Genomic DNA, 72,089 nt, shown 5'->3' with positions numbered 1-72,089 from the left:
TATGAGCTTGGTGATATTGATGCTGAGATCTTTGGTAGAATTTCATCTGTGTGGCCTAATTGGATATGCTTAAATTGGGTATGTTTCCTCCAGAGATTAGTGGATTTTGCCGGTATTAGAAAGTCTAGGCCGAACTGCAGTCTCAGCTCATCGTCAGAGTTCCAGCTTCAACTTTCTGCCCTCTGTTACCACAAAAGGGGTCCCAATTAAGACCCCTAAAGAGGGTTCTTGGATTACATGCAAGAAATCATTCAAGGCCAGTCCATAGAGCAAAGTGAAAGCAAGTTCATTAAGAAAGTAAAGGAATAAAGAGAATGAATGGTCCATAGACAGAGCCGCCCCGAGGGGTACTGGTTGCCCATTTTTATGGTTATTTCTTGATCATATGCTAAACAAGGGGTGGAATATTTATACCTCTCCTGTTTAGACGATATAGGGTAACTTCCTGATGTTGCCTTGGCATTTGTAAACTGTCATGGTGCTGGTAGGAGTGTAGCAGTGAGGATGACCAGAGGTCACTCTCGTGGTTATCTTAGTTTTGGTGGGTTTTGGCTAGCTTCTTTACTGGAACCTGTTTTATCAGCAGGGTCTTTATGACCTGTATCTTATGCTGACTTCCAGTTGTTTCTTGTGACTTAGAATATGCCTTAACTTACTGGGAATGCAGCCCAGCAGGCTTAGCCTCATTTCACCCAGCACCTATTCAAGATGGAGTCGCTCTGATTCAAATGCCTCCAAAAACTCTGTAACTGGTTCAAGCTCAGTGTTCTAATGGCAGTATGAAGCTTGACTTTTGCCTCCAGGGTTACTCCTCTCACCTTCTGTTCTAGATCTAGTCTACACTTTTTATGAAACTATCAATGTCTCCAAAAGTGAGTCTTATCTAGAGTTTAGGTGTTCTGCAGTGAAAAGATCTACAGAGAACTTCAATTAGCATAACTTCAAAAGGAGTACATTTAAATTTCTAGAGGATAGCCTGGCATGGTGGCTCACGCCTGTAATCCCAGCACTTTGGGAAGCCAAGGCAAGCAGATCACCTGAGGTCGGGAGTTCGAGATCAGCCTGACCAACATGGAGACGCCCTGTCTCTACTGAAAACACAAAATTAGCCAGGCATAGTGGCACATGCCTGTAATCCCAGCTACTCAGGAGGCTGAGGCAGGAGAAATGCTTGAACTTGGAAGGCGGAGGTTGCAGTGAGCCAAGATCACACCATTGCCCCCCAGCCTGGGCAACAAGAGTGAAACTCCGTCTCAAAATAAAAAAAAATTCTAGAGGATAATTTTGATCGTCACTGAAATAAGGTCTATTTCTAAAAGAACAGCCATCACTAGAGATTTAAGACTGAAAGAAGTCACTGTTTTCTCTGCCATAGTGTAACGGTAGTTCATTTTGTATGCTTTGCATACATTTTCTCATTTAGTCCTCACAAGACTCTTATAAGAGAGGACTTGTGCAGTCTTGTGCAGTCTTCTTATAAGAAGCTGCATTGCTATTTTTGTTAGTAGAGACGGGGTTTCACCATGTTGGACAGGCTGGTCTTGAACTTCTGACCTCAGGTGATCCACCTGCCTCGGCCTCCCAAAGTTCTGAGATTATAGGCATGAGCCACTGTGCCTGGCCATTTCAGGCCCCTTTAAAATTCATACAAAGTGAATGACCAAGTGCCCCAGTCAAAACTCTGTCCATTACAAGGGCTTTCGCTTCACCACAGTCCTTTAGGGCAACCTCTAAGTGAGGTTATAGCCCATTTTTTACTGGACTTTTGTTGAACTGCTGATTCTAGATGAGGAACTGGAAACACAAAGAAATCATGTAGTTGGTCAAATGCCACATGACTAACAAATGGTGGACCTGGGCTTTAAACTTAGGTATCCTGACTTCAGAGTTCAGGCCATCCCTCTCTTCCTCCAACCCATACACATGCCGGCTTTCACAGTACTTGGATATGAAGAAAAATGGCATTGGAAAAGACAAGGCCAGAGTTGTCTTAACTGAAGGTGGTATTATTTTATACCATGCATTTAGAACAACTAAATATTTGAACTGCTATAAAAGTTCACTCTGACCATTGATTCATCCATTGCTCCTAGCAATTCCCCAGACCCTCCATTTTAGTATTTCAATTCTTAGGTAAATTTAAACTACATTGAGTGTTAGTTAAGTTACTAAAATGTACTAAAATCCTAAATGCACTAAATGTGTCCAGTTTCTATCTCCTCTTGTATTCTTACTGCAACGTTTTTAAAAAACAGCCCTAACTTACCTTTTAATCTGCATTTTAAAATTTAAAAACAGCTGCAAAGAAAAGAAATAAGAAAAAGCATGAGGTGAGAAGAACAATTAATTTAACAAAAAAAAAAATGTTTTGGATATGAATACTGCAATACCCAGGATAATGATCATGGTAGAATACTATATCCAAAGGAATAATTTTGGATAGCATCCACTCCAAAGAAATAGCACATACAGCTTTGTTGCCTTGCTCTGAAATAATCAGGAAAGCAGTGCTGGGGAATATTCTATTTTCTCTTTACTATGTTGGTATATCATCAGTTTTGTACCCTGTGCCAAAAAATGTTTTTGGCATTGTTTCACCCTTAATCTATGCCAAAAAAATCACTGCTGGTGGATAATAATGAAAGAAGGTAGTTGACAGTATAAAGCTCAATATGAAAGAAAAGTTAGGCTGGGTGTGGTGGCTCATGCCTGTAAGCCTAACACTTTGGTAGGCCAACGCAGGCAGATCACTTGAGGCCAGGGGTTTGAGACCATCCTGGCCAACATGATGTGAACCACTCCCACAACACCGCCCCACACTGTCTTTACTGAAAATACAAAAATTAGCCAGGTGTGTTGACGTGCACCTGTTATTTCATCTACTCAGTAGGTTGAGGCACGAGAATTGCTTGAACCTGGGAGGCAGAGATTGCAGTGAGCTGAAACTGTGCCACCGTACTCCAGCCTGGGTGACAGTGAGACTTTGTCGAAACGAAAGAAAGAGAGAAAGAGAGAAAGGAGAGAAAGAAGGTAGGGGGAAGAAAGAGAAAGAAAGAGAGAGAGAGAGAAAGAAAGGAAAGAAAAGAAAGAAAGAAAGAAAAAGAGAAAAGAAGGAAGGAAGGAAGCTAGGAAGGTAGGAAGGAAGGAAAGAAAGGAAAAGCAAAGAGAAAAGAAAAGAGAAAAGGAAAGAAAGAAAAGAGAGAGAAGTTAATAAGAAGCAAAATATATTTTGTATACTTGGCTAAAAGAGCAGAATGTCAGGCCACCGGAAATCTGTAGTGATTTTGTAATGTCTGTGGTCTGAAGTAAAATTGTTCATGAAGTTTCTACTAAAGGCACAGCTTTCCACCTTCAGCCACAAGAGGATCTGTGCATTGTTTGTGTCTCTTCTGTGGGACACTTTTCCTGACACTTTCGATTCCTCGACTGGAATTTGTATTCTACACTGTAAGCTTTCAACATGGTTTTATAGAACCACTGGACAGCTGGGGGCCAGGTGGGTGGAACAACTCAGACAATTGTTAAACCACCATGACTTAACAGCAAAAGAAAGCAAAATATCTACAAAAGTAACCAGACCTAGACACATGGTAAATACTTTCCAGCAATATGTTAAAAAAAAAAAGAAAAAGAAAAAAGAAAAGAAAAAGAAAAAAAGAAAGGAAGAAAAAAAATGAAAGAAAAACTTTTCCAGAAATCAATATTTAAAGTGACACTACTGCCTTCATTAAGCTTAACTGAGATTTGAGTTGGAAAGCTGTTGCAATGCACAAAATGATGGAAAAATAAATATGTTTGAAAATCTCAGCAAGAGTAATTTTAAGCCTTCTCTTGAAATTGTGTGAACTTGGAAGAACACAGAAATACATAGATCTAGAAAATGAAATGAAAGCAGTTATAGAACTGTGCCCTAATTGTCCATGCTGAATAGCACTTATGCGCATACACACACACACACACACACACACACACACACACACACGCACGCACATCACTCAGTCACATAAAATGGAATAAACTAAGTATATACAGTGGGGGAAATATATGAACTACTTAACTATGTTTTAGCAATTAAAGGTGTAATACAAAAAACCTTCACGGGGAATTTGATATTTGACTTGTGGTCCTTTAAGCAAAAGTATTTTTAATTTTCTTTCCATTTTCTTTTTTTTCTTTTCTTCTTCTTTTTTTTTTTTTTTTTAATGTACAGAGAACTGGCTATAAAGGTAGTAGGGTTTTTTGGTCATTGTCTTCTTAAAGAAACCATAACGAGCATGACTGAACAAAGAATAAACTTCAAAGTCTTGCTGTTTGGTAGGAAGTGCTTTGGAACAAAAATTATAAACTTTTGTCAATGAAACCTTTGTGAGAAATGATAAGTGCCTTTCTCCCACCTTTTGTCAACGTCATTAAAACTAAAGGAACTTTCTCTACCATACAAAATAATACCTGCAGTCAGAAGAGTCTTGTCCTAACAAACCTTCCCTTTGCCCCAAGCATTGTCCTGGCACCGAGTTGGGAAGTGATTTTGTAATATATCACAACTAAAGAAACATAGCCATTTACTCCCCCTACCCCGTCTTTCCTTTTCTTTCTTTTATTTATTTATTTATTTTTTAAAATCTGTACAGTCCTGTCCTTTAACAGATCTCCAGGAAATTTCTAAAGCAAGGTATTGTAGTAAATTCATGACAGTTGGAAAATAAAAATAAGTTTACATAAGACAATTACATTTCTCCAGGGCAGTTCACTGTTTTTTCAGCTGTTTTTCACAGGAGCAGAAAAGGAATCTATCTTCTGGAATTAGGGGGAAAAAGCATCTGCCACCCCTTTCTCCACCTTTTAGATGCCAGTTGGAATACCCACTGAACAAATCAGGTTGGTCAGAAAAAGACCAGACTGGTAGCAGAAACATTCTATTTTGTGGTAGACTGTAGTGCTATTTACGTTGCCTCCAAAGTCAGCCTCTCTAGGGCTATATTTGAGGGCTTGAAGAAATAGTTCAGACCAGAGAGGTTTGGCATTAGTCGCCTCATGAAAATATAGAAGGATAAGTGTAAGAAAGTTTGGTTAGGTAGCTCTCCACTTCAACTAAAATCTTAACTTCATAAATATCTGTAATGAGGGCAAATCATTAATTTGAACTTGAAGCCTGCATAATTGTCATTTCTGCTTCATTTCCCCTTATGATAGTTCACCCCTGAACTATGATTCCTGCAATTACAGGTTGTTTTTGACTCCACTGATGGAAACGAGGTTCTACATTTCACCCTTGACTTGTCAAAACAAAGTCGATGGTATTTTGCAATTATCAGTAATTTTTTACCTAGGTTTTTAGCCATATATTAGGCAAAGAGTGGCCACAGAACACAAGTCCTATTTTTTGTGCCTTGGTATAAAGGCAGTTTTTAATGCAGGAAATGGGAAGGAGGGCTACTTAGGCCGAAGTGGGCACAGTGACTTATGTTTGGAGTAACTGAAAAACGAGAAGGTAACTTACAAGGTGCAATTTGACAATTGACCACCCTAGTGGGGTGAGTTCTTGTACATATGGGACCATCCCCTTTCCCCTCACACCTACTCAGTTTTAGATAGGCACGAGACACCTATAGCAAAGAAGACCACAGTGAACTCTTTACGGAAGAATTAGTCCCAGCCCAGATCATTTCGTCTGCTTAAGTTAGAGCTACACGGTTTTAATCTTCTGAATGGTGATGACGTTGCCACGAAAGGAGACTTTTAAAAAAACCATAATTGCTTTGTTTTTCATTGTTTTTCATCATACTTGCTGCTTTCAAGTTTTATTGAGGGCATTTCACCAAATAAGAACAAAAAGAAGTTGTGGAAATTAATATATTAACCAATAGCATCTTAATGAATTAGTGTAGCACTGAGTAAGAAATAACTCCAGCTTTGTACACAACAAAATCCAACACTTGTTTACCATGCTAGCTTTGAAAGAATACCAACGATAAGAGAACACTTGGCAAAAATAAGCTTTCCCCCTCTATCTTATAGATATTTATTCCAGGAAAAAGTTCTTGGTGGGGTGTGTGTGTGTGTCTGTGTGTGTGTGTTTTGAAACAGGCTCTTGCTTTGTCACCCAGGATGGAGTGCAGTAGTACAATCACTGCTCACTGCAGCCCCGACCTACTGGGCTCGAGCAATCCTCCTGCCTCACCCTCTTGAGTAGCTGGGGCTACAGGTAGGCACCACCATGGCTGGCTAATTTATGAATATTTTTTAGAGATGGGAGTCTCTCTATGTTGCCCAGGCTGGTGTTGAACCCCTGAGCTCAAGCAATCCTCCCGCCTTGGTCTCCCAAAGTGCTGGGATTACAGGAACAAGTCACCACACCCAGCCCAGGAGAAAGTTTTAACTTGCAAAATACCTAGGTCTACTTAGAGCAGCCTTAAACTACTTTATTTCAGTAAGTAAAAGTGTCTGAAGAAAGATGTAACCTGGTAACATGAGTTCATCTTCCTCCAGTTGAAAGAATTAAGATGTTCCAAATTCTTAATTCTGTTATTAGACTATATGTAGTCCAGGGAGGAGATTTATGGTGCCTGATTTTCTTAATCTCCCATGTTTAGTGAAATACTTAAAAACGCCAAGGCATTTAATCATCGTATATTGACTTAAGCCTCAGAGTGTTCTTCGAAGAGGGTTTTAGTTCAAAAAGTCTACCTTAAGCACAGGTCTAGACTGAGTAACATGTTTGGCTGAGAGAATCAAGTTCATGAGTGTCACTCCCTAACTCTGACATTCAAAAGCTTACTTCCTCTCTCCACCCAAAACTTTTCCAAACTGCACTTAGCAAGCCATAGGTACCGGCAAGAAGCATGTTTTCACCTATCAGGATTTTCGAAATTTAATTTAATTTGACCCGACCAAAATCTTTTAATCTAATACTTTATTATTAGATGGCTTTTAATAATGAAATATAAATACTTTGAAAATACTTCCAAAGTTGAAGTAAATTGTTCCTGTAGGAATCTGTCTAGTTTTTGTAAATTACTTGTTAATGATCATTTTAAAAAATTTTAACAGGAGTGGAAATATTGATGGCTTGTATATTTTGTCCATTCCTAAATCATTCCTTCTCTAAATTATTTACCTGAGACACTCCACTACTATATGTTTGCTTCATATTAGTGGTTAAGCTTATGATTTTTGATACCTATGATTTAAATATTTTTGGTGATTACGGCTCCAAGCGAATATGTATGCTTTTCCTGAGTCTAAAGTTCAGAAGTCCCTATTTCCTTAGAGTAACATGTTCATAAGAGTTTAGCCATTACCTAAAATAATCCTCTTATTTTATATGTGAATAAATAGGTATCCAGAAATATTAAAGGCTTCTTTAAGATCAGATATTGGAGAGTGATTCAGTAACAAGAAATGCATCTTTCCTTTCTGCTACCCAGCCAGAAAGATCAGCATGAAAAGGAAGACATTTGCATAGCAGGAGATCAAATTCAGCCTTCCCTGTCTAGAAAGGGCAGTTGGAATGACTAAAGATCAGATGTGTTTTCAGCCTGTTTTGGCATCTGTCCTCTCCAAAATCTGTACAACTGAGTACACACTGGGTTTTGCATAGCTGGCTCCTGTTTTCTTGCTAATTTTTTCATCTGTATGTAGACATAATGTAAGAGACCTAATTTCAAATGAAGGCTGACAGCAGGCTCCTGGATTCAAACCCGACTTCCGATCAGGTCTATCATTTTCAGAAATAGACAGTAATGTTTTTGCTTGCTCCATTTCCATGTTTACTAGGACACAACATTGTTCCACTTGGTTGCATCAGAAAATATGGGAAGAGTTCTAAAATTGACCCTCCCACATGATCACAGAACTCTGCTCTATCACCAGGGAGTTTACCAGCAAAACAAGCTCAAATAAAGTCTGGGAGGCCACTAGCAACTGCAGAAAAGTGAACCAATTTCCAAATTGAGATGGGAAGGTTTTGATTATGTTTCAATGAATGTATATATGAATATATATGAATGCATTAACTGCAATATCATATCTTTTTTTTTTTGTATTCCCATGGAACGTATTGGTTTCAGAAATGCTTGGTGTAAGCAGAAGCATCGCTCGCTTCACTTAGTACCATTGAGACACTTGGCAGGGAGGTGGGATTTGTCTTGGCACCCTCCCTCCTCTTTTGGTGCCTCTCCTTCCCCTTCCCAGGCATTTCATTCCTCACCCCATCAGGTTTTAATCTTGCTCTCATTTTTCAACTACTTCCCTTTAGGTGTTTGTGATCATGGCTTAAAGCGTTCTGACTCCCACAGGCATTCATATAGAGGTTTTAGAATTTTAATATGGGGCTTAGAAACCTAAAAAGCCATCACAAAATAAATTGTTTGATGACTCCAGGACCAGGCAATGGGAGGAAATCTATGGGTAGGCAGTCATTAAGCATTTCTGGGTGCCCTCCAGGTCACAGCGATCTGGGCTGTCTGTTAATAAGTTTGGCCCTGGCTTCATATGATGACCTCTAGAATATCTAGGGGCTAGGGGAGCTGTGAATAAGTCTCCTCCAAAAGAATGGATAGGGCATGGACCAAAAGAGCAGAAATGTACTAAGTTTTGCTTTTTAAAAAATTAATACATAGTATTTTACATATCTACGGGGGTACATACAAGTATTTGTTACATGGATAGAGTATGCTATGATCAAGTCAGGGTATTTGGGGTATCCATCACCTTAAGTGTTTATCAGTGTTCTTTTTTTGAGACAGAGTCTCACTCTATCAGTGTGATCCTGGCTCACTGCAACCTCCACCTCCTGGCTCAGGCTATCTTCCCACCTCAGCCTCCTGAGTACCTGAAACTACCGGACTGTGCCACTATGGCCCACTAATTTTTGCAATTTTTGTAGAGATGGGATTTTACCATGTTGCCCAGGCTGGTCTCCAACTCCTAAACTCAAGCAGTCCGCCTGCCTGGGCCTCCCAAAGTGCTGGGATTACAGACATAAACCACTGTGCCAGGCCTATTTATCATTTCTATGTGTTGGGACCATTTCAAGTGCTCTCTTTAGCTACTTTATAACACACAAAACGTTGTTGCTAACTACAGTCATCCTACTCTGCTGTGGAACATTTGAACTTACACCACCTATCTAACTGTATGTTTGTAGCCAGTAACCAACCTCTCTTCATCCTTCCTCCCACACACACACCTTTCCCAGCCTCTGGTATCTATCATTCTTTTCTCTACTTCCATGAGATTGAACAACTTGAATCATTGTTCTCTTGGGAGAAACCTTGGATTGTTAATACATGAAAAAATATAATAGTCGTATCTTTTCCTGCCATAAACTGAAAGAGAAGACTGGAAGTTTGAGATAGCTTCATTAAAAAAAAAAAAAAAAAAACTATAATACATATTCTTTCTCTTGCTCACTCAAAATCTTATTGTACTGTACCATGGGTAACAGAAACTGTGCAAAGCAAATCCGAAGATAAAAGGGAGACCTACTGAACCTCAGTTTCTGGAATTAATTGTATTTTGGAACAAGGTGGGTGAATTATACTTGAAAATTACAAGCTTTTAAAAAATGTATTGTTAATGCTAATTACTGTTTTAAACCTTCCCGAGTTACTTGCTGCAAAGGCACATAGGATACATAACATTTTAACCTGGCATGAGAGTTACGGTTCCTCCATTTTTTTTTTCTTGTTTTCTAATACTTTGGAAGTAATTTTTTTAAATTCCTGAAGTTACATCCCAGTAGTTAGATGAGAAAGCATTTCATGAAGTAACTTGGTTCCACTGAGTTTTAAGTTCTCATTGTTTCTCATCATACACTTGGTCTGAAAAGTGGGACAGCTTTGCATTTGAGCAATGGAGGCAATGGTAAAATAATACCCTCTGGTTTGTACAAATGTCAAATGCAAAGCCCTGGAAATTTGTGGTGCTTTACTGTATCTGGCCTTAAACTCTACTTGTCATGGAAAGCTCTAATAAGAAATAGAACTCATTTTAAGAATGGGCCATGACCTGAATAATCAAAAGAAACTAACTGGATGTCTTAAATTCTTCAAAAAGGAGATCCTCTCCTTTAACTTTTAATGATTTCACCCTCTTTCCTTCTGTTTTATTGCTATAAGTCTCTTGATTTATTAAAAATCCGTGAATGCTTTTAGATGTTATGTAAATAGTAGTTACAGAAAAGTCATTTCTAACAGAAGAGACATTATTCATTTTCTCAGGGGAAAAATAACAACCTCTCATTAAACCATGGCATCAAATCTAGACTGTCAATGGGATTATTCAAAACTATACAGTGTTTCTGATACAGTTGTGTGCCTCCTCACCCGACTAACATATTTTTAAAAATTTGGTAGAGATGAGGTCTCACTTTGTTTCCCAAGCTGGCTTCAAACTCCAGGACTTGAATGATCCTCCCATCTGAGCCTCAAAAAGTGCTGGGATTACAGGCCTGAGCCACCACTCCTGGCCTCAGCTAAATATCTTAAATTCCTTTATAGAGTAGTTGATGTGCCTAGTTTGAGGCTGTGTATACCAATGGGATCATTCAGATAGAATCACCTCCTGATACCCACCATATGCATTCAGTTGATATAATTAGAAGTATGCCTATTCCCTCTTCTCATCCTCTATTTCCTGCCTGGGGTGAAGCTTTTGTCCTGAAAACTTACTTAATTCTTGCTCATCTTTTCTCCCTAGAACTATTCGGGGTGTGTGTGTGTGTGTATTTCCAAAAAAAGTACCTGGGCTTCTTGCTTCTGGCTAGAGAGTTACCTCCCAGAACCATGATCCTGAATATCACAGAGCTAAATACAAATAGTACTATTAGCCCTAGTGGGAAGACACATGTGTGAACAATCACTAATAATTGCAGCACTCCTGGTCACAGGACTTGGGTACAACCTCAAAACCTTCCTTTGACACCACCATGTATCAGACTTGGAATGTGGGAGCAGTTTCCATCCTGGTTTACAGACCCCTGATTGCTGTGTCCCATAGTCAGATTCTTGCTCTTGTCATTGCAAATCCGGCATGATACCTGTTTGTCACCTCTATGACTTTTGACTGCAGGTCACTCTTTCAGGGAGCAATCTGTCAATATTTACCTGTTCCCAGACCTTCTTATTCCAAATTTACTTTCCTTTCCATATAAAACACTGCTGAGGGCTTTTGTCTACATTAGGCAGAAGTCCCTTCCAGTACACATTGCTTAGATAGTTAATTGATCGCTACTTAAGTATTTTCAGAAATTCAAGTCTACTATCTTGTTGAGTACACGTATTCTTAGCAATCTACCCAATCATGTTGTGAAGGTTAGTTAAGCAAAAGTATGGTTTGGTAGTCACTCAGGTCCCCAGAAACCACCTGAAACTTTGTATAGGACAAAATGTTATTCCCAAGCCTTACTGGTGGACAGGGGTTGCTGGCATGAACACTAACTCTTTAGCATTGCTCATTCCTGGGCCCAGCTGAGTGAAGTGCGAGATAGTGGATAATGATGCTGTCATGCATTGAATATTGCTATATTAGTCTTATGAGGTGCTAACATCCAGGCTATATTTGAAATAGTGATTCTTTTTTTTTTTTGAGTCTGAATTTGTTCAATAAGCTTTTCTTAGTATTATGTCCTGTTGAAATAATTTTAAACCTAGGCTTCATTATTTATTATTTATGACTTCATTATATGCTAACGGCCATAAAACATCATGGCTAGTGACACTGACTCTGATGCCAGACTACCTTTGCTCACAGTCCAGATCAAAACTTCCTAGCTGTGTGACCTTGGGCAAGTTACTTAACCTCTCTGTCTCCCAGTTTCCTCTTCAATTGTTAGAGTAATAGAGTTTTGTGGTTATTAAACATATTCATGCAAATAAGATGCAAAGAACATATTTAATGCTAACACATGGAGGAATTCTTATTATTAGATATTTATCCCACAATTTAACTTATACATAAAGTTTGATGTGACTTCTCTGAAAGTTAAGTTTATTCTTAATGTGGGAAAATGATAATAATGTCCCACAGCATAAGGTTTGCATTGCTTATTAAATGTAGACCCCTATACTTGGATATTTTTAGTTGACAATCTTTAGATTTTTAAGTAATTCCAAGATAAATTTACCTATTAATATTACCCAGTATAAAATCTTAAATCAATACCCATCTTATTTGTAGTTCGAACCTGAAAGACTGTCGAATATTTTGTTGAATAAAATTATATGTATTTCACCTGATCTGTACTTTTTATTTTGCTGAAGTATGAAATGAAGTTTCTTTCGATGATTTATTCTTTAGGACCCTTGTTAACTTCTAGTGGTGATCATACTTTTTCTGTCTATAAACCCTGTGATTACCTGTTTCTGAATTTTTCAAAGGACAGACATTCTGATTCTATTATGCATTTGTCAGAAGTCATCAAATCTCTTCTGACAAGTGAAAACAGATCTGACTTACGGCTCCTGTTCTTCATGATTACAAACATTTCTGATAACTGTCTTGAAATGGATCACGTCTTTGTATATTACAGAGCATCTTGTTCCAGATATTTTGGAAGTCACCTAGGCAAATAGTTATTTTATTTCTATTTTCTGCCTTGGATAAGGGCTTCGATGTCTCCTGTAGGCCAAATGGCCTCCTCTTGAGAATGACTGACATATGTTGTGCTTGTATAGGCATAAACATTTTCTGGAAAAATATACAAAAACTGTAAGTTATTTCTTCTGTAAAATGGGGAAAGGATATCAACAACTTTTATGTTGGCTGAAGGTTTTACCTAGTGTGTATATTATTTTAATGTACTCGTGAATACATTCAAAATATGTGCGTATGTGTATAGACACACACACACACACATATGCTCTCTCAAGTCATTCTGGGCATTAAGTACCCAGAAATTAGTAAATTTTTCTAGTTGTCCTTGATTGTAATTCCTTCCTCATACTTTTTTCCTAATTCTCTTTTTCTTTTCAGTCTTTTGAAAAAAAAAAATCAATGCTGCCACATTGATTTCTTTCCTTCCCCTGTCCTTGCCATTATTATGACTGGTTACTGCAGGATAAAGATTTCTCTCTTTGTCTGGAACTCTATTGCCTGCCCTTTCCCTCTGTCTCTCTCTGCTGCCAATTATTACTCATTAGTCAGACTGTAAATCTGGGATCATGCCCACATTTTCACAAAACTTTTAAAATGTACCTTTCTAATCTATAGTGCTCATTCAAATTTGCAGTGCTTCTTGAAGCTCGAGACCTCGTGGAGTTCAACTAAAATGCCATTAAGTTGGACATAGTGGAGCTTTCAGCAGGTGACAGTCAGTAAAATAGCAGCTTCTACTGAAAACAGAACCTGGCAGCTGGGGAATCCCAGAGTAGCAATCCTCATGTCTAAAAATGGTTCTGATATTCCATTTAAAGCATGTATATTTTTATTTAGAAAATATTTATTTAGCTGTCAGAAACACTTCAAGTAATCACTACTCTTTAAAAGGGCTGGAGTCTGGTTACACCCTCAGACATCATCAGAGCTCTCTGGTTTTTTCAAAGCTGAGTATAATGAGCTATAGTTGAAGAACCCTTTATAGTTTCCCATGTGGAATTTTCTTGTCACCTACTGTATACACAACAGGAATCTCTAAATCCTTTGCATCTTCTAAGGTTCTATTCTTGATTTGTCGGCACCCCCTTATCTTTCACAGTAAACAGAGACACGCCTTCAACAAGGAAAAGCAGAGAAGATCAAGGGAACTCAGTGACTCAGTTTAATCTCCTTATGTACCCAGACTGAAAGATTTCAGCAACTACCCAGTCAGACATCTCTTAATGGAGGAAATTAGAAAGCCCCGATAAGATAAGGAGGAGGAGGTAGTAACTGATTAGCTGCAAGGATCTCAGGAAGGGACTGACCATGAGAAAAATCAATGGACATTTTGTTTGGTTCTGTTTCTAAAGCAAGTGGCAACCAAGAGAGCATTTGGAATCAAAGCTAAATCAATAGTCTAGGGAAAGAAATCTAGGTCAGGGGGATTCCTAATTGACCAAGCAAATTCAAACCATGACCTAGCTAATCTTTCATTTTCTTCTCTGCCTTCTTTCCTGCTCTCTTAACTTTTTGACTTCATCTTAGAAATTTTGTCTTCCAGATATCTGCATCGAATGGGTCTACCTGGAATTACGACACCCACACCCACACATGTGTGTGCATACACACAGTAACACATGGTCATGTAGATTGCTAGGTACAAAAATACACACACATCTATTTATTTTCCCATCACTTTGGCTCTTGTTTTTATATTTGAGGATTCATTTTACTTAATGGTTTTTCAGGGGTTGCTAATTTGTGCTTGTGTTGCAAGCACTGAATCCTATTTCGTTATGCTCTCCTGATATTCACCATTCCTTATCGAGTCTCTTCACCCTCTCCTATAAATCCTCTGTTCTTCCAATATGTGCATTCACACGGTTACTTTTGCCACAATCAGTGCAGGGTTCTACAATCATAGTATGTGATTAAAACAGTCACAATCTACTGAAATTTAGGAAGAATATTGGACACATAATAATAAAGATGAAAACCCCAGGGATGCATGGTCACTAGATCACTCAATGATCCTTTTCCATAAACTGTGACACTATATCCCCTCAGATTCATCAGCTACCTCAAATAACAACGTTCCTGAAATCCTTACAACTAGATTGCAATAAGAAAAAAGGGATGCTGTTTCTCATTTACATCTTATTATGAGATATGGAAATAAAACATAAATGTGACTCTCATGAAAAATGAATTGTAAGGTCTAGGTCTGGGCAGGACTTAGTTTAAAACTTATCTACCCCTCTTTTTTAAAGATCAATCAGATCATTATTTTTCATGTGGGCATCCATTTGCTGAATAATTTTAGCATAATTATTTTGTAATTCTCAGGAAAAAGTTGAACTTAAAGAACTCAGTGGAGAAATTTATATTATTTACATTTGCCATTGCATTGCTGAAGGCCTGCTAATATATCACATATTTTGGTGCAATGAACCAGTGTATGTAAAAGCTTCTAAGGAAGAAGCTCTCTAGACATTTGCAAAACTTGTTTTCTCCCTGAGACGCTGATCATGCTCAGCTAGAGCTGATTTTAAGTTGATTGATATGAAAAGATGCTCTCTAGCTCCATTCTGAGGTATCCTCAGAGAACAATTGAGAAGGTCTGTACTTCTCAGAGTAGGACTAGCCTCTTACAAAGCTTGGAAAACGTTTATTTTATGTTTCAGAGAATTACTAAGTTGAATGAAGCTGTTGGTAAAGAAACTGGTCATCTAAACAGTTTAGGTGGTTTATTCCTTCTCTATTGGCTACTTTGAAGTATTATATAACCTCTTGGTGATCTGGAAAAGTGATAGAAAGAGAAATGTTGGCTAGCCAACGTTAATTTTTGTTCAAAACAGTGAGTCATATAAACTGGGATTTCCTCTCTGGGCTGTTTATTCTTGGCATATTGTCTGAGTCTCAATAATTTGATGCAATAATTCTTACTTAGAACGTGGAAAATGCCTTCCTGGGTTTCACGGAGACCTCCATTTGTCTTGATGTGTTCTGTTGGAGGGTCTGCATTGGATGCATTTGGAGGAATAAGTAATCTCATTAATGGCTACCTGGTGAGGCTGCTTGGTTTTCTTTTTCTCCCCTTTTTACCACCTCTCCATGACATGTATCAACACATTGGCTCATCTACTGTTATTCTAAGAAACAGTTTCTCATCTGTGTTTTCTCATACACTGACCATCCAATTCAGAAGAAGTTCAGAGGTGACCTTCAACTAGAAAAGGCATGAGAGAGGAGGGAAAGAGGAGATGCTGTTAAAGGCTACAAAGTTTTAGTGGTTAGACAGGAGGAAGAAGTTTTGGTGATCTATTGCTCAGCATGGTAACCATAGTTAGTAATAATGTATTGTACATGTCAACATTGCTAAAAGAGCAGATTTTAGATGTTATCGCCACAAAAAGCAATAAGCGAGGTGATGGATATCTTAATTTGCTTGATTTTAGATATAATAAAAATTCACATTTTACCCCATAAATATATACAACTGTAATTTGTCAATTTTAAAGAAGAAAAAGCGGCTGGGCATGGTGGCTCAGGCCTGTAATCCCAGCACTTTGGGAGGCCGAGGCAGATGGATCACAAGTTCAGGAGTTTGAGACCAGCCTGGCCAATATGGTGAAACCCTGTCTCCACTAAAAATACAAAAATCAACCTGGCACGGTGAAAGGTGCCTATAGTCCCAGCTGCTCAGGAGGCTGAGGCAGGAGAATCGCTTGAACCCAGGAGGCGCAGGTTGCAGTGAGCTGAGATCACACCACTGCACTCCATTCTGCTTGACAAAGTGAGACTCCATCTCAAAAAAATAAAAAAGCTCAGTTGCTCACACAACAGGGCCTATAATAATCTCTCATGTAAAGAACAATTCATCATTTCCTTTCCTGCAAGGAAAACATGAGATACATGTCAACTATCATGTAAACTATTTTCCTGTGTTTATCCTTTCATGATTTCAAGGGTGTCCTTGGGTCTTCAGGACTATAATATGCTATATCATCATGCCATCTGCTTATAAGATGAAACTATTTACAAAGTAAGTAACCAATAGGCATCTGCACTGCATATCTCATCTCTGGACAACCCTGTTCCAGTAAACCTGGGCAGTAACACAGCATCGTGGTTGATAAGATGTGGTACAGGTTATGCAGTCAAGCAGACCTTAACTCAAGTCCAGGTTTTGCAACTCATTAATGTATCAATTTGGGCACCTCTCCTGCAACTCATCTGTGAATCTGTTATGAGAATTGAAAGCGATATAAGGCACCTAAGCAAAGGACCTGGCACAGCGAAAGTGGACCACACAGATTTGCAATTACTGTTGTACAGTTAAAAGTCAGTTTGTTGCTGTGGAAGACAGTATGGTGGTTCCTAAAAAGAAAAAAATTAAACATAGAATTACTATATGATCCAGACATTCCACTGCTATACATATACCCAAAAGAATTGAAGGCAGAGAGTCAAATAGATACTGGGACATCCATGTTTATAGCAGTATTATTCACAATAGTCAAAAGCTGAAATCAACCTAAATGTCTATTGACAATGATCAAACAAACAAAATATGGCTTATACATACAATGGAATTTTATTCGGACTTAAAAAAGGAATAGAATTCTGACACATACTACACCATGAATGAACCTTGATGTCACTATGCTAAGTTAAATAAGCCAGAGACAAAAGGACAAATGCTGTATGATTCCACTGACATGAGGCGCCTAGAGTAGTCAAATTCATAGAGACATAAAGTAAAATGTTGGTTATCAGGGGCTGAGGGGATAGGGAATGGGGAGCTAGTATTTAATGAGTAGAGTTACTGTTTGAGGTGATGATAAAGTCTGGAGATGCATAGGGGTGCTGATTGCACGTTGTGAATATATTTAATGCCACTGAACTTTATATATAACTGGTTAAAATGATACATTTCATGTTGGACACATTTCTCACAATAAAACTATTATTTTTCCCTTAAAAATCACTTTGTTAGTCATTTGTAGTCAAAAAAGCTTGTTCTTCCAACTTATAGAGGTCCTCACAGATCTCATACTTGTCATGATGATGATCATGATGATGTTATGGATTCTTAGTTCCTTTCAATTTCTATTTTGTAGAACTGTAGAAATATAAAGTTGAGGCAGAGGGGAGGAAGTGTATTAGTCTGTGTGATACTGTGGAATGCATATTTGGTCTTCATTTCTATTTCCTAGCATACAAGTCCTAAAATCCTTGGGATCTCCAAAGTGCTGCCTTTTGTGTGTCTTTGGTCTGATAGGTTCAGAATGGGGCTGGCCACCTGAAAGACCAAAACAGGATCAGAGCGTTGGGACTTTCAGCCCCAACTACAACCCAACCTCCAGAGAAGGGAGAGGGTCTGAGGGTCAAGATGATCACCAGTGGCCAATGATATAATGAATCATGCCTATGTAATGAAGCCCTCATAGAAATCTAAGAGGACAGGGTTGGGAAGGCTTCTGGAGAGCTGAACAGGTGGAGGCTGACAGAAAGGTAAAGAAGAATTTATGCACGTGCTAGGGGAGTGGCGTACCCCGATCCCACCGGGACAGAAGCTCCTGTACTTGGGATGCTTCCCAGACCTTGCCCCATGTATATCTCTTCATCTGGCTGTTGATTCCTGTCTTTTTTTTTTTTTTTTTTTTTTTTTGACAGAGTCTCGCGCTGTTGCCCAAGTTGGAGTACAATAGTGTGATCTCGGCTCACTGCAATCTCCACCTCCTGGGTTCTAGCGATTCTCCTGCCTCACCCTTCCGAGTAGCTGGGATTACAGGCTCATGCTGCCACGTCCGGCTATTTTTTTTTTTTTTTTTTTTTTTTTTATTTTAGTAGAGACGGGGTTTCATCATGTTGCCCAGGCTGGTATGGAACTCCTGAACTCAGGCAATCCACCCGCCTCAGCTTCCCAAAGTGCTAGCATTACAGGCGTGAGCCACTGCACCCAGCCCCATTCGTGTCCTTTAAAATATCCTTCATAATAACCCTGTAAACATGTTAACCTGAGTTCTATGAGCCGCCCTGGCAAATTAATCAACCCAAAGAAGGGCTTGTGGGAACCCCGGTGAAGCCAGTCAGTCAGAAGTTCCAGAGGCCCAGACTTGTGACTGGGCAAGAGGAGGAAAGTGGTCCTGTGAGACTGTGCCCTCATCTTGTGAGATCTGATGCTGTCTTCAGGAAGATGGTGTTGGAGCTGAATTGGAAGACACCCAGCTGGTGTCTGCTGCTTGGTGTTCAGGGAAAATCCCCCACACCTTTGATCATAAAAGTCTTCTTCTGTGTCGATCATCGTTGTGGTGGTGAAGCAGTGTCATTGTCTGGAGTAAATACCTGAGGTTCATTATCTCACGCCAAGGGGATTGAGGATGCCCACACACACAGGAGGTGAGTTTAGGAGCAGAGGTTTAATAGGCAACAGAAAGGGAAAGGAGAACAGCTTTCTCTCTTGCCAGAGAGAGGGGCGCCTGAATGAGACTTCCGGCCTGCAGCAGAGGGCTTTGAGGTTTAGTCAGGTTTGAGGAGGTGGTGTCTGATTTACACAGGGCCCAAAGATTGGCTGGACCAGGTGTGACGTTTATAACCCAAAGGGCAGCTGGCTGCCTCACCCTAATCCTCTTACTAGGCAAGCCAGCTTTCCACTTGGCTGGTGCCATGTTGTCTGCTCCCTACTTTACACGTGGTCGGAAAGGAAAAGGGAAGATGGAGCCGCCATTTTGAACATGCCTAGTCTCAGGTAGCCTTATCCTATTGGCACAACTGCCAGCATTCAGCCATGCAAACTTCCTGCTTGCTTGTGTCTGTCTGCAGCTCGATCTTACAGGCTGCTCTTTGTTAGAAAAGAAAATGATTTGGGTAATGCTTTTCATTAAAAGGAAAACCTAACCGAGGACTTCCTTACCTTCACTATCTGCCTAAATAATTTCTTTTTAACTCCTGTGTCAGTGATGTGAGAGCAGAGGAAACACACAGTTGGAAAGAGGTTTCCTGAAACAGTCGGCTTAGGCTTCCATAACCAAATACCACAGACAGAATGGACTTCAACAACAAGAATTTATTTTCTCACAGTTTTGGAGGCTGGGTGTCCAAAATCAAGCTGGCAGCAGAGGTGGTTTCCTTTGATTGCCACAGGGAAGTATCTGTTCCAAGCCTCTTTCCTTAACCTGCAGATGGCCACACTGTTGCTACCTTTTACAACATGATCATTTCTTCATGCACATGCATCTGGTGTCTCTCCATGTGTCCCACTGTCCTCTTCTTATAATGACACCAATTCAGATTGGATTAAGAAACACCCTAATGGCCTTATTTTAATTTAATAATTTTTATTTTTGCCAGGAATTAAACTTTTTATTTGAACAATTCAGATTTTATGAGAATAGCGTAGAGACGCCCAGACACATAGATGTATTATAAATGAAATATGTATATGTAAAATGAGCCCGCCCTTTCTTCTTCCTGCCCCATCTCTTCTTGTCTATCCCCAACCCCAATCTAAAACAAGTTGGGCTCCTGGTTGCAGTTCCCTGAGTGCTAAAACAAAATTTCCTGTCTCCAAATACAGTCATATTTTGACATACTAGGAGTTAGGACTTCAACCTCCTGTAGGAATTTTGGGAGAAACCTACTTTAGATCATAACAAGGGGGTGGTAATAAGAATATATATTTTGTATAAATTGTATTTAAAAAATCAATTTAAGCCAGGTGCATTGGCTCATGCCTGTAATTCCAGCACTTTGGGAGGCCAAGATGGGCAGATCACTGAGGCCAGGAGTTCGAGATAAGACTCGCCATGATGGTGAAACCCTATCTCTACTAAAAATACAAAATTTATCTGGGCATGGTGGTGCATGCCTGTAATCCCAGCCACTCGGGAGGCTGAGGCAGGAGAATCGCTTGAACCTGGGAGGTGGAGGTTGCAGTGAGCTGAAATCGCATCACTGCACTCCAGCCTGAATGACAGAGCAAGACTTCATCTCAAAAATAAATACATAAATAAAAAGTCAATTCAGTTCTTTACAGTGACTTTTATTTTTCAACAAGAATTACTGAGAGTCTACTGTATCCCAGGCATTTTTTCTAGGTTCTGGAACCACAGTGACGAACAAGGCAATTATTTAGCAAGAGAGAAACATACAGTCTACCAATGAATAAAAATATACAATTCTATGTAGTGATACATGGTATGAAAACAATTAACAAAGGGCCATGGTGCTTGTGGTAGAATGGGGGGAGAGTGACAATTAGATAATGAAATCTAGGAAGAGCTCTCTGAAAAAGTGATGTTTTAGTAGTCATAAAAGAAATGAGGTGGCAGGTTTGCCCATATCTAAAAGAAGATTACAGAGTCAAAGAACAGCAAGAGGGAAGTCTCCGAGGAAAGATAAGCTTGACATGCTCAAGGGACGGAAAGAAAGTCAATGTGAGTGGACCAGTCTGCAAAGAGAAAACTAGTTGGAGATGAGGAGTTAACAGGGGCTAGATCATGTCGAATCTTGAAGGCTATGAGGTAGATTTGCATTTTATTTGTGGTTTATTCTAAATACAATGTAAGGTATTAGGGGGAATTACAGAGGAGGGACATAATCTGATTTAAATTTTTCATAGATGACATAACTAGACTTTTGAACAAGTATGACTGGTAACAAAATCTACTGTCTGTATGTTATTCTCACTCTATTTTTTTTTTTTTTTTACTTTTTATTGTTAGATAAGGTCTCACTCTGTTACCCAGGTTGGAGTGCAGTGGCACAATCAGGGCTCACTGCAGCCTCAATCTCCTGGGCTCAAGCAAGTCTACTGCCTTAGCCTCCCATATAGCTGGGAACATAGGCATGGGCCACCACACTTGGCTAATTATTTTTTCTTTTATTTTCTATAGAGACAAAGTCTCATTTTGTTGCCCAGGCTGATCTTGAACTCCTGGACTCAAGCAATCCTCCTGTCTCAGCCTCCCAAAGTATTGATATTACAGATGTGAGCCACTGCACCAAGCCAATTCCCACCATCTCTTTAAAGCCTAGTCAATGGGAATAGTTTTACCCTCATCCTGGAGGAAAACTCTGGCAGGCCACAGCTTTCCTGCTCACTGTTTGGTAATAGATGGTTCTATAATTACCTTAAATTGCAAACAGAGTTTCACTTCAGGAAAGCGTACAGCCCTGTGTAATAATCCAAATCCCTATTTTTACTCAGTGTTCATTTCTACTCTGTCTCCAGTGCTGGCACCATATGGGAAGCTGAATTGGAAAAGGGGCAAAATTGACTTATCTCCCCTAACCTGCCACCTTCACATAGCTATGGCAGGTGGATGAGACTTGGTTGGGTAGCTTCGAGTTCTTTGGGTCTTATACAGGGACGTTTTCTCATGAGATACTGTTGTGTTTCCTGTGTTTCCTATGATAGAGATGTTTACACTTCTATTCTTGGTAATCTTTGGACATTCTCGCCAGGCTCCTGGGCATCTGGAAGTCTGTATCTGGGTTATTTCTGCTGAAGGTTTCTTTTTTCCCTGGACACTCTATTGGACAAGAGGCAAAGATGCAAACTCTCTTTCTCTTGGACTCTTGCTTAGAATGAGTGAGGGAGATGCAAGATCCTTGCAGCAAGGTGTTCAGGTTTTCTTTTGAAAAACTACACATGAGGATTTGTCTCACACTCGCTTTGGTACCTGATGTTAATGTCTCAGCAAAACGGAGACGGAGAGTCTATTTCTTACATATGTCATGTGACTCCAGCCGCTGTGTGAAGACTGCTCCATACAGGAACAAGAGTGGAAGGAGAAAGACAGGTGGACAGCATTAGCAGTTTGGGTGAGACACAGTGACTGCTTGGAAGGAGACGATGATGAATAGGAATATTTGGGATGTCTTGAGGATAGAGCTGTAAAAACGTATATCGACTTGTCTATTGAGGATGGTCAGTGAGAAAGAGAAATGAAAGCTGACTTTGAACTTTTTGGCTTAAGTCAGCAAACAGAAAAAATAAATATCATTTTCTGAGAAGCATGAAACTGCGGAATATAGCATCTAGGGTGTGGAAGAGGGTGTGTGATAAAAAGATTTATGAATCAATTGTTCTGTGTATTTTAAGTTTTAGAGCTGGATTTATGAGTTTAGAGTTCAGGGAAGGTTCAGGACTAGAGCTATAAATTTTGAACTCATCAGCAGATAGATGATTTTTAAATCCATAGGACTGAATGAGATTACTTAGGGGAAAAAAATGTATTTAGCAAGGAGGAGAGATTCTGTGGCTGAGTCCTTTGGACTCTGATGTTTAGAGTTGGATATGACACACTGTAGTGGGGGTCATAGAAGGAGAAGATATGTTCATTGTGTTCAGGGAGATGAATAAAGTTATAAGTGAGAGTGGCATACGGAACCGCCGAAGTCCAGTAAAGAGAAGCCAGGTGATTCATTTTTGGATTTGGCAAGGGGTTGTTGGTGATCTTCATAAGAGTGGTTTCACGGCAGTGTAAAAGCAAATGTGATGGGTGTGGCCTAAAGACAGAGAGAGAGAAAAAACAGAACAATGTGTGTTGAGTCAATTGCACATTTTATCATTATTTTCTTTATTTTTATCCATACTGCTGATAAAAAGTGTTAAATAAGAAAGGTAAAAAGACCAAAACAAAACAAAACAAAAAAACAAGAAAAAGAACTGTATGGTCTGTTATCTTCCCTCCTAGGTGACAAGAAATAAAGTTTCATTATATTATCAATACTTTTTGCCTTTGTGGTGAAAACAACCAAATGCTAAGAAAGAATTCTGGCAAAATTACTTTAAGTCCTTGCTACAGCAGGACTTCTTTTGTTTTGTGTTTCTTTTCTTAAAAAATTAATTAATAGCTCTGTACATCTACTAGAATGATAAAAATATGAAGTACTGACAATACCAAATGCTAGTGAGGATTTGGAGCAAGGGAAGCTCTCATTTGTTTCTACTGGGAATGCAAAATGGTACCACTACTTTGGAAGACAGTTTGGCAGTTTCCTGCAAGACTAAATATACTCTTGTCCTATGAACTGACAACTGTACTCCTTGGTATTAAGGCAGATAAGTTGGAAACTTATATCCATATAAAAACCTATACTCTGATGTTCATAGCGGCTTTATTCATCATTGCCAAAACTTAAAAGCAACTAAGGTGTCTCTCGGTAGGAAGGTGGATAAATAAACTGTGGTACATCGAGCCAATGGAATATTATTCAATGCTGAAAATAAATGAAGTATCAAGTCATGAAAAGACATGGAAAAATTTAAGTACATATTATTAAATGAAAGAATCTAAGGTGAAAGGATACATATTATATGATTCCAACCAGATGACATTCTGGAAAAGGCAAAACTGTACAGGCAGTAAAACATCAGTTGTTGCAAGGGCTGAGAAGGCATAGCCAGGTAAACAGGTGGAGCTTGGAAGATGTTTAGGGTGGTGAGGACTATGCTGGTTTGTAGTATAATGGTACAATAATGGTGGATACATGTCATTATATGTTTTTCCATATCCAGAGAATGTATAAATAACACAAAGTGAATTATAATGTAAATTGTGGAATTTGAGTGTTAATAATGCATCAGTGTATTAGTACATCTGCTCATCAAATGTACCACTCTGATGGAGGTTGTTGATAATAGGGTAGGCTGTGCCTACATGGAGATAAGGCGCAAATGGAAGGTCTCTATGCTTACCTTCAATTTTGCTGCGGACCTAAAACTACTCTAAAAAATGAAGACTATTAAAAATAATTAGTAGTATTTAAATAATTAGTAGTTAGAGCAAATACTCGGATTACTGAAATATAAGCATTCATTCTGGGCTTGCTCAATTTTAGGAGTAAATGACTGTATACTGTTCCAGCAGTTTCATTAAAATGGCTCATTTCTTTTTACTTAAATTAGTGATTTAGGCATACATGAATCCTTAGTGCAGAAAACCTCTTTCCTTTTTAAACAAATTTTTCAATCATCCCACACTGACAGATAATCAGAATTAAGTCACAATTATTTTGAGTTGAAATGTTTGCAGTTATTATAAATGATAATGATGCAGAATCTTTTGAAATATAGAAAGTAACTTTAAGTCATAAAACATTACAAAGAAGACATGATTGTCACTGTAAAATATACCAAACTGGGCAACAATTCGCAAAAACGGAAAAGTGAAATCAGTTTTAGAGTGGTGAGATTTCTTTTTCTTTCTCTGTTTCAAAACAATTTTAATTGATTTTGCTTCCATTGGAAAATAGTCTTAGTCACTTTCTTGTTAAAAAGGAGTTCATCGTTATGAAAAATTTGGAGTATCTGTACTTTTTTTGTTGTTTTGTTTTGTTTTGTTTTTGAGACAGAATCTCGCTCTGCCCCCCGGGCTGGCGTGCAGTGGCGCAATCTCGGCTCACTGCAAGCTCCGCCTCCCGGATTCACGCCATTCTCCTGCCTCAGCCTCCCGAGTAGCTGGGACTACAGGCGACCGCCACCTCGCCCGGCTAGTTTTTTGTATTTTTAGTAGAGACGGGGTTTCACTGTGTTAGCCGTTTTTATATGATTCTCAGTGCAGCAGACCTCACATGGCATACTTGTTCTTCCTGATACCATTTCTTCTGAGACAATCTGTTTACTAATTGATTTTACTTATTTCTGCGGAACACAGAAGCCATGGCATACATTTTGTGTCCAGTGACTCAAGAAATGGCTTAGTCTGCCAGGCTTGGTGGCTCACGCCTGTAATCCCAGCACTTTGGGAGGCCGAGGTGGGCAGATCACGAGGTCAGGAGATCGAGACCATCTTGGCTCGGTGAAACTCCGTCCCTACACGGTGAAACTCCATCTCTACTAAAAATACAAAAAAAAAAAAAAAAAAAAATTAGCCGCGCGTAGTGGCAGGCGCCTGTAGTCCCAGCTACTAGGGAGGCTGAGGCAGGAGTATGGCGTGAACCGGGCAGGTGGAGCTTGCAGTGAGCCAAGATCGCACCACTGTACTCCAGCCTGGGTGACTGAGCGAGACTCCGTCTCAAAAAAAAAAAAAAAAAAAAAGAAATGGCTTAATCATTGCATTCACATATTTGGAGTCGATTGCAGGGCTTCCTTTTTCTCTGAGTAAAGACAGTGTGTATATACATATATATTTATATGTCTAATATAAAGATTATTATATATATGCTGAAGTATACTCTATTTTCAGATAGAAAGAGCCATATACATATATATAGAGAGAGAGACAGCATGCCATATACATGTGTGCGTGTGTGTGTGTGTATATATATGTATAGGGGAGAGAGAGAGAGATCAATATCTATACAGATATCTGTATATTTCCAAGGTGCGTTGGGAAAATCCACTCTTAAAGGGTGTCTTTGTGCTGCTATAACAAAATGCCATATACTGGGTAATTTTAAGACAATTAAAACGTATTTCTCATAGTTCTAGACACTGGGTGGTCCGAGATCAAGGAACTGACATTTGGTCTCTGGTAAGGGCCCTGGCTGTGTTTCACAGGAGAGAATGATGAAGAGCAAGAGGGCCAAACCATGTGTGAAGCCTTCCTTATAAAGGCCTTAATCTTGTTTACCAGGGCACTTCCCTTATGATCAGTCACCACCCAAAGACCATACTTCTTGAGACATTTACATTACGGATTGAGTTTCAGCATGAATATTGGAGGGGACACCATCATTCAAACCACAGCAAAGGGAGTTAGGGATTATGCGGATGATATCTTCCATCCTTGTTGTGTTATCTGGACTCCTCTAGTACTTATCCATGGCTTCTAGAATTATTTGCTTCTGCTCCCTTCATTTTCTGTGCTCCATCTCTGCGAACAGGCTTTGCTTCCTTCAAACACATCATATGTTTTTTTCCTAAAAGCCTAAATGCCTTCCTGCTGCCTGAAAGTCTCCCTGGCTAGTCATTGCCTTGGCCAACACATATTCAGTGTTCAATCTCCAGGTAAAAGCCAACTTCTTAAGTAAGTTTTCCAAGATCCTATTGTAGTCAATTAATTATCTGTCCTTTTTGATATCCACTTTTAGATTTAAACTCTGTGCAGGCTGGTTTGTGTATTGTTGCATTCCAAGGGCCTTGCACAATGCCTGTCATACAGTAGGTGTTCAATAATATTTATGGAACCGGAACCAGTAGTCAGCGTCAAGCACTCAGAAATACCGCCTAGAGAGGTCACAGCAAGAAAATTGACAGGCCCACCATTGTTTCCCGTTATCTATGCTCAGGATCTTTGCAGCTATACTCAATCACACATGCATTGGAAATTAATTTTCTTAGCACTTACTGTTTGAAATCAAGATCTAAACATATACACTACCAAAGTTCTGCTTTTGAAAAGTCATTTTCCAGGTAGAATTTTCTTCACAAATTGACCATTGCTGAGTCTAATAAAAATAATTTATCTATTTTGGAGTTCAGCTTATAAAAGTTTCTGAAATCCAACAGATTTCAGCCACTTCTCGAATACTACAGATGTCTTGCTTTAAAAAAAAAATTACAACACCATATGTGCCCTGTTCCCCTGAGTATGTTTCAGGGAAGTTTTAGCAGTTAAAGTAGGTTTTTTCTTTCTTTTGAAACCTAGCATGTGGATTTAGTGCTTATTAAAGTGAGAGACTGAGCATGGTGGCTTGATTTAGGATTTGAAAAGGAAGCTGCACTAAAAGCTTCCTTTCAGATCTCTGCCAAGAGCCCTTCCCTGAACAATTCTCATGCTGAAAATTGTTGATATATCCCTTGGATACATTGTTGTCCATCTTTTTGCCATGTGGTCATGGAGGCATATGGAAGCTCAGACCGTCATTATTCCTTTCAAGAAGGCTGTGTTCAAATGCTATGCCAAATAAGAGCCTATTGAAAAGATGGATATGTTTACTATTTGAATCATTCATTCTCTCTTTCCATGACACAAACCTTCTGAAACTACCAAATGCAAGCCTTTAATTTTTAAAAATCCAAATTGTGTGGCAGAGTACACCCAACTATTAAAAACATAAACCCAGTAGCCACAGACATGTCGTTGTGCAAACAAACCTGTGTGTGAAGTCTGACACTGCCTGGCTGCTCCATGTGACTAAGACAATATCCCCCTGAAAATGACCTCAATTAGTCCCTGTTGAGGAAAACATTACTCTAATTGTTTTTCATGACATCAGAATTTATTAGCTAGAGATGAAACATTTTCCCAAACAGTTTAAAAAATATATTCAGAGAGAATGCTAAAAATAATGATGATATTTGATCTTCTGGTACTGTTGGACAAAAATATCCAAGGACGCAATACCCAAACAAGACTCAGGAGAGGCCAGACTCTGTGGCTGCAATGAGGCCCTCGTTCATGGGATGCTTACAGTCCCTGCTTTTGCATGGCTATGAAGGAGGGCTAAAAGGTTTCACTAAGGGCCTAGCACTAGAATTATGACATGCCATCATTCCAAACCAGGTGTTGGCAAACCACGTGCCCACAGGCCAAATCTGGCCCACTGCCAGCGTTTATAAATAAAGTTTTATTAGAACACCACCGCATTACATTGACAAGGTAGGCATTGTCAATGGCTGCTTTTGCACTACAATGGTTGTTGAGTAGATGAGAGAGAGACTGCTTGGTCTCACAAACCTGAAAATATTTGTTCATCTGCCCCTTTATGGAAACAGTTCATTGACCCTGTTTCTAGACTAAGTATGGCCCTTCTTTCAAATTATGTTCTTGGTTCACTGAGTTCTGTTCTCCTTGTTATGAGGTAAAAAGTGGTAGCTCACATGAGGTGGAGTGAAGAAGCTCATTCAAATGTATTAAAGAAGAAAGAGTAGATATGGAGGTGGTGGTGGCCACTATAAATGCTGCCAAAAATTGCTACATGGATTATTTTTGACATATATAGGGATCAACAACGAGGCTAAGATAGTTGGTATATACAGTATGGATTGTGGGTAAAAAGAGACATGGTTAAAAAAATGGGTTAGTGAGTCAAGAACATCTGCTGCCCATCCATCCTTATCTGACTCTCTCCTTTTATCCCATACCATGGCTGTTCACCACCCAATCGAGATTCATCTCTATTACCATGGTAACAAGTTGGGGACACCGCTTTTTAAAGTTATTCTGATTCCCTGGTACATATAATACAGGCATTTTACCTTTTATAACTTCACCACTTAAGGACTGCCCAAGATTTTAATAGCCTAGTAGTCCTTCCTATCTTTTTATGCATGTATGTTATGTATTTACCTAAATAGAGTAGTATATTTGGGAGTCGAGTTTTACTACATTAATATATGTTGGACATTCAACAACTTTAAAATTAATCTCCTATATCATTTATATTCACAAAGTGTAGATGGTTTTGCAGGGAAAATTTTAGGTGGTAGGGAGACTCATTTTTGTGTGTATAACCCCAAAACATACTTACCAATGTTTTCAATATTTTTTTTTTTTTTTTTTTGAGATGGAGTCTTGCTCTGTCGCCCAGGCTGGAGTGCAGTGGCCGGATCTCAGCTCACTGCAAGCTCTGCCTCCCGGGTTCATGCCATTCTCCTGCCTCAGCCTCCCGAGCAGCTGGGATCACAAGCGCCCGCCACCTCGCCCGGCTAGTTTTTTTTTAGTAGAGATGGAGTTTCACCATGTTAGCCAGGATGGTCTTGATCTCCTGACCTCGTGATCCACCCGTCTCGGCCTCCCAAAGTGCTGGGATTACAGTTTTCAATATTTTTTAATAGGTAGATCAAAGTCTAATTATATGAGACTAATATAAAATGATCAAAGATGGTGAAGAATGAGAGTGCCATTTACTAATCATAGGTAAACTATTTAGCCTTCCTTAATCTCAGTTCCCCTACTTAACTCAGCGTTGTATAACAATAGCAATTGGCTATTCCCTATATGCAAAATATTTGCTGTACACAAATAAATGAGACAATTGATGTAGCATGCTTGGAATAAAGTGAAAGATGTTAACATACTATTATTAGCTGTATTTTATTTTAATTATCAGGTCACTTTCACAACTCTAAAGTTCAGCCATATGACAAGAAAAGAACCTCAGGATATTTGCCACGTAATTGTGCGTCAGTCTAAATGGAACATTTCCCACCAAAAGTGAAAATAGCTCAGTCTGGCATTTCTCTGGGTTGGGAAGGAAAAAAACAATCATTTGTCAAAGACACTATTTTATGAGGATTTAACTGGGCACAAATTGAATTTGTGGCTTGGCCAGGGAAAGAAATATTTGCAAAACATCTCAAAGACGACAGCGATATCCACATAGACACTGGTAGCAGTTTAAAAATGATAACATTATGCTGCCACATATTTCTGAGAAAATAGTAAGTATTTAAGGGACAGTTTTCCTATTCAATACATTTCTCCTTCACTGAAAATTCTTGAGTCTTTCAGAAGCATGTTAACTCTTTCACAGTGCCATGTCGGAAATTCTTTCTCTACAAAATTAAATGGTATTCAATAGCAGAACTCTGATTTTTTTTTCTGCTTCCAGTTTGAGGCTTGAATGAGCCTCTCAAATACTTCATTCCAATGTCATATCAAGTTTGTCTTTAAAGAGGTCTTCCTTGTCGAAAACAGTATACTTAGTAAAGTTCAATAATTAAAATGCAAGTGTATTTTCTTCGACTTATTTCATAAATTATGTGTGTATGAGAAAAAATATAGACTGGAAAAAATATTTCTTGCTATTTCTACTATTAGTGAGATGCGCACAACTGAGGCCAAAATTGAACAAAACCTTGTAATTATTCTAGTCAAGTTCAAATGAAGGTTGCTCAGGGGGAGTGCCATCTAAGTGGATCTTAATTTACCGGAACTGGTTTCCTCAGGCCTTTTGTTCTCATGATATTTAGTGTGTGATCTATTCACAGTGATTGGACAATACAAGATTTTGAAATAATCCATCACACACAGGTGTGCCAAGATGTGTTTGAAATGCATAGGACACTTCCTAGAAAAAACAAAAGGTGTTTTGTGCAGATGACATCTGACCACATATCAACTTTGATATGCATCCAAGTAGATCCAACAACATTGCCTACTTTCTCCTAAACCTTTGGAGATGAATATTCTTCCTTTTTTAAAGAAGTGTAAATAGAAGTGTTTTCCTCATCTTAACAATACCTGCTACAATATGGATGGACCTCAAACACATTATGCTAAATGGAAAAAAAAGGCAGATGCAAAAAGCCACATACAACCCAAGTTTATTTATACAAAATATCCGGAATAGACAAATCTGTAGAGACACAAAATAGGTTAGTGTTTGCCTGAAGCTGGGGGTAGGAGCAAAAATTGACCAGAAAGGGTTATGAGGAATCATTTTTGTGTGGGCGGGGGAGCACAATGAAAATGTCCTAAAATTGGACTGTTGTGATGGTTGCGTAATATTCTACATTTACTAAAAATAAATTGTACTTGGTTTAGGGAAAGGACTTGGTATTTATTAAGTACTTACCTGAGCCAGGAACAATACTAAGCACTTTATCTCTTCAATTTAATACCCCAAACAACTATCTTCAACAGGCTCTTTTATCCCTACAAGAAAATGGAGCTCAGAGAGCCATTGTGCCCGTGGTCTCACGGAAAACTGAGAGGCAGAGACAGTATTTCAACTTGGATGTACCTGTGTCCAACGTTGTAGTTTGCATTGAAGACTCAGTTCTATGGTATAGGAAAAAGCAGGTAGCAAATTGGTTTCAGAATTCAGTTGAATATATATTAATTGGCTACTCTATGTTTAGCATTTTAGTACCTTTAGGAGAGAGAAGGTTTAAAAGAAATACATGATGGCTTCTGCCCTCAATGAGTTAGCACTTTGGAAGAATAGAAAACAATTAAAAAGTTCCACAAGACCAGTAAGTGCTGCCAGAGATCAGAGGATAATGGTCATTGTCAGTGGCAGGGGCAGTTAGTAAAGAAGTGACATTTGTAAAGGAGATGCCTAATTTCTGGCACATAAATACAAACTAAAGCTGCCCCATGGAGGAAGAGAACCAAATCAAAGCCAGGTCAAAGCCAAATCGAAGGTGACAGCAAAGTGTGTTGCACAAGTGAAACCAAAACAGATTTATTAGAATATCTGGTGGTGACTGCATTGGAAGGAGGGACTGGAGAAATAAAGATCAAGCAGGAATGTATTTCTGAAAAGAGGTAGCAGGGTATTTGACTCCATGAGAACAAATAGTAAAATCATGGATATTTTTCCAATATAGGAAAGGCAGGCTAAATATTTGTTATTTTATATCGATTTATTCAATTTCATTCTTTTCATACCCTGCAAGAGAGGCCCCTAATTGATAGGAAAACTGAGTCTTAGAAATTATTGTGATTTGCCCAATATCACACACAGCTGAGGCTGAAGACTTTGCCTCTTAGCTCCAAATCTAAGGCACTTTATAACTAGTGTTGTAAAATCAAAGGGCTCTAGGAGTCAGACTGGCATTGTAAATGAGAGAAGCTTATTAGATAAAGGGGCAAAAAAAAGTAGTGTAAACATGATGAGAAATGGCAACTGATATTTTACCTTATTTTCCAGGAGTAATAGGGAATAGTGGAGACTCTGGTGAGTGCCTCATTTTAAAGGGAAATTGCTAGCAGTTTCCAAAAGGAGAAGCTTTAGATTTTTAATTGCGAAAGTCAAAAAATGTAGGAGTCATTCTTGACTTTTCACTTTTTCCCTCACCCTAAAGCCAAATCCTGGACACCCTCTCTTCAAAAATATAACCAAACTGTGATCAGTTCCTTACAGTGCTTTCACTACCTCCAACACATCATCATGTCTTTCACTTAAAATATTGCCATGTCCTCCCAGCTATGCTCCCTAATCTTACTCTTGATTATCAAGAGCTTCTCAGACTTTATTTTGCAGCTTTATAAAAAGGCACCATTAAAAAAGTGAAAATGGCAGCCGTAGAATGGGAGGAAATATGTATTTTTATTTATTTATTTATTTTAATGGAACATTTCACAAATTTGCATGTCATCCTTGCACAGGAGCCATACTAATCTTCTCTGTATTGTTTCTTTTTAAATTATTTCAATAGGTTTTTAGGGAACAGGTAGTATTTGGTTACATAAATAAGTTTCTTATTGGTGATTTCTGAAATTTTGGTGCACCCATCACCAGAAGAGTGTACAGTGTACCCAATTTGTAGTCTTTTAACTCCACCCTTTCCCCCGAGTCCTCAAAGTCCAATGTATTGTTCCTATGCCTTTGCATCCTCATAGCCTAGCTCCCACATATGAATGAGAACATAGGACTTGATTTTCCATTCCTGAGTTAGTTCACTTAGAATAACAGTCTCCAATTCCATCTAGGTTGCTGCGAATGACATTATTTCTTTCCTTTTTATGGCTGAGTAGTATTTTATGGCATATACATATATATATATGTATATATACACACCACATTTTCTTTTTTATTATTATACTTTAAGATCTAGGGTACATGTGCACAACGTGCAGGTTTGTTACATAGGTATACATGTAACATGTTGGTTTGCTGCACCCATCAACTCGTCATTTACATTAGGTATTTCTCCTGATGCTATCCCTCCTCCAGCCACCAATAGGCCTCAGTGTGTGATGTTCCCTTCCCTGTGTCTGTGCATTCTCTTTGTTAAACTCCCACTTATGAGTGAGAACGCAATATACCACATTTTCTTTATCTCATTGTTTGATGGGCATTTGGGTTGGTTCCATATTTTTGCAATTGCACATTGTGCTGCTATAAACATGTATGTGCAAGTATCCTTTTTGTATAATGACTTCTTTTTCTCTGGGTAGATACCTAGTTGTGGGATGGCTGAATCAAATGGTAGATCTACTTTCAGATCTTTAAGGACTCTCCACTTTTCCATAGTGGTTGTACTAGTTTACATTCCCACCAACAGCGTAAAAGTGTTCCCTTTTCATGGTATCCATGCCAACATCTATTATTTTTTAATTTGTTTATTATGGCCATTCTTGCAGAAGTGAGGTGGTATCACACTGTGGTTTTGATTTGCGTTTCCCTGATCATTAGTGATGTTGAGCATTTTTCCATATGCTTGTTGGCCATTTGTATATTTTCTTTTGGGAATTGTCTATTCATGTCCTTAGCCCATTTTTTGATGGTGTTGTTTTGTCTTGCTAATTTGTTTGAGTTCTTTGTAGCTTTTGTATATTAGTCCTTTGTCTGATATATAGATTGTGAAGATTTTCTCCCTCTCTGTAGGTTGTCTGTTAATTCTGCTGATTATTTCTTTTGTTGTGCAGAAGCTTTTTTAATTAAGTCCCGTCCATTTATCTTTTTGTTGCATTTGCTTTTAGGTTCTTGTTCATGAAGTCTTTGCCTAAGCCAATGTCTGGAAGGTTTTTCTGATGTCATCTTCTAGAATATTTGTGGTTTCAGGTCTTAGACTCAAGTCTTTGATGCATCTTGAGTTGAGTTTTTATAAGGTGAGAGATAAGAATCCAGTTTCATTCTTCTACATGTGGCTCACCAATTATCCCAGCACTATTTGTTGAATAGGGTGTCCATTCCACACTTCTTCTTCATTTGCTTTGTCAAAGATTAGTTGCCTGTAAGTATTTGGCTTTATTTCTGGGTTCTCTCTTCTGTTTCGTTGGTCTATGTACCTATTTTTGTACCATACTGTTTTTGGTGGCTATGGTCTTATAGTATATTATGAAGCTGGGTAATGTGATGCCTCTAGATTTGTTCTTTTTACCTAGTCTTGGCTATGTGGGCTCTTTTTGGTTCCATATGAATATTAGGATTGTTTTTTCTAGTTCTGTGAAGCATGATGGTAGTATTTTGATGGGAATTGCATTGAATTTGTATATTGCTTTTGGCAGGATGGTCATTTTTACAATATTGATTCTAGCTATCCATGAGCATGGGATGTATTTCCATTTGTTTGTGTCATCTATGATTTCTTTCAGGCGTGTTTTGTAGTTTTCCTTGTAGAGGTCTTTCATGTCCTTGGTTAGGTATATTTCCAAATATTATTTTATTTGCAGCTATTGTGAAAGGGGCTGAGTTCTTAATTTGATTCTCAGCTTGGTCACTGTTGGTGTATAGCAGAGCTACTGATTTGTGTGCATTAATTTTGTATCTGGAAACTTTGCTGAATTTATTACCAGCTCTAGGAGCTTTATGGATAAGTCTTTAGGATTTTCTGGTATTTAGTCGTATCATCAGCAATCAGAGACAGTTTGACTTCCTCTTTACCAATTTGGATGCCCTTTATTTCTTCCTTTTGTCTGATTGCTCTGGTTAGGACTTCCAGTACTATGTCGAGAAGAGTGGTGAAATGGACTTCCTTGTCTTGTTCTAGTTCTCAGAGGGTATGCTTGCAACTTTTCCCCATTCAGGATAATGTTGGCTGTGGGTTTGTCATGGATGGCTTTTATTACCTTAATAAATGCTGATTTCGCTGAGGGTTTTAATCATAAAGAGATATTGAATTTTGTCAAATGCTTTTTCTGCATCTATTGAGATGATCATGTGATTTTTTTGTTTGTTTTTAATTCTGTTTATGTGCTCTATCACATTTATTGACTGTATCCCTGCATCCCTGATATGAAACCCACTTGATCATAGTGGATTATGTTTTTGATATGCTATTGGATTTGGTTTCCTAGTATTTTGTTGAGGATTTTTCCATCTATGTTCATCAGGGATATTGGTCTGTCATTTCCTTTTTGTTACTGTTGTCATGTCTTGCCCTGGTTGTGATATTAGGCTGATACTGGCTTCATAGAATGATTTAGGGGGGAATTCTCTCTTTCTCCATCTTTTGGAATAGTGTCAGTAGGATTGGTCCCAATTCTTCTTTGAATGTCTGATATAATTCAGCTGTGAATCCGTCTGGTCCTGGAGTATTTTTTTGTTGACCTTTTTTTTTTTTTTTTTTTTTTGAGATGGAATTTTGCTTTTGTTGCCAAGGTTGGAGTGCAATGATGTCATCTCGGCTCACTGCAACCTCCGCCTCCTGGGTTCAAGCAATTCTTCTGCCTCAGCCTCCTGGGTAGCTAGGATTACAGGTGTCCGCCACCACGCCCAGCTAATTTTTTGTATTTTTAGTAGAGACAAAGTTTCACCATGTTGGCTGGGCCAGTCTCAAACTCCTGACTTCAGGTGATCCACCTGCTTCAAGCTTCCCAAAGTGCTGGGTTTATAGGTGTGAGCCACCGTGCCTGGCCTTGTTGGCAGTTTTCAAATTACCATTTCAATCTCACTACTTGTTATTGGTCTGTTCAGAGATTCTATATCTTCCTGGTTTAATCTAGGAGGGTTGTATATTTCCAGGAATTTATCCATTTCCTCCAGGTTTTCCAGTTTATGCACATAAAGGTGTTCATAGTAGCCTTGAATAATCTTTTGTATGTCTGTGGTATTGGTTATAATATCTCCCATTTCATTTGATTGAGCTTATTTGGATCTTTTCTCTTGGTTAATCTCGCTAATGATCTATCAATTTTATTTATCTTTTCAAAGAACCAGCTTTTTGTTTCATTTATCTTTTGTCGTTATTTGTTTGTTTGTTTGTTTCAATTTCATTTAGTTTTGGTCTGATCTTTGTTATTTCTTTTCTTCTGCTGAGTTTGGGTTTGGATTGTTCTTGTTTCTTCAGTTCCATGAGGTATGACCTTAGATTGTGTATTTGTGCTCTTTCCGACTTTTGATGTAGGCATTTAATGCTATGAACTTTCATCTTAGCACTGCTTTTGCTGTATCCCAGAGGTTTTAATAGATTGTGTCACTATTATTGTTCAGTTCAAAGAATTTTTAAATTTCCATCTTGCCTTCATTGTTGACCCAGTGATCATTCAGGAGCAGGTTATTTAATTTCCATGTATTTGCATGGTTTTGAGGGGTCCTTTTGGAGTTGATTTCCAATTGTATTCCACAGTAGCCTAAGAGGGTACTTGATATAATTTTGATTTTCTTAAATCTACTGCAACTCGTTTTATGACCTATCGTATGGTCTATTTTGGAGACTCTTCCATGTGCTGATGTAACGGAATGTACATTCTGCAGTTGTTGGGTAGAATGTTCTGTAAATGTCTGTTAAGTCCATTTGTTGTAGGGGACAGTTGAAGTCCATTGTTTCTTTGTTGACTTTCTGTTTTGATTACCTGTCCAGTGCTATCACTGGAGTATTAAAGTCCCCCACTAATATTGTGTTACCGTCTATCTCATTTCCTAGGCTTAGTAGTAATTTTGTATAAATTTGGGAGCTCCAGTGTTGGCGAATAGACATTTAGAATTGTGATATTTTCCTGTTGAACTAGTCTTTTTATCACTATACAGTGTCCCTCTTTGTCTTTTTAAATAGCTATTGCTTTCCAGTTTGTTTTGTCTGATAGAGAATAGCTACTCCTGCTCACTTTTGGTGTCTGTTCACATGGAATATCTTTTTCCACCCCTTTATCTTAAGTTTATGTGAGTCCTTATGTGTTAGATGAGTCTCCTGAAGACAGCAGAAACTTGGTTGGTGGATTCTTCTCCAACCAATGAATTTCTCAGATGCTCTTTGAGCTTCTTGTATTTGGATGTCTAAATTTCTAGCAAGGCCAGGGAAGTTTTCTTCAATTATTCCCTTAAATATGTTTCCCAAATATGTTTTCTGCCATTTTATATCTTTTAAGTGGAACATTTAGGCCATTTAAATTCAATGTTAGTATTGGGATGCAAAAGAGTACTATTCTATTCATTGTGTTATTTGTTGCCTGAATACCTTTTTTTTTTAAATTGTGTTATTGTTATATAGGTACTGTGAGATTTTTACTTTAAGGTTCTATTTTGCTGCATGTTGAGGATTTGTTTCAAGATTTAGAGCTCCTTTTATCAGTTCTTGTAGTGCTAGTTGGTAGTAGCAAATTCTCTCAGCATTTGTTTGTCTGGAAAAGACTCTATCCTTCCTTCATTTAAGAAGCTTAGCATTGCTGGATACAAAATTCTTGGCTGATCATTGTTTTGCTGAAGGAAGTTAAAGATAAGACCCCAATCTCTTCTGGGTTGTAGGGTTTCTGCTGAGAAACCTACTGTTAATATGATAGGTTTTCCCTTATAGGTTAATTCATGCTTTTGACTCACAGCTCTTAAGATTCTTTCCTTCATCTTGACTTTAGATAATTTGGTGACTATATGCCAAGGTGATGATCTTTTGCAATGAATTTCTCAGGTGTTCTTTGAGCTTCTTGTATTTGGATGTCTAGCTCTCCAGCAAGGCTGTGGAAGTTTTTCTCAATTATTCCCTCAAATATGTTTTCCAAACATTTAGATTTCTCTGCTTTCTCAGAAACACCAATTACTCTTAGGTTTGGACATTTAACATAGTCCCAAACTTCTTGAAGTCTTTGTTCATTTTTTTTTTAATTCTTTTTTCTTTGTCTTTGGCAAATTGGGTTAATTTGAAAGCCTTGTCTTTGAGCACTGAGGTTCTTTCTTCTGCTTGTTCGATTCTATTGCTGAGACTTTCCAGTGCATTTTACATTTCCCTTAGAATGTCCTTGCTTTCCAGAAGTTGTGGTTGTTTTTTATTTATACTACCTATTTCACTGAAACATTTTCCTTTCATATTCTGTGTTACGTTTTTGGTTTCTTTAAGTTGCACTTCATCTTTCTCCAGTGCCTCCTCGATTAGCTTACTAATTGACTTTCTGAATTCTTTTTCTGGCAATCCAGAGATTACTTATTGGTTTGGATCCAGTGCTGGTGACCTGGTATGATCTTTTGGGGGTGTGGAAGAACCTTTTTTTGTCATATTACCAGAATTGTTTTTCTGGTTCCTTCTCATTTGGGTAGACTATGTTAGAAGGAAAATCTGGGATTTAAGCGCTGCTGTTCAGATTCTTTTGTCCTATGGGGTGCTCCTTTGATATGGTGTTCTCCCCCTCCCTCTAGGAATGCGGCTTCTTGAGAGCAGAACTGTAGTAATTGTTTTTGCTCTTCTGGGTCTCGCCACCCGTTGGAGCTACCAGGCTCTGTGCTGGTACTGGGGAGTGTCTGCAAAGAGTCTTGTTATGTGATCCATCTTCAGGTCTTTCAGCCATGGATACCAGCACCTCCTCTGGTGGGGGTAGCAGGTGAGTGATGTGGACTCTGTGAGGGTCCTTGGCTGTGTTTCTGTTTAGTGTGCTGGTTTTCCATTGGTTGATCTCCAGCCAGAAGGTGGCGCTTTCAAGGATGCGTCAGCTATCGACCTACAGGTAGGATGCAAACTTGCCCTATGGCCACGTGGTTAAGTATTCAGGTTTCTTAGGTGGTGGGCAGGGCCATAGAACTCTTTTGTCTTCAGCTATGGGGCGGAGGTGGGGGGAGGTGGATAAAGGTGGAAGAGAAAGACCACCAGGTATGGACAGACATAAGCATGTCTGAGCTCAGCCTCTCCTTGGGCAGAGCTTGCTGTGGCTGCTGTAGGGGATGGGTTCTCAGTCCAATGGAGTTGTATTCCCAGGGGGATTATGGCTGCCTCTGCTGAGTCATACAGGTTTCCAGGGAAGCGGGGAAAAACCAGCAGTCACATGCCTCACCCCACTCCCATGCAGCCCTCAGTCCTAAAGGCTGGTCTCACTCCCACCATGCCCCTGCAACAGCACCGAGTCTGTTTCCAGGCAGCCCGTGACCAGGGCTGAGAACTTGCCCCAGATCACAAGCCTACTGTTTGTGAAAGCAGGCAGACTCAGTTTTTTGGTATCTCAGAGAGCCAGCAGCGATGATCCAGTTCTTCAAAGGGTCTGTGGATTGTCTTGGCTTTCCTCATTTTTCCTTTGGCAGTTCTTGGAGCAAAAGTTCACAGTGTGAGTCTCCACATATTGCTCTGTCTATCTGAGCAGGAGCTGCAAGCTAGTTCTGCCTGCTATCCACGATCTTCTTCTCTGTATCATTTCAATTTTAGTATATGTGCTGCTGAAGCAAGCATGAAGAAATATTTTTATTATATGAATTCAAAGAAGAAATAGCCAGAATTTATAGATTTAAAAAGCCCCATTACTCAATAATAGTAGAAGATAAACAACCCAATTAAAAATATAGACTGGGCTTGGTGGCTTATGCCTGTAATACCAGCACTTTGGGAGGCCCAGGCGGGTAGATCACTTGAAGTCAGGAGTTTGAGACCAGCATGGCCAACGTGGAGAAACCCGTCTCTACTAAAAATACAAAAATTAGTCTGGCATGGTGGTGTGTACCTGTAGTGCCAGCTACTCAGGAGGCTGAGGCAGGAGAATCGCTTGAATCTGGGAGGCAGAGGTTGCTGTGAGCCGAGACTGTGCCACTGCACTCCAACCTGGGCGACTGAGTGAGACCCTGTCTCCAAAACAACAACAACAACAAAAAACATATATATATATATATATATATATATATATATATACACACACACACACACACACACACACACACATGTATAAGCAAAGGGTTGAACAAATACTTCACACTTAAGACATCTGACAGCCCAAAGCTTATCAAAAGCATTATTAAGAAAATGCAAATTAAAACCACACTGAGCTACCACTGCACCCATCAGCATGATAATTTATAACTCAAGAAAAATATTTGCATATGTATTTTCTATTGTTGTGTAACTAATATGACAAATTATGCACCTGAAAACAATACATTTATTATCTCATAACTTCTGTGTGGCAGGAGTTTGAACATAGTTTAGCTGGCTTTTCTGCTTTATGATCTCTTACAATGCTAGAGTCAATATTTCAGCCAGGGCTGGAATGCTCTCTGAAAGCTGACATGGAAGAGACCTGCCTGTAAGCTCACATGGTATTTGGCAGAATTGAGTGTCTCCAGGCATGCTGGGTTATGGGCTTCAGTCAAGCTTAATTCCTTGCATGTTGACCTCTCCAGCACAGCAGCTTGCTTCATGAAGTATGCTGGCCAACAGGAAAATAGAGCCTACTATCAAGATGTAAGTTATAACTTTGTGTCACCTAAACATGGCGGTAGTGACTGACATCTCATCCCTTTTTCCCACCATTGATTAGAAACAAGTCATAGGTCTCACTGACACTCAAGGGAAGGGTATTTGATTGCCCAAGGGTATGAATACAAGGAGGCGAGGATTGTTAGGAATTATCTTAGGAACTGCCTACAGCCACATGGTTTGACAAAGGACTCATATCTAGAATAGTAATGAACTTCTCCATTCCATATAGCTCAATTAAAATATAGAAAACAGACTGAGAAGGGATTTCTCAAAGACGATATCTCATAGTCAATAAGCATATGAAGAAGTGTTCTACATCATTAGTCATTAAGGAAATTCAAATGAAAACCACAAAGAGGTTCTACTACACACCCACCATAATGGCTAAATTTAAGCGACTGACAATACTGACTATTGTCAAAGAAGTCGAGTGACTAGATCTCTCCTTGTAGCTCGTGGGAAAGTAAAATGACCCAACCACATTGGAAAACACTTTGGCAATTTCTGATAAACACACACCTACCCGTGACCCAGCGGTTCCATTCATAGGTATTTCTTCTCTGAGAGAAATGAATACTTGTGTTCACACACACACACTCTTGAGTTATTATAACCATAAACTAGAAAATGCCAAATGTCCATCAATAGGAGAATAGGACTTAAAAAGTGGTATATTTACATAAAACACTACACAGCAATTTTTCAGAAGAATAAGCTACTGATAAATACAACAAGAATGAATTTCAAAAACAGTGTGCTGAGCAAAAGAAGCCAGAAACAAAATTCATATTGAATAATTTCATTTTTGTGAAATTCAAGAGCAAGATATTTTATATATGGTGATGGAAGTCAAAAAAGTTGTTATTTCTGGGAGGGCTTGAGAGAGGTTTTTTGATTCAGAAGGAGCACATGGAAATTTTCTGGGTGTGATGGAAATAAATGTTCTCTGTAGTCATCTGGGTGGTAGTCGTACAGATGTATGCATAGGTAAATAGTCACTTAAGATTTGTACATTTTCCTGTAAGTATATTTTAGCTCAAAGATTAAAACAGATTGAGAAACATACTTTGATGTGCTTTCAGATCACCTGGAGATCTGGTTAAAACGCACATTCTGATGTAGTAGACCTGGAATGGGCTTGAGATTTTTTTTTTTTTTTTTTTTTTTTTTTGTTGTTGTTGTTGTTGTTGTTGAGACGGAGTCTCGCTCTGTCCCCCAGGCTGGAGTGCAGTGGCTGGACCTCAGCTCACTGCAAGCTCCGCCTCCCAGGTTCATGCCATTCTCCTGCCTCAGCCTCCCAAGTAGCTGGGACTACAGGCGCCCGCCACCTCGCCCGGCTAGTTTTTGTATTTTTTAGTAGAGACGGGGTTTCACCGTGTTAGCCAGGATGGTCTCAATCTCCTGACCTCGTGATCCGCCCGTCTCGGCCTCCCAGGCTTGAGATTTTGCATTACTAACCAGATGCCAGGTGATACGGATGCTTCTGGTAATGCTGGCTCAGTATGCAGCAAGGTCCTGAAATCTCTCTCTCACTGTTTACAATTGCTGCATAGCAAACAACCCAAACTCAGTGGTGTGAAATAATTATTGTATTATGCTAAAGATTTTGTGGGTCAGCAAATTGAACAGGGCACAACAGGAATGACCTGTCTTTTCTCTTTGAGGTACCATAGTATCGAAAGCCTCGGCTGGGAAGAGTCAAATGCTGGCACCTGAAAGCTGGGGCTGGGATCACTTGCATATGTCTTCTTCACTCACCTAGCTGGTACCTGGGCTGGGAGCATGTGAGTGTTAGAACAACTCCCTGGGATGACCACAGGGGGCCTTTCTATGGCCTTAGCTCCTATTTGAAGGCTCGGGGATCTACACATGAATGCTCTGAACAAATTTTTAAAGAAAGAGAGAGAGAGAAAAGAAAGGGAGGAAGGATGAAAGGAAGGAAAGGAAGGAAGGGAGGAAGAAAGGAAGGAGGGAGGAAAAAGAAAGAAAAAGAAGGGAAGAATGAAAGGAAGGAAGAAAAGAGAGAGGAAAGACAGAGAAAGTAAAGAAAGGAGGAAAGGAGAGAAAGAAGAAAGGAAAGAGAGAAAAGAAAAAGACAAGGAAGGACGGAAGGATGGAAAGAAGGAAGGAAGAAGAAAAGGAGAGAGAAAGAGAAAGAAGAAGAGAAGGAAGGAAGGAAAGAGGAAGAGAAGGGGAGAAAAGGAAGGAAGGAAGGAGGGAGGGAGGGGAAAAGGATGGGAAGGGAGGGGAAGAGAAAGAGGAAGGGGAAGAGGGTTGCATTGCCTCTTCTGACCTAGCCATGACAGTCACAGAAAGTCACAATTTTCCCCAGATTTGAGTGAGAGGACACAGATTTTACTTTCCAATGAGAGACATGTCAGGGACACATTGTCGAAAAATACGTGGGATGAGAAACATTTTTATGGCCCTACTTGGAAAATACAATTATCCACCTCCACAGAGCCTTAACACAAATCTGATTATGTTATGTATCTTCTCAAAATCCGGACTGCCTTCCTATTTCACTCAATAAATCCCCAAACCTTTCCCAAAGCCTGTAAAGATCCAGATGATTGGCCTGGGGCTGCTTCTGTGTCTTTTGCCTGTTCTGATGTCACTCATCAGAGTATTTCCTAAGTACTCAGTGTAAAATAGATGCTCTGTCACTCTGTCATCAGTGCCTTGTGTGTTTTTCCTTTTGTTATTTGTGTGTTTATTGTTTCCCCACTTAGAAGGTAAGTTTCAGGAGAACAGCAGCTTTTTCTCTTGCTTGTTGTTGTATTAGAATGAAGAACCATGCCTGGAATACAATAAGTACTCAATACATTTGTCCAATGAGTGAATGAATGGTGCTATTTATTGGTATAGCAATCTTAGTTACTAATCTGTTGACTTCTAATTATGATAAATGAGATTAAGATTTCTGCTTCTCCATCCTCCCAACAGACACTTTTCTTCTCTCCCATTCTCTTAATGTATTTATATAACAATTTATTATTATTGTTATTACATGCTTCTGATGTGTTATTTTCAACTTGAGGGTAGATCAGAATTGACTGCAATGCTTGCTAATTTTCAAAACTGCTGGACTCTATCCAGAGAGTTTTTGATTCAGTAGTTCTGGGGTGAGCCTGAGAATTTTCACTTTAATGAGTTCCCAGGTGATGATGCTGATGACAACTATTTGTAATGTTAATATAAACACTCAAACCTAATGTAAATACTGACATTGAGACTGAGCTTTTGGCATTTTTGTTTTTGTTGCTTTTGTTCCCTGATTTTCATATTGATTTGTTTTGTTTTGGCCTCTGAGTTTCATCTTGGAAGCTGTCTTCAGAAGATGCTTGGTGATTCCTGGGTGTACATTTACATTAAGGACTGAGGCGCTGGATAACATCTAGAAAAGTGTGTGTGTTGGGTGTTTTTCTGTATAGTGATTGCATGTCATCTTGGATTAAGTTCTCCTAAAGCAAGTGCTAAGAGAGAATTATTATGAAAGTGATCTATTAAGCAAACACCCTTGTGTCATTGTTAAGAGTGGGATTAGCATGGCGGACAAGAGGAAGAAGGCAAGGAAGAGTAAGATTCCAGGCAAAATCCCAACTCCAGTCCAATGCTACAGGGGAACTCTGGGGTAGGGTATATGAGCTAGGCTCTCACACACCCTCTTCAGTCAGTCACTGGTTAAGTGTCACCTGAGGAAAAGGATAAGACATCTTTAGTTCTGTCTTTGGCATACAGGACAAAGAGGCTCCAGTAGCAAAAGTGCCCTTCAGATAGAGTCCCAGGTGCCAGCTCTTAGAAGCAAAAGCACACAAAGGCTTGGGGACAGATTCCCTGTTATGATTAAGGGAATCTGAAAGAACTGCAGGTGGCGGGGTTGGTAGAGGGGCACCAACAATGTTGGCTGCAGAGATGCTGGGGGGTTTTCTTTGGGGAGTTCTATAGGAATTTTGTCTGGGTGACAGTGGGGCTACTGGACAGGGGCACATGTTTTGCAGGTCATACTGCAGATTTCCCTTTAGTCCCACTGTCCTCTATTGTGTCCAGAGTCCTAGAGTCTAGAGACTCACTGGTTCAGTTTTTCCACCAAATAAATCTCTTATCTCCTGCTGGTATTGCCAGGGTTTAGTGGTTTAGGTCGGAATTCAGCAGTTCAATAACTCAGTGGTTTTGAGGAGATAATAGGAAAACCTCCTCAACTCCAGAGGATATGAGGGGATGAGAAAAAATCACGACTGTTATAGTGAGAGCCCTGGCGTAGATCATCTTTGACTCACCCAGCATGGCTAAAGGCACATGTGTTTAGTGAAACAAGCTTAACAGAAACTGAGGCTAGAAAGAGGAAATCCTAATCCATGGCTTCATCCAGTTGTGACATGAACCCAGACCTGAACTTTTCCAGACATAGTCACCCTATTTTTTTTTAACCTGAAAATCTATTTCAGGGCCTCAAAAGGCCAACTTTTAGGTGCCAATCATATTTAGAGATTCTACTGTGGTATATGAAGAATAAATCAGGAACTTAATCAATGATAGATATATTGTTAGTCTGGCCATGTTAAAGATTGAAAACATGACTATTTCCTACACAGGAAGGTTATTACTCAGATTCTTCTATGAGATGTAGAGCTCTGATTGTCTTTGAAGGTTTATTTTCTTAACTTGACATTATTGACTTCTTATATGAAAAAACCACTTATCCCAATATCTGGAAATTCTACTAGTTGATATTATTACTCCGTAAAATCGTTAACATAATTTGTTCATTTAACCAAAGGATCTAATGGGCTTGAATTTGAACAAAAGATATGTATTAGACAGACAAATCAACATTATTGATATAGCAGTTTGCCATATTGAAAAGTATGAAGATTTGAATCAAAGTTACCAGCTATAAAATTTGGACAATTGTGTACAAAATAGAAATAATACCTAGTTTACAATACAGCTGAACGAGACAATATCTGTAAAGCATGACGTACATATAGTGCATAGCATGTTGTAGGTTTTTAACAAGTTTCAGTTCCCTTGTCTCCATTTGCCCCAAATCTATCAGGAGCACTAATCTCTAACCATCTCCATGCTCTGATACAAAGTTCCCAGTGAAAAGCATTATACAAAGTATTTGGTAACAGCTCTTTTAGAATTTGTCTAGCAAGTTTTCTAGTCTGTACCCAAAAGCCTCAATTAAAAAAGGAACAAAGTATTTAATTACCTCATAGTTCTATAAGACATTATGTATCATTAAATATTATATAATATTCATAGCTGTTTTTATCCTTTTGTGTAATCCCAGCAATTGGGGTAAGTATAGCGCAGTCAATACAACTACAATACCACTTAACAGGGTTTAAATAATAACTTCGACATTTTAGGAAATAGTTACTAAAATGAGATAATTTTTCTTTTAAAAATTAGACCGCATTTAATAATGAGGATGTGATCATCCTATTTTGGGGGGAATTTATGAAAAACAAAATGATGAAATTGCCCTTTTCTGGTTATGTTTGTTGCTTTATGTTGCCTTTCCTCTCTGTAACCTCCACGCTCTACAGCACTGGGAAAGCTAGAGAGAACCAGGCAGCCAGGAGGACGGAACCAATGTCCCACTCTTAGAAATCACCCTCCACATCCGTGAGGGCTCAAAGTAAAAGAAAAATGAAAAGTCCAGGATCAACAGCAAGTCGTCACTCAGCAATCTTAGGGAGTTTTCACAGCATGAGAGGGAAGGAAGGGATAGTAGCCAAAATAGCCAATGAGTGATGATGAAGAACAAAGGGAGGGTTAAGGGATTACTGACCTCAAATAGAGAGTTGGTTGAATGAAGACAGGGCACAATTCAGAGGTTAAGATGTCTGAGAGTAGAACTGCTAGTTGTCCCATGCATTACTACTTTTTTAAAAATAATATTTTTTCTTGATAAAAAAAGTATGAAAGGTTTTATTGCAAATTATAAAACAATGCGATAAAAAAATACAGAACACAACCATCACTGCCACCCCTCATTTTGTATACTTCTTGCCCTTGTATTTTCTATCAGAGTTCTGGCAGGAAACAGAAGACCTGCTTACGTTAGGAAAAACAAAAATGAAAACATGAGATGGTTTGCTTTCAAAGGAACTCATTGCAAAGGTGGAGCTGAATGTAAGGGATCCAGAAGTGGAAGAGCTGTCACCCAAAGAGACGAGACAAAGGTTATACGAAGCTAGAAGGAGAGAAAGTCATGTGGAACAGGATGCTTTGTGGGAGCATTAAGCCCTCCAACTTTCAGAGACACAGCCAGCATAAGACCCTCTCTCACGGGGAGAGAATCAGGATTATAAGTACCTTGACCTCTCATTTATCTTCCTCCAGTTTTCTATGGGGCCTCTGCATTGATGGAACCCAGCAGTAAGCCAGAGGACTTGGAAATCTATTAAGGTTATCCTGTGAGTTTGAGGGAGTCTCCAAGACTACCTTTCATTCAAAAACATTGCTGAAAGCACTCACAGAATGCAGCAAAACTGTAATACTCATGGTTATGGTTTATTACACTAAAGGATGCAGGTCAAAATTAGCAAAGGGAAGAGACACAGAAGCACATGGAACAAAGTTGAGAAGAGGCCTGGGGTGGAGCTTCCAGGTGTCCTCTCCCAGTGGAGTCATGTAGATGTCATTAACTACTTCTAACAATGATGTGTTACGCTATACAGATAAATTGCCTATGAAGAAAGCCCATTTGAGCTTTGGTGTCCAGAGTTTATATTAAAAGTTGGCCACTGTTATATAGATGACTGCTTTGTGGTTGAACTCAGTTGCTAGTGCCTCCAGACGTTGAGCTGTTACTGTAGCCTACCCTATAACACCATTACCATAAACACTCTGGCATGTCCCCATCACCCCCAGGTAAACGAAGACATTCTTATCAGGGAGGACATTCCAAGTGCTTAGAGATGACCTCCCAAGAGTTAGGAGGAAAGAAATAAATCTTTCTTTGTGCAGAGTTAAATCTTTACTTCACACACTGACAGAATTCAGTAAGAATGGCTGCCTACCTAAGTTATGGGGCCCAGTGCAAATAAAAAATTACAGCACCTATTCAGAAATTATTATAATTTCAGGAAGGTGACAAAAGAGTGTTAAACCAAGAGTGAGGGTCTTCTGAGCATGGGGACATGTGAACAACTGCACAGTTTATATGCTCAAGGAACCAACCTTGGAGGTCAGCATCTGCTATGGTTTGGATATGTTTTGTTTGGCCCTACCAAGTCTCATGTTGAAATGTTATCCCCAGTGTCAGAGGTGGGAGCCTGGTGGGAGGTGTATGGCAAATGGAAGCAGATCCCTCATGAATGGCTTGGTGCCATTCTCATGGGAATGAGTGAGTTTTCACTCTTAGTTCCTGCAAGAACTGGTTGTAGAAAAGAGCCGGTCACCTTCTCCTCTCTCTCTCTCTCTTCCTCTCTGTCACCATGTGATCTGTGCACATGCCTGCTCCCATTCACTTCTGCCATGAGTGGAAGCAGCTTGAGGGCCTCCCCAGAAGCATCATGATTCTTGCACAGACTGCAGAACTGTGAGAAACATACATCTCTTTTCTTTATAAATTACTCAGTTTCCAGTATTCCTTTATAGCAACACAAACAAAGTAAGAGAACCTCCATCAGACAAAGACCAGTGAGGATAAGGATGGAAAAGTTACATGGGGAGTAGGACAAATGGAAGCTATCTTACTCACCTAAGTGATGCACACACATGGTTTTTGAAATTTTCCTACTATGAAACTTTAAACATATACAAAATATAACAATAGACTTGATGTGGTGGCTCACGCCTGTAATCCTAGCACTTTGGGAGGCTGAGGCAGGAGGATCATGAGCCCAGGAGTTGGAGGTCATCCTGGACAACAGAGTGAGACCTTGTCTCTACAAAAAAATTTAAAAAATTGTCAAGGCATAGTGGTGCACGCTTGTAGTCCCAGCTACTTGGGAGGCTGAGATGAGAGGATTGCATGAGCCTAGGAATTTGACATTGTAGTGAGCTATTATCATGCCACTTTACTCCAGCCTGGATGACAGAGTAAGGCTTTGCCACAAAAAAAAAAAAAAAAAAAAAAAAGACTTAAAAAATAGAACAATAGTATACCCAATGTACCCATCATTGAGTTTATAAATTATCAACTCATAGCCAGTCTTTTATTCATCTGTACTTCTACCTACTTGTTCACCTCATATTTCCAAACAAATCTCAGACTCTATATTGTTTTAATCTATAAATACATGTCTTCCAATGTATCTTGTTAAAAGATAAGAACCATTAAAAAAAGTATGAGCAGTTGTGTTCTGAAACTGAGAAAACAATAAAAATATATGTAGTTTATAACATAACCATAGATTTTGAGTACTTTTCATGAACTTGAAAACCATCTAAAACCTCATACTTAGGGACTGCTTACTATTTCATTTATTTATTTGTTTGCATTTAAGCCACTTCCTTTAAAACCATATTTTAAATAATGCTAAGATAACGTCTTTTTATTGCATCTAAGGTTACTTCCTTAGCATAGATACCTTGAATGGGAAATTGACTCAAGGGATATTGATACATATTTTAAAATTGCTTTCTGGAGACCTAAAGTTGTTTTTCAATTTAAGAAAAATTTGGGTTAGTCTCTTTGTGGTTCCATTTATTTGCTAATTGGGCATATCTGCGCTCATTTATTTGGTGCTAAGTGCTATAGGGGATTGCACAGGGTGAAGGAATAAGCGCCTGCTTTTGAAACATTTATAATCTATTAAAGTAGACAAACTGCATCTACAAATAGCAGTATAGTAAGCAAATATTCTATGAACCTCCAGGAAGAAATAGAAAAATATTCTAGGAATTTCGAGCGATTAAAAAACATTCCAGTTAGAATTATTAACATGGTTGTTGCAAGGATCAAACATACACTATATATCAAAGCAAGTTGAAAAAATGAAAATATATTCACATGTGTTAGATCTATTTGGTAAACAGCTACCTGAGTTTAGAATCCTTATTATTATTATCATCATTATTTTAACTTTCGTCTGTTCAATTACTGGGAAAAAAAAAAGTAAAATACTCAAAGGAGCTTGCTGTTTTGCTTCCAAAGGGCAAGCCAGGGACCCAAATAAAAACCATATATGTTCAAGAAACAATAGAAATGGCATAAGGCTATGTGATATGGTTTGGCACTGTGTCCCCGCACAAATCTCAACTCAAATTGTAATCCCAATGTGTCGATTGGTGAGAGGTAGTTAGATTACGGGTGGGCAGTTTCTCCTATGCTGTTCTCATGATAGTGAGTTCTCACAAGATCTGATGGTTTAAAAGTGACACTTACCCCTTCACTCCCTGTCTCCTGCCACTACGTAAGACATGTCTTGTTTCCCTTCACCTTCTGCCATGATTGTAAGTTTCCTGAGGCCTCCCCAGCCATGCAGAACTGTGAGTCAATCAAACCTCTTTTCTTCATAAATTACCCAGTCTCAGGTAGTATCTTTATAGCAGTGTGTGAATGGACTAATATGCTATGTCTGTTTGACTGCTCTTATCTACAAATTCAGTCCCAGAAATTAAACAAACATAAGCAAGCCATTTTCTGTCACGATGACATTATGTGTGTGTTTAACTGAATCACTTCTAACAGTTGTTTGGGCATTTTTAACACCTTTTCAATTGCATGCAAATTGACACTCATGGAAAAAATACAGGATAACAGTGATACAAGGCAGGTGAGTTCCCAAATTGGAGCTTAGCTCAGGAGGGTTCTTGGCTTTATCCAGGAAACAATTCAAGGGCAAGTTGGTGGTGTTAGACAGCAGCTTTGATAGAAGCAGCAGAGCACAGCAGCAGTAGAGGTCCTGCTCCTTGTGGAGCAGGGCTACCCCATAGACAGGGCACCCAGAGGAGCAGCTCAGAGGCAGTACTGTAGTCGTATTTGTACCCACTTTTAATTATGTGCAAATTAAGTGGCAGGTTATCCAGAAATTTCTAAAAAGCAGATGGTAATTTCTAGGTGTTGCCATGGAAAGGTGTGGCAATTCCTAGGCGTTGCCATGGCAATGGTAAACTGTCATGGTGCTGATGGGCATGTCCTAGGGCGAGGTGCTTTCAGTGCTTCTTCCCTGTTTCAGCCAGCCTTCAATCTTGTCATGTGTCAAGTCTCACCTCATACCTCAACAGGTTAAGAATAAATTAAAAAGTTCAGCTAGTAAAGTCTTAGGTGCATTTCTGCTCACAGAGAAAAGTTCCAATACATATGACGACCGATGATGTGAAATCTGCCTCATGTCTGATAACATTTCCTGAAGGAAATTTGATTCCCCGGGAATCTTTTAAGAGACCTCGATCACATCCTTTTCCTTACACATTCTTAGAAGATAATAATCAAATACTTCCCATAGCTAGAGAAAACACACAGCTCACAAGATATCATGGAGTTTAACAGTTGTTAATAAATAGTGATGGAGATAAGTAATTTAACTTTTTCTTAAAGAAAATGGACAGATCCCATAAAAAGACTGAATTTTTTCATTGGGAGGCAATTTTGTATGCCACTGAATGTGGGAAAGGAAACTCTCTAACTGAATCGATCTACCAGTATCTGGCTTGTTGTTTTGTCTTATCCATATTTCTTTTTGTAAAGGAAAAATTCTCTTGATTTTTATATAGTTTTATTAAGATATAATTCATATGCTATACAATCCATCCATTCAAAGCACACAAGTCAATAGTTTTTAGTTTATTTGTAGAGCTGTGCAGCCATCCATATTACTTTTATGACCATTATTATCTCCACCTACAGGTTAATGAAGTTACTTTTGCCTCCAGGATTTTTAAAACAACATGCTTCTTCTAATAAATCAAAAATTCTCAGACAATATAATACATAGGATCCCTGGTATGGTGAAAAAGAGGTCACTGGACGGCAGAGCATTTTGATAAAACCATCTTGATATTCTTCAATTTAGTTGTTGTATTGCACTCATTATTGTTAGAGTAGCATTTTATTTTAAAGTATAACATTGCAACATCAAATTTTAACCTATTAACCTCTCACAATGACCTGACAAGGGGCCCATTGTAACACTATGATAGCAATCTGTTTACAATAGTTTTATTTTTCTGAAATAAACAACAAAGGCAGCCAAAGCTCTATAGCCTCACTTTCTTGAGAAGCCAACAGCTACGATGAAGCTATTTGATACTTATATTTGTTTTATTTTGTAATGGAACTTTAATAGAATATGTGAGATAATCTTTATTACCAGACTTTGCAAGAGTTTATATTTGTAGGATTGTGTTTATTTGTTTCTGTTTTTTGTTGTTGTTGTTGTTGTTGTTGTTATCTTACTTGTATGAGAGCTTGTATGCTTGTGAGGCTATATGAGTCTATGTGTGTTTTTAAAGAAGTCATTTTAAGAGACTTGGGAAGTGACAGAAGGTTAGTTATAGAATGAGTCCAGTCAGCATGGAGAAAAGGTGAAAATAGTTTTGGTCTTTACCAGGAATAACAGCTACAATTAAAAAAAAAATGCAACACTTGAATTTTACCTCCTTGAGAAAGGTATTTTAATCCTTAAACAACATTTTCCTCACATATTAAAAAATAGATCTCCACTTTAAAATATTATGTCTGATTTAACTAAAGTAGAGCATCTTAATGTTTTGATATAAGTATCCAAATTAGTCCTAGGATAATTCTGAAAAATTTTCAAATACATTAATCCTTTATAAATTGCTAATACTTTGATGGTTTATAAATTAAACAAAGTAGATTCACTTCTTAAACTAAACTTGATGGATCCATTATAAAGTTTCCTGTTGCATGACATATTATACACATGCACATATACATACATAATTTATAATATATGTAATTAAAACTCAATTTTATTTTAAAATTTAAAACAAATTTTAAAAAGATATATATATGTGTATTTTTCCCCCAGTTTTTCTGAAAAAGAGCCTATATGTTTATCTATAAATAACCTAAGTGGAGTTGGAGCATGTGCCAGAATCTCTAAATTCAATATGATGCTTACCAGCATGGTAAACCTGCTTTTATAAAATGGTGCAGGCTTCTTTTTGTTTGTTTGTTTTGAGACGGAGTCTCATTTTGTCACCCAGGCTGGAGTGCAGTGGCCGGATTTCAGCTCACTGCAAGATCCGCCTCCCGGGTTTACACCATTCTCCTGCCTCAGCCTCCTGAGTAGCTGGGACTATAGGTGCCCGCCACCTCGCCCAGCTAGTTTTTTGTATTTTTTAGTAGAGACGGGGTTTCACCGTGTTAGCCAGGATGGTCTCGATCTCCTGACCTCGTGATCTGCCCGTCTCGGCCTCCCAAAGTGCTGGGATTACAGGCTTGAGCCACCGCGCCCGGCCGATGCAGGCTTCTTAAATTCAACACTTCCCGTATTCTGCAAAATGATGTGTTTCTCTTTATTACATATAGCAAATGCATCCCAGATCGGAAGATGTGACTTCAAAGTTTGGATGTTAAAATTAACATTGCGTAAGTTGGCCTTATTTGATTTTTTTTTGCCTCCTCCTTGAAACTATTTCCATGCCAGATCTTTCCTCCTCCCTCACTGTAGTAGATTAATTGCATTAGTGGTTGTAATCCACTGATCCTCTTTGTTTCTGTGTCCTTGTCCAGTTCTGGTCTGGGGCCGGCCGGGTGACTTGCTTTGGTCAATGAGATGATTGGAGTCACATCAAGGCAAGCAGAAGCATGAAATGATGTGAACACATTTCCTCTCGTGTGCTTGCACTTCCTCCATTGACATAAAAAAAAAGTGTTCCAAGCTAGAGGATGAGAGATCTATATGATAGAGCCAGCTTTGCCACAGCTGAGGCCATCACAAATCAATCAATAGTCATCTGATCCCCAGAAATGTGAAAGCTCAGTCAAAAATCAGCAGAGGCACCTAGATAATTAAACCGGTCTTGTGAGCAGCAAACACTTATTGCTGTATCCTTCTGAGGTTTTGTGGATGCTAGCGATTGAGCAGTATCATGGCACTAGAACAATACTGACATACTAACCTAAGGCACTCTTTCAAGAAATTGATTGTATTTGCAACTTACACAACTTGGCCAATACTTACCTTTGTGCAATCTGAAACTTTAGAGAAAAGGTCTTTACCTCTCAGATCCTTAATTTCCTCATCTATAAAATAAAATCACTGAACCACATCAGCTTCATGGTCACTTGTACATCTGTATTATTTGATTGATTGATTTTAAAGGTGATGACTTATTTTAAATGTACCTTTAGATGCCTTATGCAAAAGTAAATTTATAGTTCTATATTGCTGGCACATTCCTGAGCTATTTGGGGTATTTTTTTCCACTAAAACTTACTTATATAGAGCCACCCCCCCCCTACCCCAATGCCCATTGTACACTCTCACCACTATAGACAGAGAGGCAGTATTAGTGGTGGTTAATCTTGCTTCCTCTAGAGCAAAACATCCTTTCTTCATTGCCCAGCTTAGAGCTGTGTAAACCTAGGCAAGTCCCATCAGGTTTCACTGTCTTCATCAGGTAATGCTGGTACTTACCTCAGTGGTTTGCTTTAAAAAAGTGAATGAGCTCATCTGTTTTATTTAATACATGCATTAAGAATTTATAATGGTGCCTGGAACACCTAATATAATTACAATTTAGCTATTGGAATAGTGATCCTTCCAATTCCCCTGGCTTAAAGATTTTGCTCAGGAACTAAAATAGTTTCTTGTCTGAGTAGCAAGTGTGCATTTTTCATAGGACCACATTTACAGGAGCGTGATCAAGATTGGAGGCCTGTTTCACCAGGAATGATACTGTGAGGCATAAATAAATCACACACTATTATTACCCACACTGAGAGCTGCCATAGCAGATTTTAAAAGAGCCACTGTCAAATCTCTCCTATGTCAGAAGGAGGCAGTCTGACATAGTTCAAAGAACAAAGAAAACCAGAAGTTGAAAGATCTAGGTTTTATTTCTAGTTACACATTTACTTCTGTTCAGTTAGATATTGCTACTTACACCCCTTACTGATCTGCAATGGACTCTGATGTGTCTGGACAGGTCACTTAATCTCATTGAATTGCTATTTTATCATCTATAAAAATGAAAATAAGCTGTTGTAAAAGTCCCATTGAGATATTGATAATATGCTTCTCCAGTCTGCCAGCCCTGTGTTTCTTAAACCCGGTGGCCTTGGAAGTATTAGAGACCATTGTAAAAATACAGCTTCCACCAGAGTCGAATTTAGTCTATCTACGTTGTAGACATAAGTAAACCTGCATTTTTAACAAGATAATTAGAATGTAGTTTATGGACCACACTTTGAGACTCACTTTGCTGCTTCCCTTCTTTGCTATGTGGAAACATGAATGACATCTGCCATTCCTTGTCTGACATGGTAATGTGCCAATCCAAAAAGATGATGACTGAGAAGGCACTTTGAGTACAGTAAAACCCTAGAAACATTCATTACTCTTCTTGTTAAATAAATGCTAAATGACCCCAAGCTCCCCAGGTCATGCAGAATGCTGACTCCATACTTAAGCAATAGGGCTTTAGGATGTCTCTAAGCAGAGTTTGTGAGCTGATGAATGGATTCTTATATTGATCTCAGGAGGCTACATGGAAATGAGACTAAAGGTGGCACCAGGCTCTATAAAAGAAAACACTTTGCCTACTGGGTTTGTGTTTGACCTCCTCTGCATGCCCCATCTCTTTGGATGCTCACAACCACCATGTTATATAAGAACAGTGTCTTGTCGGTGTTTGATTCCAATCTGCTTTCAAATACCTGGGTGCTGTGTATTTCCTTCTGGGAAGGGAAAAATCAAACTAATCAGGAAGCTACTGCTTCGGAGCCTAGGATACTTTCAGAGATTTCTAGGGTGCTACAGGGTTTCACCCTGACGAACCTGGGTCAATTTTAATCGCATAGGTCGGGATGAAGCTTGTATGGATAAAATAACACCATACAAATGGTAACGCTCACCCTTCATATAGCTGAGTTGTGGATAACGAAGGCAAGTGAGGCACCTGAGGTTCTTAGATGAGGATGCTTCTAGCCTCTTAATGTTTTTTCCTTTATCTCTGTTTTCTTCTCTTCACCGTTCTTGTTCTCTGTAATTCTCATTTGTGTCGTCAACTTTGTCTTCATGTCGTTACTCTTTCTTTGTTTTCAGCTCTCCTATTATTTCCTTTCTTCTTAGCATTTATTTTGTCTCCGGTAGACCTGCCTCACTCTTCTGTCCATCTCTCACACCCCCTCCGTTCTCCTGCTCACTCCCTCCCCCACCAACTCTCAGAACTCCACACTGATTTTACAACTCCCCTGACAGGTCTGAAGTTTATTGAAGGGTGAGGGAGGGCACGTCCAGCCTCAGGTTGGGGAAGGGGGTGGTGGTTTCCTCCGTGGGGTTCCTCAGTCATCGCGAAAAGGGCAGACAGCTTTCTGGCTCCCGTCTGTTGAATCCCAATCAGAGGTCCGTGTGCTGCTGTGGGTGTCTAAAAGCCACCTTTGGGCATAACGGATAATAAAAACCTTCAGTCAGACATTCGAGGCAGTGTTCCAAACTGCTAGCTGCCAACTCCCCAGTTAAGAGAGGTCTGGCTCCAAGCCTCTCAAATTAACCCCTTTCCCTCCAGATCTCCACGGAGAGATTTCTGCTATGATGCCTAGCACTGAAGGAGGGAAAAAAGTGAAAAGTGTGTCGATGAAAGAGAACTTCAGGCAGAATCCAAATTTCAGTGTTGCAACATTTTACTCCATTTGGACAACGTGTGCTTCACTAAATAAGATGTTGTGAAAGGAGGGTGGTCAACGTGTTCGAAAGAAAAACATTGAAGGGTGGGACGCAGCTTTGCCTGGCTTTTTAACAGCCATGAGCTGCTTGATATTTTTGGCTTGGATATATATATGTATGAGTGTGTGTGTGTGTGTGTGTGTGTGTGTGCGCGCGCGCGCGCGCGTGGTTTTTTTTTTCTTTTTAAAAATATAAGGTATTAGGCTCTCTCCCAAAGCATATTCAAGTGAGGCTGCCTCTAAGCCACATACCTCTATTAGGGAAACTTGTCTTGCAAAAAAGAAAAAATAAATAAATAAAAAGGAAGGAAGGAAGGAAAGGGACTCCCTCCCTCTGACACACTCACCTACATCCTGGTGGCATTGTGGCTTATTGTCCTCTGTCTACCTCTCTATCTAGAAAGTAGGCTATCTACTTAGGCTGCTTTCTAGTTCTATCTGCTTTGGAATGCTTATGCCTGGGCCAGTGGATTCACTCCACAGCAGAAACCTTAAACATTAAATTTTAAACCTTAAACATGGATAAGGTCATCCTTATCCATGAGTTCTGCATCCCTGGATTCAAGCAACCATGGGTCAAAACTATTTTTAAAAATTGTGCCTCTACCGAACACGTCCAGACATTTTTTTCTTGTCATTATTCCCTAAACAATACAGTATAACAACTATTTATATAAAATTTACATGGTATTAGGTATTACAGGTAATCTGGGGATGACTTAAAATATACAGGAGGGTGTGCATAGGTAATATGCAAATATTACTCCATTTTGTATCTAGAGTCACCATGAATTTTAGTATCTATGGGAGGTCCTGGAACCAATCCTTCATCCATACCAAGGGGTGGCTTTATATGGTTAAAAAAAAACTCAGGTCAAAAGAGATAGAATGTGAGACAGAAAGACAGACATATAAGACTCAGAATTCATGTAATGTTCCACTGGTGTTGCCATCTGCCTAATGGCCTGAGTTTGAATCTTAGCTCTGCAAGATGTTGGCTCTGCTATTTGATTTCCATTTCTTCACTGGTTAAATGAGGATAATAGAATAGTAGAAAGGACCTCACAGGGTTGTAACAAAGACTAAATGAGATAAAATGGGAAAATGTTCACTAAGTATCTGATGCAAATTAGTTCTCATAAACAACAGTTATGAAATGCTATTTATTATTACTATTATTATTATTATCATGATTAGCACAGTAACTGTTCTCTGGTTCCTCAGAGGCCTATAGCTAGAGAATGCAGGAACAATTTCACTCCTAGACCGTTCCAGGTTGTAGTTTGATAAGCATCCTCCAGCTTAGAAGAAACATTTTTAAGTCCAGTCAATTGCCCACCATCCCTACAGTATTTTGACAGATTCTCTCTAGGTACCAATGTTCAATGAAGAAATTAACTAGTCTTTAAAATTGTTTCTGCTTTCAGGGAATCAATATTCAGGGTGATTACAGAGGAAGCTCTCAATGGAGATTGAGGTACAATTTGAAACAAATTCTTGTCCCAGGTCAAATTTAGACAATCACTACCCATTAATGGTCACATAAGGTAGGTTTTAGCTATCAAGAGAAGCACACCTTTGCACAAAAATATGTTTTGATCACCATTCAAGAGAAGATATAGGACTTAGAAATTTAAGTTGAAGGTAGGGTAATTTTAAAAGACACCTGTCTATATTGGAATAAATTATTTTAACACAGAATCATCAGAACTACTTTTGCAGCAATATCTTAAAAATTGCCTAAAGAATGGGACTATTCAAGATTTATCTCCTAGTAAATCCTTAGCTAATTAAAATTAATTTTAATTTTAATCTAGTTTGTGACCATTGTACTCCTACTCCCAAATGTCCAAGACCTTTAACCTTTAAACCACAACTGGATTTCCCTCTTTGATGCTGAGGCAATGTCCTTGGGTCTCTTAACTATCCTTTGCCTTCTCAATGCCATCTGTTTTCATAAGAAAGATGGTGGTTTTACACAAACATCCACATTTAGGTGTTACCCATCTGAGTTTTCCATTTGTACATTAGCAGGAGTTTTCATAACATCTTATCTTAGACAACAAATTTTAAAAGTGGGAGTGTCTAATATCAAATTGAGAAAGAAATAGATATTTGTTGCAGAGACTTCTAGTTGGTAAGCGTCTAATATCAAATTGAAAAAAAAATAGATATTTGTTGCAGAGACTTCTAGTTGGTAACACAGAATATTTAACTGGGAATCTTGTGGCTTCTCTTTAAGACTACATTCACCAGCCTGCTGTGATGCTTGGTAAATCCAGATGACTAGGTTTTCATCAATGAAGTGTAGCAGAATTGCTTCCCCCAGATGGAATTGTCTCCTCTTTCTTGACGCCTGGAATGTGGATACAGGGGCTGCATCTCTAGCATACAACTTGGGGTTCAGCGACATGCTGAATGTGTTTATGTCAATTATCTATTACAGCATAACAAACCTCTCCAAACTTACTCATGTAAAATCGATCTATTTTACAATGTGTGAGGATTCTAGGGGTCAGGAATTCAAATAGAGCACAGTGGGATGGCTTGTCTTTGACCTATAAGCTTTATAACGGCTGGGATTTAAACTGTGAAGTCTTGAATGACTGAGCACTGGAATTACTTGGAGCGTTCTTTAATTAAAAGTCCAGTTCACTAAGATGATTTTGAGGCTGGGCTCAGTGAGGACAGTCAACCAGAACATCTACGCATGGGCTGTCCATGTGCTGAGGCGTCTCACAATGCTTCATATTCTGAGAGTAGGTACTTCAAGAAAACCAGGCAAAGCTACACGGCTTTTAGTGACCTAACTTCGGAAGTCACACAGCATTCTGTCTGCTCCACTCTACTTCTTACATGCAAATCACTGAGGCCAGCTCAGATTCAAGAGGACAGATGACTTTTCCCCACCTCTTTATTAGAAATGACCAAAGTTGTACGCAGAAGAGCATGTGGTATGGGAATCACCTGCGGTAGTCATCACTGGAAACTTCAATGTGCCACCAGGGTGGAACAAAATGACAGGAATGTGGGCCTCTGATAACACTGCAGAGTCGCCATAACTGCTCTAAACTGCCAACTCGCAGTGTGTGTGTGCCTGTGGTGTGTGTGTGTGTGTGTGTGTGTGTGTGTGTAACATAAAGACAGTGAGAGAGACTTTTATCCTATTTAAACTGTTGTTATTTTTATTTTATGTAATATGTGGGCAAACCAAATGCTAAGTAATACAGTGGTCAGCGACCTCAGATTTTACCACAGCAATAATCCACGCATGTACAGCACCGGCTCAAACATCAACTACCAAGGAAATTAATGTAAATTAGCAGGCAAAATTCAACGCCAAATCCATTGCAGTCATTAGACTAATAGCCTTTGCTTTTGCTCCACCGATTCCATTTTTTAAAAAATTTCAGATATTTATCTTAGTGGAGAGCAGTAACTTCTCTGCTGAAATGACTTGGTGGTATTTCCCATCCAGGGGTGTTGCTGATGGTGTACCAGCACGTTCTGATCCCATTTTTGGAGCTGGAACAATCTAAACTTGTATAGAGAAAGTCTTCATGGGTTTTTGTTGGCATCGGAGAAGTCTAATTACACACACCCAAATACACAGGAGAGAAATGGAAGGCTTTTCCCCATTGACTTGGAAAAGTTGGTGGTTTTGACCTGCAGTGCTTGAATGAGAGATCCAGGCTAATTATGGGATTTTATGTTTAAACAGTTATTTTTCTACAGAACACTCATAGCACATTTGTAAGTTTAATTTTCTTTTGGATCTGTGCTTTTCATGGACTGTCTGCACATAATTTTTTCAATTTAAGAAGGCATATCAGCTTTTATTCATCATGAATGGCCTTATGAATGATACGTTTGTGTTCTTAGGTAAAATAAAAAAGATTGGAATTATTTCAAAAATTATTTTGTAGTTGATTATATCTGTTTTATTCTGTGCCCCTGAAGATAACCAACTTCTTTGTTTGAATCACTTCTACTATTACACCTTCCTTTATAGTTTCATGAGGTCTGGCACCTACTTTATTTTATTAAGTGATATTTTTCTAGCATTTTGCACAGTAAATATAGCTGATACTTAATATAAATAATAAATAATGAGGTCTTGTTATTATTGTTACTGGTCTTCCTTTTTAAACTCAGAGCAGGTCTAGTTTACTCTTTTGTTATAGTGAATTTATATAAATTATTTCAGTGTTTTAGCAAAGAGATAAATATCATTGACACACTCTACCTATCAGATCTAGAATAATTCTGACATATTTGGTATTCAGATATATTTTTAATTGATTATTAGATCTGAGGAAGAAGCATCAGAGAATCTCCAAATTCTATTAATATAGGGAATGGAAATTTTAAATATCTTTCCAAACTAGGGTGTGCTATTTTTTTCTAAGTCACAAAGGGGCTCACTCTGCAAGTGGCTGGATTATTGTCCCCGAAATCAACATGGAAGGGGGGATAAAAAAAAAAAAAAAAACAGAAAAAACTGACAATATGCAGTATGCAATCTCACTTCATCCCTCCTCTCTTCTTGTCTTCTTTCCTCTTCCTTCCCATAACTCCCTTTTGCTTACTTTATTTAACCTTTCATCCTTATATTCTTTTACTTCCCTTCTAGAATTAAGAAAAAGCTTTTATTTTCTTCTTTTTAAAAACAACACAAAAGACATTTTCGGAGTAATGAGTGAAGACCATTCAGAAATGTATTGACTAAAAAGTGACAGTTCTTCCCCACCATGCTCCATTTCCCAATCCCACTCCTCTCTTAGGGGTAACCACTTTTAAGAGTTGGTTGTGCACTTTTCTAGATATCTCCTTTTGCATTTACATAAATATATGTTAGGTGGGAATGGTTTTCGGAAAGGGAAATCAGGAGGGAATTATGGGGATATTCATTGTAAAGAAGGAGGCAGCATCAAGTTGAGTTAGTGTAGATAAGATCAACAAGATTTTTTAAAAGACAGAATTAAAACAAGAGTAGAAAACATCCAGGGAATAGTTTGCATTCTTTTAACTACATATGCTAGGACAGACAAAAGCAAGCAAGGGATTTGACCAAATAGGGTAAAATGCTTGGGAAAACCACCATCTGCATAATCCATTCCCCTTTGGTCTAACTTTGAATCTTTCAGTTTACAGTAATCGCATTCTAGTTAGATAAACCACATACAAATGCAGCGAACAGTAACTGGATGAGGGCGCAGTCACAGACTCTGGTTATCACATTCCTTTCTTTCTTTCCTCTCATCCTTCTCACAGAAATTTCAACCAGTAAAATTTTGTATTATTAGGGGATGGGGAATCCTACCCCACTCTCCAGAGGAAATCCTGTTATGTGATAATCCTCCCACTTCTTGCATATTCCTGAGCAGGTTAAAAGGAATTCATGGTCAAAATCAGGAAGAGATCACCAGAGGAGTGTCTGCATTAGAGGACTCCCTTTGCTCATGAACCACAGTGTTCAAATAAAAAATTGTCTGCTCCCATTTTCATAAAATTTAAAATTGGTTACCTCAGAGACCTAGATGGTTTAGAAACATCATTGTTCTAATTCCGTGTATATTTGGTAATTTGTGGCAGGAGTCATCTGCTAAAATGAGTAAGGGCATCTCATTCTACTGAAAATGGTCAATTATGTTTTGTTAATGGAAAAATACGCCTACACTTTTGTTCACAGACACAAGCTTATGCAGATAAGTAACAGATAACCAGATCACAATTTCTTTGTCTTCATGAGGTAATGTGTTAGTTTTAATATACCACAACCGTGACCTTAATTGTAAATGAAGATAAATATTTATATCTATATGTACATAAATGAGTAGATAAGTATATTTATATAAATAGAGATGTAGATAGAGGTAGATGAATTAGATAGAGATAGGTATACAGACAGATGATTAGATATATGATGGATAAATAGATAGGTAATATAAATGGTCTATCTATTGGAGAAAGAAATTTTTAAATATACTTCATCTACACTTGGGATTTTTCCTTTTGATTTTTTAATCTCTCAATATAAATTTTCATCTACAAACTGTTAAAGAAAGGTCCCCATTTTATAGCTTGATACCATGATATCAGCCAGGATATACTTTTAGAAACCTTTATTGAAAAGGTGATTGGGGGCCGGGCACGATGGTCACCCCTGTAATCCCAGCACTTTGGGAGGCCGAGGCAGGCGGATCACGAGGTCAGGAGATCGAGACCATCCTGGCTAACACGGTGAAACCCGTCTCTACTAAAAAATACAAAAAATTAGCCAGGCGTGGTTGCAGGCGCCTGTAGCCCCGGCTACTGGGGAGGCTGAGGCAGGAGAATGGCGCGAACCCGGGAGGTGAAGGTTGCAGTGAGCCGAGATCGAGGAGCCACTGCACTCCAGCCTGGGCGACAGAGCGAGGCTCCGTCTTAAAAAGAAAAAAAAAAAAAAGAAAATGTGATTGGGGAAATTATCATTAATATCCCATAAATGTGCCAGGCACTATGCCTGTATGTGTCATATGTGCTGTCTATCCAATCCACTTACTATTGGGTGGAAATTATTAATATTCTTTTACCAGAGAGTAAATTTTTATTCTGTGAATTAACTTGCCCAAGGTCACGGGCTAACAAGTGATAGAACAGGATTTGAAATCAGGACTTTGTGTCACCAATGTTCGTGCCTTTTTTCACACCATGCTTTGAAATACTCTTAACACAGAATCAAACAAAACAGAAAACAATACATCTGAATGTCCAAAATGCATGATACTGTGACCCAAAAGCTATGAGATAACCTCAAACTAGGAGGAATCACCACATTCAAGATAACTTACAATCTGAATTGCATCTCGTTAATTTAAAACACAAACATGATCAAGGATGTCATATGAATATATAAGGAATAACAATGAGATAAATATATTCTGGACGAGGAAATGAGGACACACAAATGGCCAAATGCTGGTTTACACCTACTTTGGATTCCCTCAGCCTAACGTACCTCCTGGGCCCTCATGTCCTCACAAAGTAATAGGCATTCATTATTGTATTTTGAAGGCCAGAGATTATGGAAGGGCACGTCTGGATCTGAGTGGTACATTGTCCCAGTGACACCCATGTGCCACTTTTGATTATCTCAGTCTCGTGTGTCTAAGGAATTGTTTTGAAGCACAGATTTCATCCAGAAGATAACAAGCAAGGGCCAGTGCTGGCCTCTATCACTTTATGAAGCGGTGGCTCGCTTGATAATGGACCATCTTGAGTTCGATTCTCATCGGTTCCTGCTTCACTTCTTGCTGCTTTCACTCCACCATCCTAGATTACACCTCCTTAGCAAGCATTCAGCTCTTAATATTTGCCTCAGGCTCAATTTTCTGTGGAACCAGGGCCAAGTAGAAGACTGCCTAGAAGAGAGGTTTCCTGATCTATACATTCATAGAATATGAAACAAATTCGTGCAAATTATAGTTGTAAGTGGTCATTTTATGAAGGAGGACATTGAAAAAGTTAAGGCTTTAACATCTTGCGCAAAGTCAAAGGACTTGAACTCCAAATCGCCTTGATTCCAATTCTAAGATATTTTATGCCATGTCTAACTGTGTTGCATCAGAATCACTTGGTGGTTTAACTTAATGTAATTTAATTTCCTGTACCTGAATATTACCCCAGGAATCTTGAAACAAAATGGAGGGGGTGGGGGGCCTTAGTCTTTGTTTTTATAAAGAACTCATGTTGATCCCAATAAATAATAATCTTCAGAGACAGTAGTCCAATGAGAAACATATCAAAAGCAAAACAAATAATATAAAGCAATTTTATGAATTAAAATCGCATGTAAAAATATATTTCATTTTGTAGGGTCCCCACTCATGTAAACACTCACAATTTCTAATTACATGTGACTTATTTAGAAGGGTAGCATTTTCAGTGTAATATAACTCTCAGTTCTTAACTGAATGTGATGCATTATGCTGATGTTCTTTTAAAATGGAAAAAAGTATCTCATGCCAGTTAGAATGGTGATCATTTAAAAAGTCAGGAAACAACAGACGCTGGAGAGGATGTGGAGAAATAGGAATGCTGTTACACTGTTGGTGGGAGTGTAAATTAATTCATTGTGGAAGACAGTGTGGTGATTCCTCAAGGACCCAGAACCAGAAATAACATTTGACCCAGCAATGCCATTACTGGGTATATACCCAAAGGATTACAAATCATTCTACTGTAAAGACACAAGCACACGTATGTTTATTGCAGCACTGTTCACAATAGCAAAGACTAGGAACCAACCCAAATGCCCATCAGTGATAGACTACTGAATAAAGAAAATGTGGCACATATACATCATGGAATACTGTGCAGCCATAAAAAGGATGAATTTATGTCCTTTGCAGGGACATGGATGAAGCTGGAAACCATCATTCTCAGCAAACTATCACAAGAACAGAAAACCAAACACTGCATTTTCTCACTCATAAATGGGAGTTGAACAATGAGAACACATGGATACAGGGAGGGGAATATCACACACTGGGACCTGTTGGCAGGTGGCGGACTAGGGGAGGGATAGCATTAGGGGACATACCTAATGTAGATGATGGGTTGATGGGTGCAGCAACCACAATGGCACATGTATACCCATGTAACAAACCTGCATGATCTGCACATGTACCCCAGAACTTAAAGTATAATCAAAAAAGAAAATGGAAAAAGCAGAACAATTGCACTCAGAAAGCACAGAGTACTTCATAAACTACTGCCAACCTTCATTACGAATATTCTTTTTTAAAAGATATTGAAATACTTGGTATGAAGGATAGTAAGTAAGAATAAATATTTCAGCGGGAGACTACCAGGGATATAATTATTTATAATCTTGGAGTAGCATGGTAATAATCCTAGAGTATCAAGAGCAAAGCCAAACTTACATCTATACTATGAATATTTAAGGCTAACAAAGTTGATTTTGATGACCTACTTCCATAGTAGGGACTAGTTATATTGTAATGAACTGTGAAGGTCTGAGATCTTTTTCCTACTCACAAGCTTGTAAGTAGCTTACAAACTACGTGCTGGTTGAAAGCATCCAACTCTTGAGTCAGAGATGAAAGATAGTTCATTACTTACAGCAATAATAGTAGCCATAGTACCAGCATTTTTGCACAGGCTCTCTGAGCTCCGATTCCCATAAGGCGTAATAAAAGAGGGCCAGATAACACCTACACCCAGTGGATCCTTTTGCAGGGGAAGAATTCTGAGCTTAGGGACTCTGAATCTTTTCTAATGAGCAGTAAGCATGCCTGCCTTTTACTTTAGTGGGAGACATTGTCTTTATTATACCAGGTATTACCCATGCCTACCTATTGCTCCAGAGAGAGACGTCTTACACTTCAAGGTTGTTTTTTGTACAGACACCCTTGAAAAGATAGTCCAGAACAAAGGGCAGTTAGTGACTCTGCTTGCAAGACATGAAAGAATGTGAGAGACCTATGGGGAATTGTCTGTCAACACACATCCTCTTTGATAACGATATAGTTGCTTTATCATTCCATAAGATGATTCTTTCATCATGCAAATAAGTATTCAAAAGAATACCTTTCAAGACGTGCCACAGTTCTTGCAAGCCCCAGAATGCACTTTAGAAAGTTGCCATTCTTCTAAAGATGGTACTTTGATGGGAGAAAAGGAAGACTTCATTGTTTCCATAGTTATTTTGTTAAGGGTCCATTTTTTTCCTTTCTTCATCTCTCCGTAAAATAATGGAAAAAGAGCTGCAATTCTGATACCCTGGACAGTAAAGAGCTTAGCAGACAAAAGCAGTGAAGAATCACAGTAAAGCTGAGTTGTGAAATCAGACAAAACGGCTCAAATTTAATCTCTGATTCTTACGTGGTGCGAGTTACTGAGCTTGTTAATACTCAGGTTCATCAACTTTATTACAAAGGATGACAATACCTACTTTATAGGATTATATGGATAATGTATGGACAATGTCAATTGAAATGCATCACATCTGATGCTTAGAGTCGGTAATATTCATGGAAGCATGTAAAGAATTTCATTTCTTCATGGAGTGGATTGGAAGTGGCCTCACCAGCGTGTCTTGCATAATGCAGATAAAAAAACAGAAATATGGAAAGTTTGAAGGGATTGTGTGATATTGCACTGGGGTAAAAGTCTTTGCCACTGCTTGGGTCTGCTTAGACCACACATATACCTTATTTAGTTTTTCCATGATAAATTATTTTTATAACAAGGACTGTTGTGTGACTTCAATCCATACCTACTATTCATACCAATGTGGGAGAGCAACGCAGGGGAACCAGTGGGGAACGTGTGAGCACGAGCCAGCACAACAGGATGCTAAATCAATCAAAGAGTTAATGGTAGTCAGTTCTAATTAACCAGATTTTAAAGACCTTCTTTAAAAATATATATATATATTCAAGTGTAACAGCTTGAAGTTGAAGACTCAAAGCTCTTGAGATATAGGTACCTCAAGATAAGCTTTGTTTTTACTTGTGTTAAAAATTAAAAGAGAGAGAATTCAATTTTCCCCAAACAGTTGTCATTTTATTTTCTCTGCTTTTACCCTTTTACTCTTAACCACCAATATATATGCTCTTAAATGACATTGTGTTTCTTTTTTCTTACGTAATGCTGCAGCTGATTGAGTCTGCGGGCATCTGCAATTCCCATCCAGGAGGTTTTGTTGCTACTCCCTCATATTAATGTGTTCGTAGGTATGGGTTTGTATCTTTATGTGCATATCATGGTTTTAGTAGTAGTAGGAAGAAGGGTATGTGTATGTGTGTTGCAACTGTCCACCTCCTGCTAGTTGAGACTTTAGTTACGTAGAGTAGGAGGATTTTTGGCACACTTTCCTCTAAAGAAAACACAGTCTGATTTGAGGAGTGCCTACCTCTTACAAGGCCTCGATTGTGTGAGAATGCCAAAAAAGAAACAAATGCAGTTTAATTGCGTCGGATGCTTAGTGACTAGTTCACAAATCTTTTATTTGTTTTTAGAAGTGCTGCAGTGGCACTAAAATTTGTGTGTGTTCAGGGAGATGCAGACGTAACTTACAGTAGGACTTAGAAGCCAGCATAATTACCTGGGCTCCTGTCAACCTAATAAACTAATAGAGGGCTTAAATAAAATCAGGAAAGGACAAGGATTTAAGAAACTTAAAGAATGAGACTAGACATTGAGTCCTGTTAAATTTTCTTTATGTATGTATTTGAGAGGCCAATGGTCCCATGGAATATGAATTATACATTTCAAACTTGAAAATATTTAAACTCTATGTAGGAGTTTAAATATTTGTTTAAGGTTTTGGAACCAATGTACCACTCTTACGTTTAAGTTCAAGGTTTTGGAACCAACATACCACTCTACGTTTTATTTCAGTCATGTAGGAGGCTCAAGGACATCTCTCCTGCATAAAAAGAAAAGGCTAGAGTTTTCTTACCATGCATAAATGCTGAGAAGAAACGTCTCCTTAGTAGAATGTCCCTGTCCACTTACAGATAACTGTGGGCACACGTGTCATTTGTTTTGTTGTCTATAACCCAGGGAAACCTTGGAAAACCCTAAGAAAATTTAATAGCTGTGAATAGCTACTGAAAAGGGTATTTTAATAATGCAAATAATTTACTTAGTGAGTATATTCACTAAACTAGGAAGCTTAGAACACATTTCCTATCTGATAATATCAGCCTTTTATAGTGGAGATTTTATTAAAAAATTTTAGGATAATACATTTAGAACTATTTAGTGTTGGAACCATGGTTCCTGAACTACAGACTGCAAGGAAGGCCTTTGAGAAATGTTTATATTCCAGTAGGAGAAAAGAATGGATCAATTACCAACTATGTAAATGTACGCATGTGTGTAAGTGAATCTAAACCTAAACTTCTGATTGTTCTTCTGACTTGCACTTTCCATGTAACTAATAACCAAATTTAGTAAATATGAGTCATTTGTATAACTGAGATTGTAACTGTGGTATATTTTTGTCTTTCTCCATTTCCCTTTTTAATAATAGCATCATTGATCCAATCGTCCATTCATTCAATAACATTTAAGTGCTTAGTATATTCCAGGAAATATGCTCTGTGTTGGAAATAAAAATAAGACCAGGATATAGTCCTTTCCTCAAAAATGTCAATGATTAACAGGAGACTCTGATGTATAAATAAATTAATTAAAACACAGTGCTAAAAATGATATAAATAAGTAAATGTTCAATGTTTAACGGAAATTCAGAGACAAGATTTCACTCAACCATGATGGAAATGGGAACTGTTACAATGGAGATGACATTTGGATTGGATCTTGAGTTACCAGGGCAAGTTTGCCAAAGGAAGAGTGGAGAAAAATGTGTTAGACATATAAAATAGGCAAAGTTCGCTATAAACTCACTTCATTATAAAATGCTCCAAACAGAACCATGTAAGTTGGATTTAAACAACTCCTATTATATAGTTCTGTGGTATAATTTTAGACAGCGGTTTCCTATTTGACGCCTCCCTTCTTTGGCACAGTATACTCTTGAAACCTGCATATTTCTGATTCTGTTGTCCTGCCTGGAGAATTTTGTGTGTGTGTGAAGTTCCTTGAAGATGCATGGCCATGCCTTATTTGCTTTGCGTCTCTCATACCCACTACCATACCACCATTATAGCGGGTGCTAAGAAATAATATGTCCAGTAAAGACATAAAGGAATCATTGCTATAGCTCTCAAAATCCCACATAGGAGAGGTCTAGGAATGAAAAATGGATTAGAAGTGTGATTCGGGGAGTTGTCGTAGAGCTTTCTGCTTAGCAATCATGCTGATTTTACATAGGCTGTGGCTTTAGGGGACAGGAACTGGTGAAAATCAAATACCCTTCTGTAGCCACACTTTGGCCTTCCCATGGGGATAAGCAAAAGATTGAGTTAATAAACAGGCATGACTTCCTTTTATTTTTAAAATATAGAATCTAGAAGTAGAGTCTGTCAAAGCGTAAGAGAAATGAGAAGTAATGAAAAGGTTTTCATCAATGCCCAATGAGTGAGTGGAAAGCTAAATGCAAAATGGCAAATTGTGAATACTGTCTGGTATAATTTGCTATAAAGCTATCTGAAGCCCTTTGATTAATTCCTTCATTCTATGACTGTGCATGAGACAAATCAAATGTTCTTGTCACCAAGCAGGGCAGAGAGAGGCTGAAACATCTAGCCAATTTATCCAAACTAAAGTACACTTGAAGTCTAGATTTTGGCCAAAGTTGTAAGTGAAAATATCCAGGATAAAAATCATATATAGAAAAGAAGTTTTTCATCTGAATTTCATGTAACATCATAGATCACTAAAGCAAAAGGAATTTTAAAATCTAATTTGCTTTTCACAAGGGATTGGGAAACCTGGCAGGATTTTGGGTTCTTCGAGTGTCTTAAGTTATTTCTTAAATATTTTGGGTTCAATAAAATCCAAAATGCATTTTGCCCTGAGCACTTTTCCCCTTAATTTTGAAACCCATGTGTAATCTAAAGGAAATGTAATCCATATGTTTCTGATTCATTTACACTTAACTCATCAAAATATTTTTCTAGGAGCTATTTGATGTTGAAGAAGCATTTTGAGACTTTTTAATAAGCTTTTTAACAGCCCCCCCCCCCCCACCTTAAAACAGAAGGCCATGTTTTGCCAAGGTGAAATAAGCCCCAATACCAAAATATTTGGGTTCAGTTCCAAACTTTCTGAACCACAGAACTTAGGATAGATTCTCAACATATCCAGTTTTTTCTTCTATCCCATTTTCTGGGGCTGGTTGAGCATGTAAAATTCAGCAGCATTGCTTAAGAGGAAAATGGGACTCCTGTGACTTTACCACAGAATGAAGAGGAAGAATTAAAAGAGTGAGCTAACAAAGTTGTGATGTTAATACAAAAACAAAAAATAAATAAATAAAGGTTAGCTTTCATTGGCCATTGCTTCAGTTATAGGGGTACATGCAGGGTTGAGGCAAGCAAATTGTTTCAGTTAGGATCATAGTGAAGATTGCCTAGCTGCCATATTTTTGTTGTCGTCGTTTTGGAAGCCAAGTGGAAAATTATCAATGACTTTTTCAAACGTTCCCCAATATAAACTAAATTTCCGAATGGACTGATCTTTGCCATACATGGGTCCTGTTCTCCAAATTCTCCATCACCATTCTTAGTTGCAATGCTTGTAAATCTGGAGTTTTATAGTTTCACATTCAAAGCTCACCATAATTCTAGCCCGAGGCACTCTCTGTGTTAATGTCCACTGGTCTCCAGCACAACCGTGACTTCAAAACAATCAGACCATGTGCCATTCCTTCAGCAAATGTTAAGTTTTGCTGCATTTGCTCATGACATGTTCACTGTCTTCATTTCCACTGTATACGTATATAGAAGCTTCCTCGGATCACCACAGGCAGAAGCATTACTTCTTTTGACTTCATTGTTCCTGATTACAATTTCTCAACTGTGACATTATTGAGCAATTGGACATTTTGAACAATTGTTCTTTTTTATCTGGACATCTTAGCTGTTTGTCCTGCGCCTTGTAAGTGTGTATACCCAAAGGATTATAAACCATTCTACTATAAAAACATATGCATGCGTATGTTTATTGCAGCACTGTTCACACTAGCAAAGACTTGGAACCAACCCAAATGCCCATCAATGATAGACTACTGGATAAAGAAAATGTGGCACATATACACCATGAAATACTATGCAGCCATAAAACAAATGAGTTTATATCCTCTGCAGGGACATGGATGAAGCTGGAAACCATCATTCTCAGCAAACTAATACAAGAACAGAAAACCAAACACTGCATGTTCTCACTCATAAGTGGGAGTTGAACACATGGACACAGGGAGGGGAACATCACACACCAGGGCCTGTTGGGGGGGGGGGGGGGCTAGGGGAGGGATAACATTAGGAGAAATACCTAAAGTAAATGATGGGTTGACGGGTGCAGCAAACCACTATGGCACATGTATACCTATGTAACAAACCTGCATGTTCTGCACATGTACTCCAGAACTTAAAGTATAATAATAATAAAAAAAGATTCAGCATCTTTTGCCCTTTCCATCCTTTTGTTTCCAGTAGCACTGTTACAGCAACTGAAAATGCCTCCAGATATTGCCAAATGTCCCTGGGGAGGGGAATAAAATTGCCCCCAGCTGAGAACCACTGCACTAGAACTTTACTGATGCCACCTCTTTGGACAATCACAAGATTGCCTTATATGTAGATGCATACATTGGTATACATTTTAAGCCTCTGGGAGACAGGGAGAGTATCATGCTCAACTTTTTATTCAGAAGAGAGCATTCATCAGTGATTTGTGTAATCTCTGTTTTTTTATGTTCAATATTTGTTGAACAAAGTGCTAAAGTTATAATACTTAGTCTAATTCTGTTTTCTGCTAGAATGTAACCGAACTCTGCTAGAATATACCCCTGCCTCTGTAAAGCTCCCCTCCATATCCCTATTTTGCAGTCATGATCTTTTTTTTTTTTTAATGTTTATTTTAGGTCCTGGGCACACATTAAAGTTTGTTACATAGGAAAATTCATCTCAAGGGGTGATTGTTGTACAGATTATTTCATCACCCAGGTATTAAGCCTGGTACCCAGTAGTTATTTTTCCTGCTCTTCCCCCTCCTCCTATCCAGAACCTTTGAGTATGCCCCAGTGTCTGTTGT

At 38.7% G+C, this 72,089-nt stretch overlaps 2 non-coding genes across 2 annotated transcripts; one reads left to right on the top strand and one right to left on the bottom strand.

Annotated features, from left to right (window-relative positions):
- Positions 1-32,549: 32,549 nt before the first annotated feature.
- On the bottom strand, positions 32,550-32,652 carry LOC111542594. The gene has a single exon (XR_002731598.1). It is a non-coding gene; the product is annotated as a U6 spliceosomal RNA (small nuclear RNA).
- A 13,011-nt stretch (positions 32,653-45,663) lies between these two features.
- Positions 45,664-45,723, top strand: LOC111542599. The gene has a single exon (XR_002731602.1). It is a non-coding gene; the product is annotated as a U7 small nuclear RNA (small nuclear RNA).
- The last annotated feature ends 26,366 nt before the right edge of the window (positions 45,724-72,089 follow it).

This window comes from Piliocolobus tephrosceles, chromosome 16, assembly GCF_002776525.5.
Source record: "Piliocolobus tephrosceles isolate RC106 chromosome 16, ASM277652v3, whole genome shotgun sequence".
Taxonomy (NCBI): Eukaryota; Metazoa; Chordata; class Mammalia; order Primates; family Cercopithecidae; genus Piliocolobus; species Piliocolobus tephrosceles.
The sequence above is the reverse complement of the archived record's forward strand: the minus strand, read 5'-3'. Positions and strand labels throughout refer to the sequence as shown.